Source organism: Haliotis cracherodii, unplaced genomic scaffold, assembly GCF_022045235.1.
Source record: "Haliotis cracherodii isolate W230 unplaced genomic scaffold, xgHalCrac1.p SCAF_39, whole genome shotgun sequence".
Lineage (NCBI taxonomy): Eukaryota > Metazoa > Mollusca > Gastropoda > Lepetellida > Haliotidae > Haliotis > Haliotis cracherodii.
In genome coordinates this window covers 110,490-182,578 of record NW_027266296.1, presented here as the reverse complement: position 1 = coordinate 182,578, position 72,089 = coordinate 110,490, and the positions used below count along the sequence as shown (strand labels likewise).

Below are 72,089 nucleotides of genomic sequence, written 5' to 3'. Positions count from 1 at the left end.
GCATGCACACGAGATATATATCTAAACAATAGTAATATTGACAAAAGGTTTCGATGACATTTTACGAGGGTGTCAACTAGAAATTACACATTGGACACATCTAACACAAACTAAGCAGGAATCATCAGTGACAGCTGTCCACATCCTCCGTGAGCAACACGTTTGAAATAGGTGACACCTAAAAAAAAGAAATACGAAACATGCGCAATTCAATGGAACACCCATTTATCATGTAGTAAATAAAAAAAAACCGCCAGAGCAGAGATTCATCAGTCGCGAATACACGTGTACATGTATCTGCCGAAACAGATTCCTTGGAGAGCGTAAAAGGAAAACATGTCTTGAAGATTACATGTATATATCGCTGAAAATCAGAGATTGTACGAGATATATCTTTTCATTTGTTACTTTTAAACTTTTCATTTAATCAATTTCAGCATGTTTTGAAATCCGTTTGATTATTCCACTTGGCATCCTTTCATGGTTTTGCTGTTTATAAAGCGATTATCAAATATGTTCAGGCTCCAAACTTATTTGTGTTTATTATTCTATTTGTTCTCATATTCACATAGAGTTGTAGAGAACATACTGTTACCGTCTTACAGTGTACATACAGAATATCATCGTTCTTGTCAATGAGTTCTTTTAATATGATGTGATGACTCCCTGACAATGAAACCTTAAGACATCTATAATAATGATTACGCTTCACAGTACAACATAGGTACGAGGTTTGGCTGAAAGGTTTTGAGCCTAAAAACAAGCGTGTACAGTTTGCATGTTGTTGTTTTGTTGTTTAACGCCGCACTTAGCGATATTCCAGCTATATGACGGCGGTCTGTAAATAATCGAGTCTGGACCAGACAATCCAGTGATTAATATCATGAGCATCTATCCACACATGTGGGATCGATGACATGCATCAACCAAGTCAGCCTGACCACCTGATCCCGTTAGTCGCCTCTTACGACAAGCCTAGTCGCCTTTTACGGCAAACATTGGTTATATAGCTGGAATATTGCTGAGTTTAAGAAAACAAAAAAATAACACATGTACGAAGTGTGGCTGAAAAGTTTTGAACCTAAATACAATCGTGTACCGTTTAGTTTGCATGTAATCAGTACAATACTACCCATGCTTACAGGCTGCTTTTGAACCAAACATACAACCAGACAGCATATTTCTGCAGCCATCAAAGTGACTGGGTATTCTCTGTTGATGTGACAGGACACAATTTTTAGCCTAAATACAAGGATGTACGTATACCGTATACCCTAAACACTTTGCATGTATTACTACAGTACTGTCTCTGCTTAGGGACCAGCCATTTTTGAACTTCTGAAGCTGAACAAATATCTGAACACGATACAAAATCCTTGATATAAAACGTCAACGCCAGAGAATAAACCGATTTTTCGGCGAAACATTCCAGTGGGTGTAAAAGGATAGGTAGCTGTGAAAATTAACACCAACAAATTGTAAATGTATATTTGTATACGTACATGTACATGTAATATACTAGAGCAAACGAAATACACCCAACGCTGTGTGGGTAGTGTCTACAAATGACAGTGTTATTGATTTATTTGTCATTTCCATCTTGTCTTCTCTCAGGAACAATCAACCAAGTCACCGAGTCTGACAACCCGATATCTTTACTCGCATCGCACGACCAGCTGTTACTGAAAACATAATAAACTTAGAGTGAGGCACTTAATCGCCAGCACACCTAAACCCACTCAGTCACCAGTGCATTAATACATTAGAAGTCCAACATCTGCCTGATTAGATCACGAACATTGTGTACCCATCAGATGAGTGTAATTGGCACGGCTACCATGGTCGAAGTTCTGACAAGACAGGTGCCTTACTCTCAGTGTGAGGGTTCCACCCATAAACATACTAGAGTTTGTACTTTACCAAGAACGTGTAATCCCAAATACGGCATATGCTATATTTAAAGGCATTGTGCATTCAAGAAATATGTAGTGTAAGTTTTGTTACATTCATAGAACCATTCAGTATTACAATTATCATTGTGTATTTTGTATCAAAGATTTAGAGTGTTTCGCTGAATATTCCCGTCTGATTTTGTCAAATGCGTAGCAACAGATTTAATAGATACAGTTGCAGATACTCTCAATCCAGTGACAACACAATGCTACTTCATAGATACAAACAAAACCAAGAAATGTCATATCACATGTTTCACACGTCATACCATATGTTGCACTTCACATTGGATTTGATGCGCAGAAAACAGATCATTAATATGTAACAATGAAATAACCATCAACTGTATTTTAATAGTTACACAATCACATAAATATAAGATGACAATAAACAATTATATTTATGTGTGTTTGTTTCTTGTTTAACGCCGCACTCAGCTATATAACGACTGTCTGTAAATAATCGAGTCTGGACCAGACAATCCAGTGATTGATATCATATTTATGAAAACAATGAGTTGCACCAATAACGACGTATAAACTGCAACAGTATACCCACAGATGGATTAACTAGTATACATTTAATCAATATTTGTGTTTTGAATAAAAAACAGAATAATACCGTAACGGTTCAGTATTTATCTCATTTAAAAGTACAATGTTCATGATGTCAATCACTGTATTGTCTGGTCCAGACTCGATTGTTGACAGACCAACGTCATATACCTGGAATATTGCCGAGTTTGGCTTTACACAACAAACAAACACAGTAAAAGGTGGCATTGCGACATAATTAATAATCATGTTGTTGTATTATATTTAAACGTCTTTATTATCATTATTCAAGGGGCGACAAGTGATATATAGTTTGTTTGTTTGTTGTTTAACGCCGCACTCAGCAATATTCCAGCTATATGACGGCGGTCTGTAAATAATCGAGTCTGGGCCAGACAATCCAGTGATTGACAACATGAGCATCAATCCACGTAATTGGGATCGATGACATGCATCAACCAAGTCAGCGAGCCTGACGACCCGATCTCGCTAGTCGCCTCTTACGACAAGCATAGTCGCCTTTTACGGCAAGCACGGGTTGCTGAAGAACTATTCTACCCCGGATCTTCACGGGCCAATTGATATATAGCTGGAATATTGCGGAGTGCGGCGTTAAACAACAAACATACCAAACCTAATGTTTTACTGTAAATATAAACGACAAAACCTTTTGAAAGCGGAGTCCATTGTATGATTACGATTAAATCATTAGCATGTGTGACCCGTGAAGATCCGGGTTAGAATTATAGGTATTCAGAAACCCAGGCTTGCCTTAACAGGTGACTATGCCTGTCGTAAGAGACGACTATCACTTGGTTGATGCATGTCATTGTATCCCAATTGTGTGGATCGATGTTCATGATGTCAATCACTGGCTTGTCTGGTCCAGACTGTATTATGTTGGTTGGTTGGTTTGTTGTTAAACGCCGCACTCATCAATATTCCAGCTAAACACATTTTTACATGTGATATGTTTTCTGATTAGCTTATCATTCTTCACTTTGATTTGTTTGTTTGTTTGTTGTTTAACGCCGCACTCAGCAATATTCCAGTTATATGACGGCGGTCAGTAAATAATCGAGTCTGGACCAGACAATCCAGTGATTGACATCATGAGCATCGATCCACGCAATTGAGATCGATGACATGCATCAACGAAGTCAGCGAGCCTGACCACCCGATCCCGTTAGTCGCCTTTTACGACAAGCATAGTCACCTGTTACGGCAGGCATTGGTTGCTGAAGATCTCTTCTACTCCGGATCTTCACGGGTCTTTTATTATGCACAGATCGCTGGAATATTGCTGATTGCGGCGTTAAACAAAAAAACAAACAAACATTGGTGACTGTATATGTCTGTATATGAATCACTACCGAATAGTGATCCAGGCGTTCGCGAGAAGGTAAGCGTATCCTGACCCACAAACACAAACACATGCAAGGACAAGTCAATTGTTCACCTGAAACAAACAAATACACAAACATTAGGGAAGTGCATCAGGCATGCGTTCTGTTCCTGTTGTCAAATTTTGAAATGAACCTTCACACGTTTTGAATGCTTTACTGGGGCATTGAATATTGTATCCCTGATTAAACAACTTTTGGGAAGAGTTGTCCAACTCTCCTTAGAAAGTTGGTTGGTTGGTTTGTTGTTTAACGTCGCATTCAGCAATATTCCAGCTATATGACGGCGGTCTGTAAATAATCGAGTCTGGAACAGACAATCCAGTGATTGATATCATGAGCATCGATCCGCGCAATTGGGATCGATGACATGCATCAACCAAGTCAGCGAGCCTGACCACCCGATCCCGTTACTCGCCTCTTACGACAAGCATAGTCGCCTTTTACGGCAAACATGGGTTGCTGAAGACCTATTCTACCCTGGATCTTCACGGGTCAGGTCGACTCAGCAGGAAATACTGCAACTTCCAAACAAACAGGGGGCGGTCGGGTAGCCTAGTGGTTAAAGCCTTCGCTCGTCACGCCGAAGAACCGGGTTCGATTCCAGACATGGGTACAATGTGTGAAGCCCATTTGTGGTGTCCCCCGCCATGATATTGCTGGAATATTGCTAAAAGCGTCGTGAAGCCATACTCGCTCGCTAGCTCGCTCGCTTGAAACAAAGCGTCCGTAAAATATTGAAATGTCGACGCTAAGGTCTGACCGACTTAAAGCTGATACATATCATCAACTGATAGTGTGAAAACCTTTCACATGAAACTGGTATGTCGTGATACATAATAACTGAAATATACTGTTCAGAGCCGCGCCAACCAAACTCATTCACTTCATCCTTTCTTAACCAAAACGAGTGCAATTTAAAAATGTTTTCTGGTCTTCGAGGATCTTAAACGTTCTCCCCACTCAGCAGACCCAGGTTCGACTCCCAAAATCGTGCAATGGATGAAGCCCGAACATCTTGATGTTCCATGCTGCCATATTGCTGGAATATGTTCAGAATGACGTAAGCCCATTCCCATTCGTGACCAACTCGTGTAATTCCGGGACAAGCCGAATAGCGACTCGTGCCCCTCTCATGGCCATTTTTGCGACCGGGTTCCGTCTTAGCGCAAACGGGCATACCTAAAACAATTGTCAACTCGTAGCGTAATGGTTCACATGTATTTCCCCATATATTATATGTATTTCAGATGCAATTTAAAGCACATCTGGTCATGTGGATTTATACAGTATGATTAAACACATTTAACTGTGTCTTGGGTATATTTTAGATGCAAGACATATGTAAAACCAAAAATTATTTCTGAGGGATTCTTTGACGAACAACTTGAAATCATACGCGCATTCTGATTGGTTTGTCGTATTTTTGCGCATAACATTCATCGACACGGGGACGAGTCTTCTTGCAGTTTACGGAAAGGGGCGAGTGGTGACGAATGGCCCAATCCATGCGTTCATTATGGAAGCTTCACATCAACGTTTGATGTGTTGGACGTTTAACAATTTCCTTTGCTGCTTTTGCTTAACAAATAATGCGTCTGTTTAAATGTTCACGACATGACATTGAGGATAAGCATAATTATTATATATGCATATATTGCATGTGTTTGTGACGGGTGCCACCGGTGGGGCAGTGACGCTTTCAAAACTTTATGGCAGACATGTGGAGTACATTTCCAAATTTGACGCCTCAGTGCCAAAAATGATGTCCGATGCAATTCCCTATTTTGACTTGTACCATATGTTTCCGTGTTTTTTCAGGTGAACAGTTGACTTGCCTTTGCATGTGTTTGTGACGGAAGCCACCGGTGGGGCAGGATACGGTCACCTTTAGGAAGGTACACGGATCTTGACTTCATGCTCGGAGTGCATGGTTACATCGTACGATTGATGAGTTTAGGCATTAACAAGCAAACTGAAGCATTGACAGTTGCTTTGTTGGAGATGGACAGAGGTAAAGTGTATCCCGCTGACCCTGTGCATAAGTCAGATTGGGTATTGTGTACCCGTTAATCAACAACTTTACACCCTCAAGGCTCACTAAGCACTCATTTAAGTGAAATCGTTTACATTTTTGTTAACAATGCTTTTAAGTTGAGCGATTAATCCATTTCTGTCCAGGCTTGCCGTAAAATGAGATTATGCTTGTCATAAGAGGCGATTAACGGGATCGGGTGGTCAGGCTCGCTGACTTGGTTGATGCATGTCATCGATCCCAATTGCGTGGATCGATGCTCATGATATCAATCGCTGTATTGACTGGTCTAGACTCGATTATTTTCAGACCGCCGTCATATAGCTGGAATATTGCTGAGTGCGGCGTTAAACAACCAACCAACCAACCAACCAACCAGCTTCCCTAAGTCCAACAACTTTGATAATGGGACATCCGGAAGAAAGTACCCCCAAATACAACCTGTAGATGCTGACAAACTAATAACCAGATCGTTATAGTTTGTTAAGTGTGTGTTGTGGCACCGACGATGTTGCTCGCTGCCCATGCTGTCAGTCACTGGTTTGCCTATTTACAGGCCGACTGGATACACCTTAAATATAACGGCATCAAACAACATCCACTCACTTACTCTGATCGGACGTATTTTTACACATCTTTACATGTGATATGTTTCCAGATTAGCTGATAATTTTTCACTTTGAAATACAGTGAACAATATCTAATAATATACTATATTTGTATGGATTTCGGTAAAATTGGTTATCACAAGAGATAGGTAGCAAGAAAATGTTTTTCTTTTCTTTAAACAGAGATTAAGCGCCATGGCACAACAAAAATGGTTTCTCGGATGTCTACTAAAATAATTTATTGACATTTCAAAAGTCGAAGTTGAAAGTTACCTGACTTGTGATATCCGAGGTGAACTAAAAAGGTATTTTGTACAAATTAAACGTAGCAATTTTAGATTAATGATAGAAATTGGTACATTTAATGCAATTCCATTTCACCGGAGATATTGTTTTTATTGTCCCAGGAAAATTTATGTTTTATAGAAGATGAGCTCCATATATTTGCAGTCTGTACATTGTATACTGACTTTAGATTAAAGTATCTTTAGGAAGGGAAATACCAAGATTTGAATATGTTTAAATTAACTGTGTTATTTAGAAATGGTAATATAAACCGTGTTAAAAGAATTGCTACATATTCATATAATATTACACCTGTTTAAGGTACATGCAAGATTTATGCCAACTCAACCCATAACACAATACCATACATTTTGTGATTATTGCTCAAGCTAATTTATATCTCTGACTGATGGACACTTTATGTCTTAATCATGTAACCTCTCACTGTGCTAAGGCGAATTTTTATGCCTACGGTACCAGGAGCCACTGGCCTCTAAGTACCGGAATAAGGACATGTCGTACTCTCATGTCTCATGCCAATTCTCTGAAGCAGCAGAAATCGTTTTGTAAGTTTTCTATTTTCCACATTTTTAAACAAAACAAACTATTGGATGTTGATGTTTGCAACATTTCAGCACATGTTGTCTACTATTTTTATAGAAAACATGAACGTAAATTGAAATCATGATGTCTGAAGTTAGAAAATTATTTTTGTGGCACCTTCAGTCACAAACGTTTAGTTTACATGGCTTTGTCCTACTGAGAAAATATTGTAAACAGTTTTACTTTGTTCTAAGTTTTCTTTTTAGTTTAAATTTTAGTTTTGAAACATTTTGGTCAGCATAGGTCGAATCTTTCCATGCTGTTATTTATGCAGTACCAGAGGACAGATAATTTTTAATAATTTTCATTTCTAAACTATATTAATAATCAGAATACTTTTTGTTTTCATTGACAGGAACACCAACGCCAAGTTTCGGCTTCATCGTCCATGGTGGTTGCAGACGACGGACTAGCAATCAAGAAATTACACAAGATCAATGCGGCTATGTCAGCATTTGCTACAAGTAACAATTATGTTTGTTTTTTGTTTTGTTTGTTTAACGCCGCACGACTGAATCTGTTTATCTATTTACTAAGCACATGGCAGATAATACAAACATGCAATCGTGTTTTTTGCTACTTTGTGACGACAGGCTCAAACAATGAATGTACTTATTTCAGTGTACAAACATGTTTGGCTTTCTATAGGACTAATAGGACGTGTCTTGCTGGGCGAAATATTTTCGAAAAACCGAGTTTTCTAGCTTAGACAACGACAAATACAGATAAATACCGATCAAGTATTTCAGAGTAAATTTATAGATTTATTGGATTTATGGATCCAAAACAAATATTGACTGGTTTGCTAGTCTATATAGAAATGTATCTCGTGACAGCAATGAGCGTGCAGCTGTTCTTTTCACTGATCAGTAGAATGATCAATAACTGTACTTAATTTTGTTTTATTATTTTCACAAATAACGCTTGTAGAGACATTTTTGTGCAACATGCAGAAATCCATGGTCCACTGACAGGCCGTCACGCATACGAGTGACCCCCTCTCAGGTGGTCAATTGTGCGCGAGACGGGCGAGCCGTCTCGCGTACACGTTACGTCCTCTACTGCTGATATAAAAGACTATTGGTAGTTTCATGAAATCATTCTGATTCCACAGCACATTTCAGTTATAAATATGCAAATATATTTCATTACATAATCCAAGTAATATTTTCAAATGTTATTAGAGAGTTACAGAGTAGTATGCCATCTTTATGATGACTTGTATATATCTCTAGTCCTATGCATGCCATTTTTATTTCACAAAGACTTGAAGATGATTTGATGCTACTTTTTTTCGCGGGTGATGTGGCATTTTCATATACTGTGATTGACCTACAGCGCCATCTTGATTGTTACAACCTTTTGTAAGAAGTGGGGATTAGAAGTTAATTTGGAAAAAGACAATCATTTTTTTGGAATGGTGGTATAATGGCTCGAAAAAAGCATGGATCATCTTAGTAAACCGGTGAAAACTACAACCTTCTGTAAATATCTTGTAGTTAACTTTTCATGGACATTGAAGTGGACAAAGACATGTCAAAATCTTTCCATTCAAGCTGGAAAGGCCATTTTTCCAATTTATAATAAATAAAAAATAGCAACTGTTATCCTTTTCTTGTGCGTACAGTATACACATGTTTGACAATTATTATATGTATCTGATTTATGGGGAATGAAATGTTAGGAAAATATTGGAAAAGGTCCACGAAGTTTACTTTAAGAGATTTCTGGGAGTTGGAAAGTTTGCTGCTAAAAAGCTATCCTCGGTGAGACAGATGTCAGTGATTGCATATATATATTCAGATCAGAGTTGTAAGATATTGAATTAGATTATTAAGAATAAATGAGTACATATGTCCCCATAAATGTTATATTATGCTAAGGAAACTGGACATCAGAAGCTCGCTATTTTCTGTTCTCTTTCGGATTTTCACACGCACGGATTGCACAAGACGTCGATGATGAATAAATAGTGAGTGAGTGAGTATGGTTTTACGCTGCTTTTAGCAATATTCCAGCAATATTACGGCGGGGGACACCAGAAATGGGCTTCACACATTGTACCCATGTCGGGAATCGAACCCGGGTCTTCGGCGTGACGAGCGAACGCTTTAACCACTAGGCTACCCGAATAAAGAACATGTTACAATTCAAAGACATTTACCAAGTGCAATAGTTAATCTAGTATAATAGAAATGGAACGCGAGGATGCTCAGATGATAACAGTAAAGTGAATGAAATATTCATAAAATATCTCTACTAAAATCAGAGTCGATTGTACTCCATCAATAGCTTGTGTTTATACAACACTACCAGATACTGCTAATACCAGGTGTTCGCGAAAAGGTGAGCGTATCCTGCCCCACCAGTGGCAACCGCCTCGATCAACACTGTATTGTTTGACATATATAACTGAGTTGGTTATGGCCTAGCCATATTGGTTTAGCAATATTGCAGCAATATCACGAAAAGGCTGACACATCCTATACATGCATACCCCTCAGTTTGAAAGGCCATTATTCCAATTTATAATAAATTTAAAAAATAGCAACTGTTATCCTTTTCTTGTGCGTACAGTATACACATGTTTGACAATTATTATATGTATCTGATATATGGGGAATGAAATGTTAGGAACATATTGGAAAAGGTATGAACGGCTGACATATCCTATACATGCATACCCCTCAGTTTGAATGTCACTGGACTGGAATATTTCGCCATGCTCAAACCTAATTCTTCTAAATAATTCCTGCACAAATATTTTAAAAACACATGTATCAATTATGTAGTCGTAATTCCTATTTTGCGTCCGTATATCTGAATTGCAATATACTTAACATTGCCCAGTTTACCAGTTTACCGTGTGTGTTTACTCTACGTTATATATCACGCACAGTGACTATACGTGGGCTACAGCGTCATCATGACTGTATATGTACAGCAAATATTGCTATCATAATGAATATCAATATGAAAGCGTACCTTAATTTACAATTACTTTTGCAAGAACCTGCGGGCAACACCATTTGTAAAAACCTGTGAAACAATGAACAAACGTGTTTATTCCAGACACAGCAATCGCGTCGAATACACGATCCCCTGGTGGTAACATTTGGTACGACATTAAGCGTGAAGTTTATTTCACGAATACACTTTTACTCGCCATATTACACCTCTAATGGTTTTTTCACATATTGCCAATAATGTGGTAGGGGGCACGGGTGGACTAGTCGTCTAAGACGCAGCGATTCGCTGTGCAGAGTTGCGTCCTTTGGCCACGCCAGAAACCTATGATTGTGGGTTCGAATCCCGGTTCGCCACGATTGTGTTTCTAGGTTTGTCAGCACCATACTCGTGCTCGTGGATTTCACCGAAGTGGTAAACGTCTGATACATGCATCACTTCGGGCTTTCCTCCCACATTAAGCTGACACGTCGCGATATAACTGGAATATTGTTAAAAGCGGCTTTAAACCCAACTCACTCACTCACTCATTAATGTCCTAATGTTGTTTCTACAGTGATAAAAAAGCAGATTAAGTGCTCTGTATCCAAATCACAAAATATCGAAACATAAAACTCTGATCAGAGTTCTCTACTGTAAAAATGACATTTAATTACGTTTACAAATGGAAAATGAAGCATGGGTGTTTGGTAGGACACCGTATACAGCATTATTTCTACAAATAGAAAGCGACAAAAACATTTCCATATTAATCATACTTAAAGACGAGTCCATTGAATAATTTCGACTATGTCACAAGCACGTGTTTAAATAGTAATGATAGCAGGTGTGTTGCAAGCCTTAACAATAACTGTAAATAAAGGATTAGCTGACATTCTACGAGGGTGTCAACTAGAAATACGCAGCTACGCATTAATTTTTTCGTGATAAGGACACGTTAAGCATATACATGTGTCATCGAACGCTACAGCTGGTGTGTTATGATGAACCACGTCCGGGTTGACTGCGCCTATAAATGCCTACAGATCATGGCAGCAAGTTATTCATCATTCAGAACCATGAAACTGTTGACCATCCTTGGCGTGCTGCTGATGATTGCGATGGTGCAATCCAAGAAAAAGCAGAACCGTGTCATTATAATTATTAATGGTACGTACACTTTCGAAAACGTCTCTTTTATCCTTTTACATTATCCTTGTCGTCAGTTGTATATAATACCACTGGGACAGAGGGATTTTCTATAGAATATCCCTGGGACAGATCTAGAGGGACTTTCTACAGAATATCTCTTGGACAGAGAGACTTTCTATAGAATATCTCTGAGACATAGGGCCTTTCTATAGAATATCATTAGGACAATGGGACTTTCTATAGAATATTCCTCTATACAGAAGGTTGGTTGGTTGGTTAGTTGTTTAACGCCGAACTCAGCAATATCCCAGCTATATGACGGCGGTCTGTAAATAATCGAGTCTGGACCAGACAACCCAGTGATTAATATCATTAGTATCGATCCACGCAATTGGGATCGATGACATGTATCAACCAAGTCAGCGAGCCTGACCACCCGATCCCGTTAGTCGCCTTTTTCGACAAGCATTGTCCCATTATACGGCATGTATGGGTTGCTGAAGACCTATTCTACCCCGGCGTCTTCACGGGCCTAAAACAGAAGGATTTTCTATAGAATATCACTAGGACAGTGGGACTTTCTGTAAAACATCCCTTTGACAGAGGGACTTTCTATAGAATATCCCTGTCCCAGGTCTTTCTGAAGAATATCCCTTGGACAGGGAGTCTTTTCATAAAATATCCCTTGGACAGTGGGAACTTTCTATAGATTATAAACCTACTGGCTGTTTGTGTAACTCGATATGGATTTTTTTAAATTGTGTAAATCATTGTAAACCCTTGATAGAACAAAAACTACGAACAGCCTACGAGACGCACGTGCAGATTTCGTGCCATTGCGAGACGCACGTGCAGATTTCGCAACGTCGGGAAACCCACGTGCTGAGGTCACCGGTTTCAATGAACCGTGTTCACGAATGCAGGTGATATTTCATCTCCGATACAGGTTGTACATTTGAGAGTTTTTATTAGTTATCTAATTAAAAACGTTGTCTATGCGATGAGTCTGTTTATAAGTTGGACAAACCATGTCTCAGAGAGAATACTAGAGATTGTAAACCCTCACGTTCGGGAACGTCCCTCATATGAGGGTTTACAATCTCTAGTAATCCCTCGGAGACATGGTTTCTCCTACACATATCATTAGGACAATGGTACTTTCTGTAAAATATCCCTGGGGCAGGGGGACTTTCTATAGAATTTACCTGGGACAGAGGGAATTTTCTATTGTATATCCCTGGTACATGTACATGGGGACTTTCTATAGAATATCACTGGTACAGAGGGACTTTCTGTGGAACATTCCTGGGATAGGGGGACTTTCTATGGAATATTCTCGGGATAGGGGGACTTTCTGTGGAATATCACTACGACAGTGGAACTTTCTATGGAATAACCCGGGTACAGAGGGACTTTCTGTGGAATATTCCTGGGATAGGGGGATGTCCCCGTGTAGTAAAACCAATCTCCGGCGATCGCCAAAGGTCAACACAGTCTGGCACAGTTCGGCGCCTCTTAAGTTCATTAGAGTATTGTTAGAGAATTTGTTGCGCACAACTTGTATTCTCTAGCGGTTTAATCTCATACTTTCCTCATGTATTGATTTGATATACAATGTATGTTATCTCATATATGTATGCAAGCTTATGCATGTATTGATGGATTATCTAGTACTATGTGGCTATTTCTCATGTATTTATGGTCATATGTGCCACCTTGGTGACTGTACATATCTGGTTGTAAATGTTTAATTGTACCTTTGGGTAGCTTATATTCAGGCCTTTATTTTGGTACCTACGTCTCCCATTTGGCTTTAGGACGGTTCATTATCATACACTAATCGAACCAAAATGGACATGTCAAGTGTAGTGATAATTGACTCTCACGCGTTTTGCATGTAGCTTAAATGCAAGGAAGAAAGTAAACGTTTTGTTATTCTAAAGAAATGGGGGGGAGGTCGGGTAGCCTAGTGGTTAAAGCGTTCGCTCGTCACGCCGATGACCCGGGTTCGATTCCCGACATGGGTACAATGTGTGAAGCCCATTTCTGGTGTCCCCCGCCCTGATATTGCTGGAATTTGCAAAAAGCGGCGTAAAACCATACTCACTCACCTACTCTAAAGAAATAGACTGTATTACCCTTGACCTTGAGCTATATAGAAACCATACCTGTCAACGATTTTTCACTTGGCAGACAAGCAAGCTGCGAAAAGAGGCATGGAGGCGGAACCTCGCCTGGACAATGACTTAATACTGGGGACCAGGGACGTCGATCTGCAAAATGAAGGTGGGGTTAAACTTTAAAAAGGTTATATCAAGGTTATACGTTCAATGTAGAATTTGTTTAATTTAATATATGTATAGGGCAATTTTAATTCGTTCTGACACTTACAAAGTAAAATTCGTCCAATACATTTTAAGGGTATACCTCTTTCTGTCAATATCTAGTTCCTCAGAACGAATTGAGTTTCCTTAATTACTTCAACATGTCTTCCAGGTTTGAATAAGGAATGGTTTTATTTAGATAATATGTGTTATTGTGCAAATCATTCTCATTCTCATTTTCTGTCAGACGAAAATGACGAATTTGAGTGTCTGTTTAACCAAATTGTACTGGTAACCTGACCTTTCACTTACACAGAATTGATAGATATCGTTACAGTTTATGGTAAAGGATTTTAGGTTATGTATTTGAAAACTAAATTACATACTTTTGGGCCAAAGTGTACTCATTCAACCTTCATATATGTCATGCAGATTGCCGCCATATTGTATGAAAACCGTTCAAAATGGAGATCGTTATTCAAATCTTTCGTTCAGCGATTCCATACCGTGGTGTTTGTTACCCTTGGGGCAGATAATGTTCACCTTATCGCAAACACCTGGTATCAAATTAATACCGTAAATACTATAAATATAAAACGTCAACGTCAAACACATGCTAATGATATAGTCAGAAACATACAATGGACAATGGTTTTGTCACTTTCATTCAAACAGTTATTTCAACTTACCTAACATTAAGATACAACTCGGTGGGTCAAATGATAACATTGGTAACACCAGGTAGGGATGACTGGCCTGGCTAAGTGCAACTTTAACCTCACAGGGTCAATGCAGTATTTAGAGAGAATAGCAGGATCCTTAAATGAAGTTGACATACACAGTTCAACAGGTGACTCGGCAGCCTTGATTATCCAGACCTATTAAATCTCATTCTGTTATGATAAATGCCCTGGATATAATTCGCTACCACAGCTTCGTTGTCAGCCGGAATCGATTGTCACGTCGCTAGCCGTCCAATCAAATGTCTGTGCCTGGCGTGTCAACTTAATGTGGGAGGAAAGCCCGAAGTGATACAGGTCTTAGACGTTTACCACTTCGGTGAAACCCACGAGCACGGGTATGGTGCTGACAAACCTAGAAACATAATCGTGGCGAACCGGGATTCGAACCCACAACCATTAGTTTCTGGCGTGCCCAAGGGACGCAGGTAATTGCGACGCAGTAGACGACTGGGCCACCCGTGCACCCAGTGGTTAAATGAAGACTGGAGAAAGAAATGAATTTGAAATGTTACAAATCTGTGCCTAAAAATGAAATGTATTGATTTTCAAAGATTTAAACGTTTTTAGTCAAAATCTATTTTTAAAAGTAAAACCATGTGTAAGTTTTCTCTGAGTTCTGACGAAGCGCATTTACGGAATAGAGCACAATAGAGCTTACTTATGATACTTTCAATTGAAAATCAAACATATGATAAAATCTACTGACATGTTTAATTTCTCTTCCTCCTCAGTCTATTTGTTTAATCTTAAAAAGTGCTCATTATAATGAAGGGTATTTATCCATTAAGTTTATCACGTTTACCATGTGTTTTGATTAACAGAGCTCAAGAGAGATCTTGATGAAACAGTGGAAGATCATGTCAAGAAAGAGGCAGACACTTTCGGTAACTGTCTCACTTTTCATAACAGGATATTTAATGAAATATGTCCATCAGGATATCCATTTTCTGCAAGACTCAATTTAATTTTCAAAGTTAAAGAAACGTGAAAACCTTTATGAAGGGCTAGTGGTCAAAACCAACAGGGGAACAATATGCCAAGCCCATTCCTGGTGACATATGGCGTGTTATGGCCGGAATGTTATTCCGTTACTGTAAACAAAAGTCTTAAATGTGACGTCATCAAGTTTAGATATGACTTTCGCTTTTCGCTTTCTTATGTAGGCAACGAATTAATAGTTATGTATTTTATTACAATGTTAGACCCGTAACGTGTTTTGTTTATTGTCAACATTGATATAATTTCTTTCAGGTGTCTAACACACCATGCCAGCACATATGGACCACAACAGGAACCTAACTCATCCTATCCTGAAGATTGGTACAGTTACCTAGCATGAATTAAAAATCTGCAGATTACATAACTTGTTTCTTAGTTTATTTTTATGAATGATCTCGAGATCTTTTCATATATGTTTTCAAAACCGGAGTAACCTCATCAAAAGTACTGTACATGAGGGTGAATAGGTATTATTTAGTTATATCACCATGGTCAGTCAATAATCAAGAATCGATCAGATCAACAGCGCCATACGACTCTTGCACAAAAGTTGTTTGATCGTGGTTACGACAATTTAAGGCTTCAGTTAAAACTTCAAAGACGCTTTATTATCAGACTTGTGGAAATTTCTAAATTCGACGGATCAATGACAAATATAATGCCTCATACAATTCCCTATTTCGACTAGTGCCATAAGTTCTCATGTTTTTTTTTTTCAAGTAAACAATTAGCTAGCCTTTGCATGTATTTGTGATGTTACCAGGTCTTCGCATAATAACGAGCGTGCCCTGCCCCACCTGTGGCACACGTCATGCAAAGGCAAGTCAATTGCGTGCCCTGGGTGCCAGGCGAGGTTCCCTAGTCTACCACGAATCCCAAACGCGGATACAATTGTTTCTCCCCGGTGAATATTTATCCCATCAAATACATTGCACTGAAATAACTATAATAATGGAACCTAACCCAACCATTAGCACTAATCGGTGTTCAATTTGATAGAAGGGAACATGTAATGATAGCACATGAGGGACTCCTTGTCACACTTGAAATGGCAAATTAACAATATATTGCCATGATATAAGGGACATTCATTTTCGGAAATGTTCATATGAGTATTGGTATAAGTTGTGAACTTTCCATTGTCAAATACAGTACGATAGCTCAAATAACTGATAGTCACGGAGTATTTCAACTTCTCGAGAAAAATCATCGATGACTACGTCCGTGACCAAACATATATATATATATATATATATATATATATATATATATATATATATATATATAAAAACTATGAACAATATTTGACACACACCAAAATAATGTTTTCAGAAATGATATGTAAGGAGATGACATTGTGGAATTCAGTCTTCATTGTAATGTCAACATCTGGCCTATGCCTCGTAAACATCGATGCAGGTAAGACATCTTCAGGGGATACTTGTTATCAAACGCCTGATTATCTCCCGTGGTATCTTGCTCCATTCTTCTTGTAAGGCCTACCCAAGCTGTTACAGATTCTGGGAACGCCGAGGTCGGTCGCGAACCCTCTGGCCCAGAACTTCCACAAAGTGTTCAATCGGTGACATGTCTGGAGATTTGACTAGCCAGGACAATGCTATGGCACCATGCGGCCTCAGACAGTCGACAGCCACACGAGCTCTGAGGACGTGCATTGTTATCCTTGTTCTGACCTACACGCAGGACAACTCCCAAAAATCAGCTTATTTGGCATATTTGGTGCTGAAGACCGAAGGTTACTATGTACATCCATGTTCACATGAATGAACCAATGGTGAACGAATGATACGTACCATCACCTGCTTGCACAATCGCATGTTTCTGAGCCTCATGAAGGAGCTTGCTGACACAATCACGAACATGAACACATAGTATATGTATAAGTGTTTAAAATAACAGAGTGTATCTTTCCTACAGGTACATCTGATAACTCTTCATGACTATATAAATGCTATTTTAAGCTTCAAATTTGTCATTTAGTGTGCCAAACTATATATACAAGTGCCCCAATCGTCTTGAGCGCGGCAAATCGATGTTCTTAGCTGCGTCCCTTAAAATGGTATGATTGAGGGTTCGAATCCCAGATTATTATTCTTGGTTTGTCAGCACCATACCCGTACTCGCGGATTTCACGAAGTGGTAAACATCATCAAGTAAGACATATATCCCGTCGAGTCTTCCTCCAACCTTCAACCCAACTCACTCACTCACTCACTCACTCACTCACTCACTCCTCCTACACCGACCTGACACTCTCAGTTAATTCTCAATTAACTGTAAATGTTAAACGTCAACGCTAGAGAATAACCAATCTCGATTATCTGAGGGCAAAATACCGGTGAATACTACACTCTCTCAAAAAAGAAACGAAACCCATATATTTTCAAGATGTTTATCTCAATATTCAAGTTATTATAACACATTTATTATTGAAGACAACAACATGAAATTTGGCATGGTGGCAGTACAGTTATGCAAGTTTAAGTCCAGACTTCGACAGTTCTCTCACTAAGATTGACTTGACGCAAGGGGGCGTCTTTCTCAGTACCTCGTATGAGCGCCACGAGCTGCGATCACAGCATTGCACCTCCTTGGAACAGAACGGATTAGACGCCGGATTCTTTCCTGAGGGATTGCTCTCCACTCCTCCTGCAGTGCAACGGCTAGTGCATCCAACGTCTCGGGCGGCGGTGTACGTGCACGTATTCGTCGATCCAGATAATCCCAAAGATGTTCGATTGGGTTGATGTCTGGTGATCGGGAGGGCCATGGTAACACGTTGACGTTAGAATTCTGGAAAAAATGCACTGTTGCATGAACAGTGTGCGGCTGGGCGTTGTCGTGTTGATAGAGCTCCCTCTGTTGGTCGATAATCGGCAGAAGATGAGGCTGTAAAACGTCATTGATATAGCGCTGGGCTGTCAAACTGCCACAAATGATCACCAAGTCTGATCTTTGGTTGTAAGACAAGGCTCCCCACACCATGACGCTCCCTCCACCAAATCTGTCGACCTGCCGAACACATTTTGGGGCAAAACGTTAGTTTCCTCTTCTATAGACACGCTGTCTTCCGTCACGGCGTTGTAAGCGAAAACGTGATTCGTCACTAAACCAGACGCGCCTCCAGTTGCTGAGGGTCCATATCCGAACGTTGGTGCACCACCTGAGTCGTTGGCGTCGATGTTCATGGCGTAACACAGGTCCAATAAGTGGTCTTCTTGCACATAGACCGGCCTCTCGTAGACGGTTCCTAATTATTTATGCGGACACTCTTCTCAAACCTGGCACCTGTGTTGCACTGACGGTAGGTGTGGCTAGCCGATTACGTAGGTGGGTGACCCGGATGAATCGATCCTGAGGTGGTGTGGTAACACTTGGCCTACCACTTCTGGGGCGATCTTCAGTTGCATGACACTGGGTGTATTGGCTCCAAAGTAGGGAATCGTTGTTTTATGAATATTGAGGTCCCAGGCAACGTTTCCAAAGCTTTGTCCGGCCTCAATACGACAAATTGCGATATTTCGATCTGCAGCACTCAACCGTGGCATATTCGACCTTGTCTTTCGGTGAAAATGATAGAGTGAATTGCTAATCAACACGTGCTTTTATAAACCCATACTTCTACTGCTCTTTCCATGAATTGCACGTGCATGAGGCTTTTGGCATGGGCCACGTGAAAATTTTGCTCACTATGATAAAAGTAACAATAAAATGCCCTTGTGCACGAAAATTAATGTGTTTGGGCGCTTACGTTAATAATCAGTGTACATGGTATCCGTGCATATCAGAAAAACATTTTTCTTTTTGGGGCTTTCTAACATTTTCAGACTGGGGTTGCGTTTCTTTTTTGAGAGAGTGTATATGGATTGATGCCGGTAAAGCGGGACAATGCAGTGATAACACTTGGTGTCATCACTGATATTCAGTGGTCCATCATATAATTTTCTCTGCAGTTTTGCCCTTTATGCCGAATGGAGATAATCAAGACTGACTTGACATTGTGCATTTTGAAACGTAAACGAAAATTTTATGTAGGTTTAATAAAAGCGACGGAAACTGCTATTTGTTTTAAACGTGCCAAACTTACGGGTGTAAAATGTTTCAGGCGGTAAAACATATGTCAAAGGTAAAAATACTTGGAAACAGTTGAAAATAACACACTCCAAATAGCATAGTTTCAATGTCGTACTTTCACATGTACAGTCACTAATACAGTGCCATAACGTACATGCACACTGGAGTCACCTCTAGCTATCAGTTTCAATCAACAGTGCCATCTTTTTCAGACTTGGGTCTATGTGAAACTTTTCAACACAGTTACTAGTTCAACCATCTGTTATATGGAGGGAATCACTTTCTTTCCTTGTCATTGAAGTGTATGGTTACGACGTTTTAATAATGTAACATTATTGATTGATGCGGACATATAAGGCCATCAGGATGGAGCACGGGATCTACGTAAAGCTTGGGCACTATTTCTGTTTGAAAACAAAGATATAACAATACTGTTTAGGAGAAAAATATGTTTACGAAATATCGCAGTCATACCAACAATACCAATAACACTATAAGCTTCTGTCGTATATGGTAATGGCAGTAGTGTAATGGTTTAATCTTTGACAGAAGATTCTATTGACCACATTGTTGCAGCGTGTGAAGCACCTTTATATTGCACCCTGTCATCATAGGACTGGACCGCCTCCGTGATCTAGTGTCTGCCCGGAGAGCTAAAGGTCTCGGGGTTCGATTCTCAGCAACGTCATATCAAGAGACGTTAAAATAAAAATATAGTTGTTACCGTGCCTCGCGCTTTGGGGGTGAAACAAGGTCCACACGGAGTCAGTATACCGTGTCCGAGTTGAGTATCCATGATAAACCGTGGGATGTACATGTATCTCTGTGGGCTAGCTCTTTACAAGCAGACACACACATGCACGCACACACAAACACACAATCACACAAACGCATCCCCAACCACTTATGTGAGTGGAGGCGGCCACCGGTACAGCAGGACATGGTTACCTTTACCACGAACACCTGGTGTATTCATTCCATGATCCAGTCAGTTAATGTTCATCACCATATTGCCTGATACGCCCTATGAAATCTCTATTCGAGACGTTTCTATTCGAGATGTTTATGTCAAGCCCGAAGAGGAGATGATGATGATGAAGATGATGATGATGAGGAGGAGGAGGAGGATGCGTTTCCCTGCATGCCCGGGCGTTCGAAATGAGTTTGTTTACATTGTATCTTTTCCAATCAAATGAATGCCATGTGGTCAAGCATCTGCAAAATTGTGCATTGTTTGATTAAAAACTTAGTTATTATATTGAACATATCCAACTGTTTATCGTAATAAACATCTCACAGCTGTTTTTCATAATAATCACGACACGACATGGCTTTTTCATAACTACCAGTGTATAAAATCAAAGGTGAACCTGTACTTTACAACCAGAGGCCTATTCACGACAATGAAGGCGATTTTGCTGTTGTTCGTCACAAGTCTAGCAACTGCTAAACACTATGGATATGCCGGGTATGGTTACTCTGTTTGTTTGTTTACCTGGTTGTTTGTTGTTTAACGTCGCACTATTCCAGCTATATGAAGGCTGCATGTAAATAATCCATTCTGGACCAGACAATCCAGTGATTGATATCATGAGCAAAGATGCACACCGACGGGGAACGATGACACGCAATCAACCAAGTCACTTAACCTGACCACCCTGTTCAAGATGTCCGCGCAGTCAGCATTTATATAATTTATATAATTCTCGCGCTTTAAGTTTTGTGCGTACCATGTTAAGTGGACGTTCATCAAGGATCAACTGCATGGAGACGTGTGTCAAAAAGGCCAAGTTGAACTCTAATTGTTTATATAAAAGATAGAAACGGCATTAAAGTCTAATGCCAATACAATGTTTTGGTCACTTATATCAATGAGGACATTTTCATTTCCCAGTAATTATTCTACAGGTGAGGTGAGGTGAAATGGGGTTTAACGTCGCGTCCCAGATTATTGCACTTATATAGCGACGTGCATGTACGTGTGTGTGTTTGTGTGGCTGCTTGTACTAGTCAGGACTGATGCCGATTTATAGTGCTAGCCCACTCAGATACCATGCCGCAGTTTAACATGAATACCCAACTCAGACACAGCATACTGACTCCGAGCCGACCAGTCCTTGTTTTAGCCCCTTAATGCCGAGCGCCAGACATGTTAACAACAAGTACCATCTAACCATCTAACCATCTAACGTCTCTTGGTATGACGCGGCCGGGGATCGAACCCCGGACCTTCCGCTCTCCGGGGTGACGCTCTACCTCTAGACCACGGAAATTATTCTACAGAAGATTTTATTAATCATTTCCAAACTTTGTTCATGGGAAACCAATATAGTGCAGAATTACTTGACTTTTGAAGAAATGTTGATTAATTTTTACAATTCTTAAATGAGGAACTGATAGACTCTACAGTAAAAGGCGACTAACGGGATTGGTTGGTCAGGCTCCCTGACTTGGTTGATGCATGTCATCGTTCCCCAATTGCGTTGATCGATGCTCATGCTGTCAATTACTTGATTGCCTGGTCCAAACTTGATTATTTACAGACAGCGATTGATACCATGAGCATCGATCCACGCAATTGGGATTGATGACATGCATCAACCAAGTCAGCGAGCCTGACCACCCGATCCCGTTAGTCGCCTCTAACGACAAGCATGGTCGCCTTTTACGGCAAGAATGGGTTGCTGAAGATCTATTCTACCCCGGATCTTCACGGGTCGTGGCTGAAAGGAGAGAGAGAGGCATGTAACTATTTCAAGGATACAAAGTATACCTGGGAATATATTAATACCTGTGTGCTCTACGCTGTATTTACTATACTCCTTTATATTATTGTTAAATTATAGTGGTTGTCATCATGCTGTATATTAGACTGCAACTTCATCTATGCGCTCTGTAAGAAAAAGGTTTTGCATCCTTTGGAACTGTACCATGGTGGTCCCTTTACTCTAATAAATAACATCAATCTAAGAAATGAAAGCGACAAAATCCTTTCTATATTCAAAAGAAATGTCTGCCAAATGCAGCGTTGATTGTACGACTCCGACTACATCATGAGCATGTATTTGCGAAAAAACCCCATCAAAGAATGATGATACGAGGTGTTATCGAAATGGTGTGCTTATCCTGCCCCACCGGTGGCACCCGTCACAAACACATGCAAAGGCAAGCCAATTGTTCAATAGGGTTATATATATTATATATGTATTTGTCAGAAGATGTTAAGTACATGATTCTGTTGGTGTATAATCATCTATCGAAAGTTTTAAAATGTCATCATCAGAAGTTGGCTGTCAATTTGATTTGTAATGGAATAAAAGCTCTTTGTCCATTAATAGAATGCGAGTGATTTTGATATCAGGAAGAATGGTAATTGCTCGAGCAAAAGGCTTGAGTAAATTAAAAGTATCGGTTGAAGAACACCTTTCATCACTAATGTGTGTAATTGCTTTGATTACGTTATCGTTTAAATAGCCATACCCTTTGTAAATATGAATATAAGAAACCAAAACCTAGTTTGTTTACTTCAGATCGATGTATGGCGGTCCAGTTCCGGGCCTAATTCGTCCCTCGACTTCATGTTGCCACCTGACATGGACGCCATGATGGACAGCCTCGCTTTGACCTACACCGTCCAGATCCCGGATGTTGAGAATGCCGTCCAGATATCACTCATCTCGAACGAACAGGCACGTCTTCAAAGTTCTGCAACGACCTTCAACTACGCAGTGTATCATCCCATGTCTGAGGTAGGACCATGCAATAACATAACAGCTTTCTGCATTACCCAGATCGTCAGAAGGGCTGTATTCCTGGCAGTAAACCCGGGTACTCTCCCAATGTCAGACAACAGATTGGGATGTATCAAACCTATGGCTTCGAGAACAATAGGGAGTCGGACAAATTAGTACTTGGGAAAGCTTGACATTTCGAAAGCGAGGTCCCCATATTTGCCATGTTTTTCGTGATTCCTGACAATCACGTTGGTGAAAATTTCAATGATATAAATGATTTCATTGGACTTATCAAAAAGGACAAGATCAGGCTTGTTGGTCTGAATAGGTCTGAGGCTTTTTCCGGACTATTGCAAAGAATTTTGTATTTATCATTTTCTATGACGCCCTCTACATATCGTGGGTCATACCACAGATGGACCTTAGTATCAAAACCACTAGCATGGCGAAAACGGTAATAAAATGATCGAGCTACACCATCATGTCGCTTAAGATACTGTGTTAGTGCCAAAGCTTGGCATCCACTGGCAATGTGTTTGTTCCAAAGTTGGGCATCCACTGACAATATGTTGGACAGCCTCAATATATTCATTGCATAATCTACATTTCATATTTACATTTTGATGCAAAATAACACATTGGTAGTTTCGTGTGGGAAGTGATGGTCCTGAGAAGCAATCAGAAAGACTTCTGTTTCTTTTTTCATGCCAGCAGATTTAATCCAAGCGAAGGACTCTGCAGGGTTGCTAATCTTCTCAACACACTGCATATGAACGCGATGCAGTGGTCGTTCAGATAGCCTCTCCTTGAAAAACTTGAGTCTGGGCCGATTTCATATGGCACTACGTGTGCTTGACACTCATTATTCTGTAATGTCCAGCCGTGCAGAACCATATACATTGTCACTGAGATTATGTCCCACATCCTTGGCTTGTTTAAAGAAACTGTACAATGTGGAATGGCTTGACATGCTTCACTAGGGGATCATCAGACAATTTTTTTTGCATTTAAAAGTGCACAAAACAATTATATTATGAAAGCCTCCACGTGAATTAAACCACGCTCTCCCGGGTATTTTCTGTTTCCAATACCTTTCACTGGAAACCATGGTGGGTCTTTTCTCATTACTGCCGTTACGTTTAATTGCCTTTAAAACTGTTTGTCATTAGATTTGAACAGAGGTTTTTTGTTTCATGAAATTATCCCACTTTCTTTTTTTTCTGTCCAAACCATGGCTTTGTCATAATGCTGCTTCAATAATTTGCCATTTACTCGTGGTAGTTCTGGCCACCCTGTTGCTTTCGCACACTCAAGAAGTGTGAACTTCAGTTGGTGCGTCCAAGAATTCTTCAACGGGTTCTGTGCTTCCCAAATCTCCAGATTGGTTTGTATACCGGAGAGAGGCTGACTGGGCTGAGGAGTTGTAAGATGAATTTCTTCTTGTCGTTCTGTATCCAAGTTTTGAACCAGTTTCAGGGGTTCAGCAATAACTGGATGATGTATGGTTGGTTCTGGGGAATACATCCTCCCTATCTCGGCCCACCACAGAAAGGCGTACATCATCAGGCCTTTCTTCTTCTTCCTCTTCTTATTTGAAGTGGTAAACGTCTGAGACTTGCATCACTTCGAGCCTTCCCCTCACATCAATCTGACACGCTGTGATATGACTTGGATACTGTTCACAGCGACGATAAACCAAACTGACAGGCATTGTCGTGTTAATTTTTGACTTGATTACGTTTCCTGAAAAGACAGTTGAATTGTGTTGTATTTGGCTGTAAATATGGGCGTCCTTTCTCCAGATCTACCAGTGGATGTCCGACACCCAGGCTGTCTATTCCAGCTACGTCACGATTATGGATATTGGATCAACAAACGATGGGAATGACATTAAAGCTCTCAAGGTACGATATCATGAATCCCCGTATGTTTATACATAACAATCACAGCTACATCCCAAAGATGAAAAGCAGTTTAAAAGTGGCCAAGACCCGCTTGCCATCACAACCATTTACTCATTCACCTGTTCACTCTATCTGCAGGTATCCGTGTCATCTGACGCAAACAGACCGGCTGTTTTTTATCGAATGTGGCCTACATGCCAGGGAGTGGGTGTCCCCAGCCAGCGTCCTCTGGATGACCAACGAGGTAGATTGATATCAGCAGTATTTACAGTTCTGCTTACATCAGTAGTATATACAGTACTGCTCACAAATATGTACCTTTCACCGATTGATATCAGCAGTAAATACAGTACTGCTCACAAATATGTACCTTTTACGGATTGATATCGGCAGTATATACACTACTGCTCACAACTATGTACCATTTACCGACTGATATCAGCAGTATATATAATACTGCTTACAACAATGTACCTTTTACCAGTTGATATCGGCAGTATAATCTTCTCACAACTACGCGCCTTTCACCGATTGATAGGCCCGTTAAATTCCAAGGTAGAATTGGTCTTCAGCAACCGATGCTTGTCGTTAAAGGCTCGCTGACTTGGTTGATTTACATACTGTCGTCAAATAGCTGGAATGGTGCCGAGTTCGGTGTTAAACAACAAACAAACAAACAAACAATTAAAGAAGTGTATTTTCAGTGACCAATTATCCACATTCCCAAAACCATTGTAAATTATAAAGATATCTTGTTGTGAACAAATACTATCTTTTGGGGATATTTGCCTCAATTTGCCAATATTTATTCAGTGTAGTTTTTATTCAAACTATTTTCCATACACAAGTCATATACTTAAACAAAACCTAATCGTCCTAAATTATCAACATCTCATAACCGCACTTTACCTGTAACTGTAACTCTCACCACTATGGCTACCTTTTCGAAGTTTTACGGCTTGCCTCTTCTGATAGTGAACTTATCACAAATTCGATACTACCCATCCCAAACCAGTATTCTCCTCAACATTCTAAAGAAAATATTCTACTAAGCCACGTCGTTTCTGTCGTAAGTGGATAATTAAGCCTAATTGACCTCATGACCTAAATATGATCGTTTCTTCATTGGTCAAGTTGTCAGTTGACAGTGGCAACAGTGACTGATTAAGTGACATGTTTAGTTATCTATCACAGCACGAAATTGGGTGATTTCCGTCTGGTGGATTCCTAACCGACGGAAACCACTCCCTTTGGTGCTGTGTGAAGATAACACAACGTTTGTTCTCCTTGCCTCAGCTTCTGCAGCAGTACGGTACGGATTCTGATGTGACCGCTATCCTGGACGAGTTCGACATCTACGTCATCCCCGTTGTTAACGTCGACGGATACATCTACAGCTGGCTGTCTTCTAACGTGAGTCAAATTGCGCAAGAGCCACTCGTAACTGATGCAAATTCAGAGTGACATTGTGCCTTATGTCCATCCCTCCGGTGGCTCCGAATGAATGGATGAATATTGTTCCACTCTGCAGTGATTGTTCGAGCTATGTCTCGGCAGCTTGTAATTAATCGTGTCTGGACCAGGCAAACAAAAAAATATTGAAAACATGATCACCAGTCCACGGACGGGAACTCGAAGGTCTTTTGGTGAAAAAATATTCATCTTGAGGATTCCTGTTTAAATCAATCAAAATTGAAATTGTTAAGAGATGATCAATTTTGGTTTTGATAATAATATTGATTTTGATAATGATTGATAATTGCACAGGACTGCTTAAACAAATCAGATTTTATTCAGATTTGACACATCAGTGACAAAAAATATGTCGGATGCAATTCCCTATTTTTGACGTGTGTTTATCAGATGAACAATTGCCTTGCCTTTGCATGTGTTTGAGGGGTGCCACTGGTGGGGTAGGATAAGCTCACCTTTTCGGATTCACCTGCTATCATCATATTGGTTTTCATGAACACATTCTCAGGACATGGTCGGAATCGTAAATCGACTCCGCTTTTGGCAGAGATTTCTTATCGATATGGAAAGGATTCTGTGGCTTTTATTTCCAGACACGGCTTTGGAGAAAGAATAGGGACGATCCAAGATCCGCTAAAGAAATTCGTTCTGGATGCATTGGAACTGACCTCAATCGGAACTTCAGAATACGCTGGGCAGGTAATAGTAGCAACCGTTACGTCATTCAATTTATTGCAGTGCTTCAGCGACTATTTTCGTCAAGTAACTTTTTGATGTTTGTAATTCTAGTAAAATCCAATTTCAAGTGTATACTTTCTTAGGACCGGCAGTTTATTCAATGAATGTTATGTACAGTGAAGCCCATGTTTGATGGTGGCTAAAAATGAAATTAACAAGAAATGGTTATTCGATGGGGATGTATATGATACGGGTATGACAGTTATGTTTTGAACATTAAGTTTGCAGTGGTTCGGCCATGTTTAGCCAAGTACTTATATAACTGTTTGATCACGTTTGTAATTCTAGGTCAAATTCAGTTTTCAAGTGTATAATTTCTTTTGAACGGCAGTGTAGTTTATGAATGTTTACATGCGCATTAAAACCCATTGATGCAGACAGTAGCGTTCCACTGACAGCCCATGTTGTCCTTGTGGCCACAACTATGAAGACCCGCTACACTGCTTCTTCGTTTGTTCCAATTATGATCGAATTAGCCGCAGTTTATTATATTACATAAAAAGATATGATATTATTACAGAACTTTACGGATGTGAAAGCCTATCATCTGAAACAAATAAAAAAATTCTTCTATCTGTCCATACTTTTATTACAAATTCAAGTAGATTTATGGCTAAATTAATACACTACACCCTAACATTTATTATATATGTTTCTTGTGTACATTGTGTAGTACTTAGTCCAGTCACTCTGACTATCAAAACCGGACACGGCTGATCACGATTTATACCTGACCACTAGGGTTTTTTGTGTGTAAATATAATGTGTACACCTTGACTATCTTCTGTATCTGTAACTTGGTTTCTATGTAGGAAGAGGGATTAGAATAAGCGCTGTCTTGTTTACAATATTCTGTTGAAATAAAAATGAAGAGCTTAGAGCTAAAAGGGGCCAAAATTCACTTTAGACCTTTTTGCATATGATTGCATAAATAACATCTACGAGTTCTTGTCTACCTGTAGAAAAAATATTGTATGTTTTCATTTATGCGTTTTTGAAATATAGCTACTTAAAATTCTATAAAAGGGCCAAAGTCACTTTGTTAGATTTTTTGCCCTTTTAGCTCTCATTTACGTGTGTGGATGAGACTGGTTGTCTGAGAGAGATTTTGAAAGTTTGGAACCTTATTATCATATTTCAACTATTTCAACAAAGTTGGCATTAGTTTAAATCATTTAAAGTACTTCAATAGCATGTGTTTGTACTTTTAGTAGTAGTTTATCAATCTCACATGGTAAATATCATGCAAATGCCTGATGGACTGACACTGGCCCTTTCCACCCTCACACAAATTAAAAACAGAAGTGTATTTCCTTTTTTGAATGTTTTTTATAACAACATTTATATCTGAAAAAAAGTTCATTAACATGCATAATATTATGCGTTTTCATCACTTTTCTCAAAACAGACGGCTCTAAGCTCTTCAAATATGCTTCTGGTGTTTCCGCTGGACTCCTGGCCCTAAATCTTTGTGTTCCGTATCTCTCGAGTTGCACTATGGCTAGTCTGAATTTTATGCCACAGACGTAAATTTGTGGCGCTTCACTTTACAGCTGTAGATAAATCATTCATTATGTAACACTATTTGATTAAAAGCACTAAAACCCTTCCCATATTCATAAGCAATCCCTGCTGAAAACATTGTCGTTTTTATGATTCCAACTATATCATGAGCATGTGTTTATAAATCGCTATCAAACAGTGATGATACCAGGTGTTCGCGAAAAGGTGAGCGTATCCTGCCCCACTAGTGGCACCGTCACAAACACACGCAAAGGCAAGTTAACTGACCGTTGTTTTTAAAAAATGCAAGTATTATATAACAAAACGACCTTCCTACTTTATGATTATGGAAATGGTTTTGTACCTTTTATTAAATACGAAAAACACCTATTGGTTTTGGCCGAATGAAGTATGTAATTCTGTTATGTTTCCATAGCAAGGGAAGGCGCAAGCCCTGACCCATGTTCCGACTCATATAAAGGGAGTCGTGGTTTCTCTGAGCTTGAGACTAGGGCCGTGAGGAACTTTGTGACGAATATTGGCAACAGGGTGGCCTTCATCGACATCCACAGCTACGGCCAACTGTTGTTGCACCCGCTCGGGTATAAAGGCGGCCGCACAACTGACGACTTGGATTTCGTAAGTAGTTTTGTGTATTTGTATTTCTGTCGTTAGATGATGTGTCGCGATGAAGCGTTATTGGCTTTGTTAGATTAAGGAACACTTTCTGAATAGACCTGACACAGGATTATGCTGGGTCTGATGGCATCATTCCTTTTTGGTGTTTCTTGGAAGTTACGGGGGCACGGGTGGCCGGGTCGTCTAAGGCGCTCTAATTTGCTGTGCACTGTTGCGTCCCTTGGGCACACTAGAAACCTATCATTTTGCGTTCGAATCCCGGTTGGTTCCTATCATGTTTCTGGATCTGTCAGCACCATACCCGTGCTCGTGGGTTTCACCGAGGTGGTAAACGTCTGAGACCTGCATTATTTCGGGCTTTCCTCCCACATTAAGCTGACATACTGTGATATAATTGCAATATTGTTGAAAGCCGAGTTAAACCCAACTCACTCACTCACTCTTGAAAGTTACAAACATAAATATCATCATCTGGAGGCTTATTTGAAACAAGCTGCGCGAAGGATTTGGGCGATCAATAAAATGTGTTATTGGTGGTAAAAAGTGATTTTATTCAATGATGAAAGAGAATTTATGGATGCCAACTTCTTCATTGTGCGGAACACAACGTTTCGGAGAAGAGGGTTACTTCTTCATCAACTGAATGAATGCTAGGTGAATGGGAGCATATATACTCGACGCCAAAAGAAACACAGCCATGGAAACATATAGAGAAGTATTTACGTTAAGAAGAGATGTTTCCAATGTGTACCATTAAAAGACAAAACTAACGATCAGTCAAGTGTTACCACAGTGTCTTTATTTTTATCACGATATGCTGAACGTTATTTCCTAAATGTACACGCTAACGATGCACGAGACAAATAGTGCATCGCGAGTCATGGATCCATGACGTCACATGTGATGCGTTCACGAGCGTCGGTTCACACAACATAACAGTATGTTCGTTTGTGCATCGAACCAATCACATATCTTTTGAATATGAGTAATTCTTCATGTATTAACCAACATGTTTGATAGGCATTACTTAGAAGTTGACAGATGACAAGATAGACACAATTTTTATGGATAACAACTTCTTTAATACTGTAAAAAGGCGACGTTTCGGTATAGATCCTTATACCGTTGTCAAGCAAGACTGAATGAGGGACATAGTGCAGAATATATATAGCAAGTGGATGATTAACAATAGAGGATTAACAGTAACAACAAGGGCAAACAAGAGTGGGATAACATAGGTAGGTGTGACAACAAAGGGATTATGCTGTCACAACACGATGGACAGAAAACACATAGCTAGAAGCCAATGGGGGCATGAAGCCAATAAACAGGTGATTATTGGTTGATGAGTTCATAGTAGGCGGATGGGATGAAATAGCCTTGATCTCTGTTGATTGATGGCTTGTGGCGGCGAATATGGACTGCTTCTGATAGTTTTCTTTTGGTGAAGTCATGGAGGTTGTTGGCGAGGATTTGGACGTTGTCCCAGTTGATGATGTGATTGGGACAGTTGATGATATGGTCCGAGATGGCTGATTTGCTGTCGGATTTGATGGTGGAGGTTTTATGCTCTTTGATTCTGGTGTTGATTGGGCGGGATGTTTCACCTACGTAAGATTGCCCACAGTTGCAGTCAATTTTGTAGACTACACCTTTAGCCTCTTGGGGTTTAGATGTGTTCCTGCCGTTGGCTCTTAGCAGGGTGTTGAGGGAGTTGGAGCTGGTGAAGTGGGTGTCGATGTTGGCTTGCTGTTTGAGGAGGCGGCTGATGTTGTGGGAGGCTTTTCCTATGAACGGGAGGGCGATGCGGAAGGGCGCTGATTCGGGTTTAAGGGTTACAGGTCTGGGTGTTGGATGGAGTACAGAGGCGATGACTTGGTCGACTAGTTTGGCTGGATAATTGTTGAGGTGGGTGAAGACTTGGCGGAGGTGAGCGATCTCAGGCTTGGGGTCAGCAGAGGAAAGGTTGATGGCACGTTTGGTAAGGGTGGAGATGACCAACGTCCTGTCCAAAGGCCTGAAGTACATCCCCACTAGACCACTACGGAACCACGACGACTTCATCTCCAACATCGAGAAAGAGACAATTGGAAGCCACGAGTTAAATTAGCTTTTTTGTTTGTTTGTTGTTTACCGTCGCACTCAGCAATATTCCAGCTATCTGACGCTGGTCTGTAAATAATCGAATCTGGACCAGACAATCCAGTGATTGACATCATGAGCATCGATCCACGCAATTGGGATACGATGGCATGCATCAACCAAGTTAGCGAGCCTGACCATCCGATCCCGTTAGTTGCCTCTTACAAGCATAGTCGCCGCAAGCATAGGTAGACCTATTCTAACCCGGATCTTCACGGGGCGTTAAATTAGTACTGATTGGTAATAAGCAATGGGCTAAGACGGAGGCACTGAATTAACACTCATAGATAATAGCAATGGACAAATGGAAACCTAATGGATAATTAGCACAGACCATTGAATCAAAGCAATAAGTCCCAAGCACGAGGCAGATTGGTTCCCTAGTCTCAGGTGTCTACTGATGGATCTTGCGCCAATTCCCAAAAAGTATCATATATGTTATCCCAAGTTTACACAAATTTAACATGTTAATGTCGAATTTCGAAATTCGAATACTATAAAAAATATGGGAATGATTATTTCAATGCTTATATCTTGTGAAAAGAAATGTACAAAATTGCTGCATGTAATGCACTGATCGCCTATACTGTATACGTGAATACATGATGATGATTAAGTCTTGTGTTGAAGGGGCTGAGGGTTCCTCCAATGCTTTGGTGACCACAGTTGCAGGGGATCTGGTATCTGCATCTGATGGAGTTGGGACTAGCGCTGTTGGTGCCTCTCCCATTGGCCCGTGGATGGGTCTTGAGGGTTCAGCTGACTTCCATTTGTCCCTTGCTATTTTCCTTATGTGTACCACTTCTAAATGCCATTCAAAGAATTTATTCAATGATGTCAAGATTCTCCCAATTTTAACGGGATAATCAAGAATTTGTAGAGAAACACTTTTAAAGAATGTATTTGCTTAATGTTTACAGAGAGCCTCTGCCCAAGCAGCAACTGCAGCCATTACTGCAGTACATGGAACGAACTTCATATATGGATCAGTCTACTCGATTATACGTGAGCAATTCCTGTTACATATCATTAATTGGACGAGGAACAATCAGAAATGTAGAGTACACATGAAGTGGCTACCTACAAAAAATCTACAATCATAAGTAATCTCTACCAGGAGTACCCCCAGTACTATTCCGACTATGTCATGAGCATGTGTTTATGAATCACTATCAAATAGTGATGATACCAGGTGTTCGCGAAAAGGTGCGCGTATCCGGTCACACATACAAAGGCAAGTCGATTGTTCGCCTGAAAAAAAACACGGGAACATATGCTACAAGTCAAAATAGGGAATTGCATCGGACATCATTGTTGTCACTGATTTGTCAAATTTGGAAATGTCCTCCACAAGTCCACTATAAAACTTTAAAAGCCTTACTTTGTCGTGAGTGAGTGAGTGAGTTGGGTTTAACCACAGTATTCCAGTTTTATCACGGCGTGTCAGCTTAATGTGGGAGGAGAGCCCGAAGTGATGCAGGTCTCAGACGTTTACCACTTCGGTGAAACCCACGCGGGTATGGTGCTGACAAACCTAGAAACATAATCGTAAACATGGTCCTGATGGACATTCTTAGTTATTCAACAAAATTATTTATGATCGACACTGACATGAATCAAAAGAGGTGTAGGCATCCATTTCCATATTTCACTTATCTCGCTACTAGTATCTGCTCAGATGTGGATTATATGTTCCAGTTATCATTCTCAGCTCCCTGGGGAACATGCACCTACATCCACCTCACATGTTATCTGGTACCCATTCCCTGCTTGGTGAATAGAGGCTCATTTGAATTGAGTCTCTTGCCCAGGGTTACGCCACAAGTTTTGACACTTGTGTGTATGAACGTATTCGTGTCTTCAACATCTGGTCATCTACCCACGGATACGTGGGTTCTTTTGAGTGCACAGGGTGAATGTACTATACCCCAGGGGTAGTGACTACACCTTAAAGACATGAACACATTGTGTGTCTGTTTAGTTTAAACATATTCTATTCTCACTCAAACCTTTTTGTTTTCTTTATATATGTATGTACATTTCTAAAAATGCTTTCGTTCACATGATCAGCTAAAATTTCATTTCCAACTAGCATCAGGTCAATATTTACACTACAATTATCTTTCACAATTAACAATAGTGAGTGCATCAATTCGTTTCTATCTGATTTAAATAAAGGACATTCAATAATATCAATGATATGAATTTTTACATGGGCTGCCACATCGGCATTTTGGATCCTCATTTACACCTTTTCTAAATACAGTAAACTACGGTTATAACGAACTCAAAGGGACCACTAACTTTAGTTTGTTATAACCGTTGTTCGTTATAGGCATATATACAGTATAACAATAGCAAATAGTCGGGCAAAAAGTCAGTTCGTTATATCCGTCAGTTCGTTATAAGCGTGTTCGTTTTTAACGTACTTTACTGTAAGTCATATTTTAATCATTTCATTGTATATCTGTAGGCTGAATAACACCCTGGTCACTAGCGGGATACTGGATAGCGCTATACGCGGTTTCCTCACTTCTCTGTGAAATTAAGATAATCATCAGCTGCTCTATAATACCGCGTTCGACGTAATAAGCGCCCCGCAATATTAAGCGCCCACGGCGATATTTGCTAATATATTGGCAAGAGAACGATCCCAGTTAGCATCCCTTCCGATTGATCAATGTACAAAAGACATATTTATTCGTGTATAATACGCACTCGTGTGTTATATGCACCTTAATTATGGGCAATCAAATTCTTGAAAAATATATCTGTCGTATATAAACAGTTTAGACCGTCAGCATAAACCACGAATTTATCTTTCAATTCTGTTTTTTTCCATCAAAATAATATTCTAATAAGAGCCCCCTATTTCTAATTTTGAGAGCGCCCTGGGCGCTTATTACGTCGAATACGGTACTTAAACTTTCAATTGCATTCAAATATGATCTTGAATGCTTGGCCAGCTTGGCGTAACAAAGAAAGTACAGAACGGTTTGTATTACTGCTTTCAGAGAAGGTGACAGGAGACTCGATTGCCTATATGTACAAGAAAGCCGGCATCAAATACAGTGTGGCTTTGGAACTCCGGGACAGGGGGGCGTACGGTTCCTCCTCCCGGCGGACCAGATCATCCCCACTGGAGAGGAGACTCTGGCGGGGATATTGGCCTTCCTGGACTACGTCAGCAACAACCCGTGAACTGGGCACTACGTCAGCAACAACCCGTGAACCGGCACTACGTCAGCAACAACCCGTGAACCGGTTCGTGCCAAGTAATGGCCATGTTGTACAATGTTTTATCAATGTTGCCGCTAATAAAAATTGCAATGTTTGTATCTTTCGTTACTTCGATGAGATTTTAGACTTAATGAAATTGCATCAATCTAAAGTATCTCAGGACAAAAACAAAAGTCACATAACCATTTCAATTGGCATGAGACACCTCTAAAATCAGAGCCCATTGTACGATCCGACCATATCATAATCATGAATCACGATCAAAAGTGATGATAGAAGGGATTTTGCGAAAAGGTGAGCGTATGCTGCACCACAAGAGGAACCCGTCACAAACACGTGCAAAGGCAAGTCAATTGTTAATCTGAACAAACATTGGAACATATGGTACAAGCAAAATAATGGGAAGCTTTTCGTATGCGGTATCTTGTCTGTATCTTTCGTTATTTCGATGAGATTTTTTACTTAATGAAATTGCATAAATCTAAGTATCTCACAGGACAAAAACAAAAGTCACAGCCCATCAGAGCCCATTGTACGATTCCGACCATATAATCATGTGTTTATGAATCATGATCACATAGTGATGATAAAAGGTGTTCGCGGAAAGGTGAGCGTACTGCTACCGCCAGTGGCACCCGACACAAACACGTGCAAAGGCAAGTCAATTGTTAATCTGAACAAACATTGGAACACATGGTACAAGCAAAATATAGGGAAGCTTTTCTTATGAGGTCTGGAAGAGAGGTGGAAGTTTTAATCCGAAAACTGGATATCTGTTCCCAAACAGCATGTAACGGTGACGTGGGGGTGAAATGGGGGTTAACGTCGCGTCCAAGATGATTGCACTTATAAAGCGACGTGCATGCACGTGTGTGTGGCTACTTATACTAGTCCGGACTGATGCCGATTTATAGTGCTAGCTCACTGAGATACCATGCCGCAGTTTAACATGAATATCCCACTCAGACACAGTATACTGACTCCGAGCCGACCAGTCCTTGTTTTAGCCCCTTAATGCCGAGCACCAGACAGGGTAACAACAAGTACCATCTTTTAACGTCTTTTGGTATGACGCAGTCGGGGATCGAACCCCGGACCTTCCGCTCTCCGGGCGGACGCTCTACCACTAGACCTCCGCCGTCATATAGCTGGAATATTGCTGAGTGCGGCGTTAAACAAAAAAACAACCAACCAACCACTAGACCACGGAGGCGGTCAGCATGTAACGACACAAGCTATTTATATATGGTAATGTATATTTATTCATATTTTACCCGATGTAGATTATTCCTAGCTTGTGACTGCCACGAACAACAATAAAAAGGGGCTAGGGGTAGCCTTCTTCCGAAGCCTGGTCACGCCAAAGGCCCGGGTTCGATTCCCCACATGGGTAATGTGTGAAGCACGTTTCTGATGTTCCCTGGCGTGATATTGCTGGAATATTGCTACAAGTGGCTCAGTCACTAATTCACTAAATGGATCGAGTGATTAGGCTCTGTGGCGTTTTTGATTGTATGTCATCGTACCCCGACAACATAGGACGTTGCTCATTATATCAATCACTGGTAGCTCCAAATGCCACTAATACAGACAGCTGTCATTGAGCTGGAATATTTGCTGATGCGAAGTTCAAAAACAAACAAACAGAGAGCAGCACTCGGAACTGTACTTCAGGTCACTGTGCTTTCAGATGCTGTAATTGCCAGTCTTCATGGCTAGGAACCTGGCTTTGTCTCAATGCTGGGTTTCTGATGAGTGTGTAGGCCTTCAACCATCTTGTCCTCACACGGTAGGATGACTCGATGGACAGGAGTTCCACGTCACCGACTGAAATACACATCAATCAACGTCACAATAGTAACCCTGAACTTGACGCTGACCCTGACCTAAAAAAAGACAAAAAGAGTTCCTCAAGGCTTTAACCACGGGTTTTAAAAAAACCTCAGATAAACTGTTAGTTTGTTAGTTAGTTAGTTAGTTAGTTAGTTAGTTAGTTTGATGTTTAACGCCGCACTCCAGCAATAATCCAGCTATATGACGACGTCCTGTAACACTGGCGTCTGGATTATTCCAGGGATTATGAGCATCGCTCCACGCTATGGGTATATGATGACGTGCATCAACCAAGTCAGCGAGCCCGACCACCCGATCACGATAGCTGCCTCTTACGACAAGCATGGATTGCTGACCAGTTCTAACCGGTTCTTCCCGGGGTTGATACACACTATTATACACGATAAGGGAATACGTAAGCCATCAAAAAATAATCAAGTTCGTGTTCTTTTCTATATTCTATATTTCTGCCGCATGAACGTCTGTCTTCATTTGTAGCATATAGTTATGATTTCTAGGATGTCTTGACGTATGTACGAACATGTTTTGTATGGAGATCCGGTGAGGCCATCCTGGCTGAGGGAGAACCGCGCCATCCTCCTGTCTCTGACACCGTTCATCAGCAGCTGGCAGAAAACTACTAGTACAGGGTGTGTGTGAGCCAGCTCCACCTGCAGGAAACTCACGAACGACAGGTACCCTGCAACACCATGTCAGGTTGTGTTTCATGAAGAGTGAGGATGTTGTGTTTAAAAATGGTACTGTATCACGTCTTGCCGGCTATAAACGGCTATAAATGTTACTACTTCTAATCAGGGCGAATCTAGGAGTCAAACCCAAGATAAGCGGATTCTAACGTCCCTAAGGAATGCAACTCTGTGCCTTAGACGTGCCACCCATGTCCCCTCTGATTAGACCTCTGCACAATGCGTTGATGAGGACGACCATCTGCAGCATGCCTTTTCAGGGCATCCTGAAAGTTTTACATTTCAGAGGATTCGAGAATAAAATGATTCAAATAGCAGATAGCAAGAGAAAAAAGTTGTCTTAATGCTGATGGTATGACAAGATGGTATATATAATGAACTGACCCCGATTGGTAAGCCCTCCATGACGAAAACCACTTTTTTAATGATACCTTCATTAGTGTGGTATAATATTGACATCTGACTGATGATTTTCATCCTAAACTTAAATATTTCACATGTTTAACTGCACTCTGTTTAATTTGTACCTGTGTCCCAGTGTTCGAAGCCCTTGACCAATCCACTTCGGTCAATTCTGCCCAGGAAGACAACTCCAAGTAGAATGCCTTTACCAATCCTCACCAAGCAGGTGTACAGCCCCAGCAGAATGTGGTAGAAAAACAAGAAATAGGACACGTTGTGGAATATACGTCTGAAACATATGGCAGAATTGAGCTTTCAAGGATTCAAGGATTCAAGGATTTATTGTCCTAAAGGCCGTAAGACCCAAAGAACATACATATTTAAGGCCATGTGGCTCACACTTTCTTATACGAACTAAATTATGATAATATTCTGCAACGTTCAAGTTCTTCTCATTATTATGCATAGTAAAGATACAATGTCGCGGTTTAAGAATATGTTAGAACGTTCATACTTCTAAATATTTACTTCTTATTTGAGAGTACAGAGGACATCTGAAGGTTACGTGCGCTTCGTTTTCAAGAATATTGCATAATGGACATAGAAAATCATCATTATCCTAAGAATTATTTCTTATGTATTTCTGGGCATCAAGTATATTATAACAGGTTATGAGTTTGAGCAATGAAGTTCTATTATTAGAAATATTGACATCAACAATGTAGTTCTCACATCAAGAACTTGATAAAAATTGTGTATGGAATCCTAAAGAGGGGTTTGGGCCTATTGAGGAGCGACAGTCTTGAACATTACAATCTCCAACTCGTTGTTTAAATGACTGATAAACAAATCTGAGTTACCAGCACTTTGTGCCATCCAAGCCAAAACCATATTTGAAGAAGAGATTCTACACATGAGTTTTTGTTAGTTCCAAAAATAAGTTCTTATGATCAAAGCCTTACTCTTTGTGGATCAATATGAACAAAGCCTTACTCAATGTGAATTCAATAAGAACAAAGCCTTACTCCATGTCGATTCAATATGAACAAAGCCTTACTCAATGTGAATTCAAGAAGAACGAAGCCTGACTCTTGGTGGATCAATATGAAAAAAGCCTTACTCAATGTGAATTCAATAAGAACAAAGCCTTACTCCATGTCGAATCAGTATAAACAAAGCCATACTCAATGTGGATTCAGAATGAACAATGTGGATTCAGTATGAACAAAGAATTTTAACAGACTGATTATTAGCTCATACCACCTGATCCAGAAGAGGATATACACCCAACCTAACTCTGTTTCAGCAGAATATCGAGACTGGTTATTTCTGGCGTTGCCGTAATAAATTTCTTATTGTTCTGGGAAATATAAGTCTTGGCTCGACCAGTGCTTTGTGTCCAGATCGCACCTGTTGTCCAGAGCAAGCACCCTCCTGACCTTGTTAGTTGTGCTGTTACAGAAATGTTCATTCTGCAGCAGCGCCTTCTTGGACACCAGGACCTGGAGGTAGTACACCGTGTAGGACACCAGCACCGTCGGTCTGGGCGGTGGGAGAAACAAGTATTTCAATCAAATAAACAATACCAATGTATACCAAAGATACGCTTCTTAACATAATCCACTTCAAACTATGTCCTTGTATATGTTCACATAGTTATTCATAGTCCTAATTCGTAGATATTTGGTGTTAGTTAAAAAAAAGTATCATTATTTAACAGTTAGGTGTTGGTGAAAATACTTTGAATAATATTTTTAAAAATATTTTAAAAAGACGGACAGATCGATATTAAGATAATGTATAATTGTAAACGGATGTATATTTGTAGATAGATACACAGAAAAGATAGATATGCAGACAGATAATATTTGTGAATAAACAAGATGGTGTAAGATTGATTCCAAGTCACTATTGACCCTTGAAGGTCCAGGTTGAAATAGCTCTTCAGCAACCTATGCTTGTCGTAAAAGGCGACTAACGGGATCGGGTGGTCTGGCTCGCTGACTTAGTTGATGCATGACATCGATCCCAATTGCATGGAACGATGCTCATGATATCAATAACTGGATTGTCTGGTCCAGAGTCGATTATTTACAGACCGCCGTCTTATAGCTTGAATATTGCTGGGTGCGGTGTAAATCAACAAACGAATCAACCAAATCAAGTCACTATTAATATAATATGAAAGGAAAGCTGAAAGAGGCTCACGATGAAGACAAACGAGCTCTGTTAGTTGATGACAGACCAGTTAAGGATGAAAATCGGAGATTCGAATCCACGACCCAGGCGCCACTCTGCATTGAGAGCTGCAGAATCTTAGACGACTGGTTCAATAAAAGGATGATTTGCAGTGCTGGCGAATACATGTACGTACATTATGGTCCAGAAGGGTTCGAGTAGGAGACTTGACACAAATCCCAGCAGGGGCAGTATGAACAGGTAGGCGAGGAGCATACTAGTGGTGAATATTGACAATATCATCACATAATACCCTGAAAATAGTAATAGTAAATATATACATGTTAGTGAAGTTTGAATATGACGGTGAAATGCTGGACTTTCTCATCGATGTAAAACATAGGGTTAAGACATTTAGGCAAGAAGTAGGCATCCCCATGGGCACCAGTTGAGCTCTACTTCTTGTTGATCTGTTTTCTTTATGCATATTTCAAAAAAGAAAGTATTTTTGGAATGTTTAGCTCTGAAGTATATCACAAATTTAAGAATCGAGTCTGGACTACACAATCAAGAGACTCGAAGTCTGAGAAATGATCCACGACATCGGAAACCTAACCACCCGAATCATTTTAGTAAACTCTTGAGACAAACTATGGTTGTAGGGTACCAAATCTACCTCGGAATTCCCAGGGGATCATATATATACACGTACTATCGCAATAGTTAAGTGCTCATAATATTAGTCCCAAATGTAAAAAAAAAAGGAAAAGACGTTTCGTACGCGCAAGTCATTCTAGGGTGGAAAAAACACAAAAGCGCAGTCATACAAAAAGGAGTATGACTTTATTGAAAAAACGGGTTTGCCCCGGTATAAGGCGCACAACAGACTTTCGTCCCTTTGGCGTGCAAGGATCCGAATGTTATGCCTGTTCTAATACACGATCCACGATGATTATACCACTATTCCAGGGTTTCACCAGATTTTATTTGGGCATTCCTCCCACATTAAACTAACACGACGCGTGGTATAACAGAAACAGTGTCAAATACTGCGTAAATGTTTCACTCCTCTTTGACATCTTCTTCCCGAGGCAAGGGAGTTAACTGACCAAATCCAATTTCCACCCTTGCCGAACTGGGCTGGTATTATGAAGTTATATTTCAAAATCGCGTATCGAAATCTGCACGATTGCAGGATTTGTAAAGCATGAGTACCGCCAACTTGGCGTCAACTTGGCGTTATCAGACATTTTCCAAATATGTTTTTAATCAAGGTGCCCACGTGATCTGATGCACTTCACGAAGTAAGACCCGTTTTATCAAAATATAGATCTTGATTATCGATCAGATCGTCTTGACTGGGCGCCACCATTTTGTTTGAAGCAAATGCAAGTAATATGAGGGGTGGAATCGAATTGGTCAATAGGATGAACATAGAAGGGACATAACTCGTAATAGCCACTGGTGGCGCTTCGATCGAGCCTAGTTCGCAATGGTGGAAACTGGACTTTTACAGTCAGTTCACTCCCTTGCCCCAGGAAGATGCTTTGACACAAACTGGGGTAAGATTGTTCACATTAACTTACCCCATAGAATATAGGCAATTTGAGATCCAGAATACATCAGACTGTGAGCCTGAAAAGACGAGATATATTTAAAATTTACCATGACTTTCACAAAACACAGGAGAACGTGTTATTTAATATTTCTGAAATCAAGGACTGATCGGAGTTAGCATACTGTGTCTGAGTCGGGTATCTATGTTAAACTAGGGCATGGTATCTCAGTAGTCTATTAAGCCGTCACTAGTACCAGCCCACAGACACACATACACGCACGCACACACACGCACACGCACGCACGCACACGCACGCGCGCACACACACACACTAACACACACACACAAACCCACACACACAAACACAACAACAAAAACACAACAGGAAAAGTCGTTATATAAGCAATAATCCTGAACGCATCGATAAAGCCCATTTCACCTTACCTCACCTCACCTCACCTCTTATAACAATGATTTGCTGTATTCGTTATTGAAAATAATATTTAATATAATGTACACGAGCGTATAGAGTGAACGAGATTCCCTCACCACTATTTTACTCCTGGGCAAAACCGAGCAGTGCTTGGGTATAAAAGAGTGGTCTCCCCTCATCAGGCGTTTGAGCTGCACTTTGTAACTGACGAAGATCCTGATGATGTAGTTCACAATGACCACTGACGACACGCCGAAGGCAGCATACCATGACACTGCAGGACACAAACAAACAAGCTAAATATCAAATATAAACTAAGCCTCAATTATCGGACCGCCTCCGTGGTCTAGTGGTAGAGCGTACGCCCGGAGAGAGGAAGGTCCGGGGTTCGAACCCCGACTGCGTCATACCAAAAGACGTTAAAAGATGGTACTTGTTGTTACCCTGTCTGGCGCACGGCATTAAGGGGCTAAAACAAGGACTGGTCGGCTCGGAGTCAGTATACTGTGTCTGAGAGGGGTATTCATGTTAAACTGCGGCATGGTATCTCAGTGAGCAAGCACTATAAATCGGCATCAGTCCGGACTAGGACAAGCAGAAACACATACACTTACACGTACATGCACGTCGCTATATAAGTGCAATAATCTTGGACGCGACGTTAAACCCAATTACACCTCACCTCACCTCAATTATCGCATGAAACAGATTACATTGGTCGTAAAAGGCAAAATAGCCATGAAAATATTATGAATGGTTCATTGAAAATCAGATGTTCGCGACAGGGGTAAGTGTTTTAAAGCCAGCAAACAATGTCTCGATTTTGTACTGAAAGTGGCGAAACAGACTCCATTGGGCCGAAAAGGCAATATAGTAATTTAGACTATAAGGTGGATCCCCTTATAAAAGTACGACACATTGTGATATAAAGAACTTGAAAATTTTGGCGTAGAATTTAACCGAAAAAGCAAATTCAGAAATATTCTGCTTGTGAGAATCAAATAATATATTCATTGGGATCTTATTATCAATAGGAATTTGCTTTGCAGGATAATTTGTTCAATACCTCATGCATTTTCTGTTCAAAAATAAGAGAATAAGTAACAAGCAGTATGTTACTGAGTATGATATACAATAATTAAATTAGCCAATGCGAAGTAAGATATTACTCGATGTTAGTGGCTGAATATTTGAAAGGGGTTAAAGTAGTGTAAACTTATATTAAATATTTGTTAACTTTTAATTTCCGGCTTAACTTGCGGCAAGCCCCAGTAACTTAGGGCAAGTGTTAATTTTGCGGGGGGAATATGAATGTAGCCGAGGTACCGTTAGTCCCCATGATCCCTAGTGTGGTGACCTTGCCTTTCTTCCTGTTGGCGATCTATAGCCCCATTTTTATGGTGTATCGTTGTCTAATAGTCAGATATTTTAATTCTAATTCACTCGTTTTAAGTCCATTTCTGATGTAGTGCTAGTTATTATACTGTCCTTCGGTGACAGTTTTTTAAAATAAATTTATAATATAACAGTATAATTTGTTCAAATCACAATATGGCTGAAACATTGCCTAACTCAATGATACACAATGATGGCAGTATGACGTTGCCGGATGCGACGAACATGTGTTGGAATATGATACGCATAAATGCAAGTGTGGTGCTACCCCACTCCTCGGACCCCGCCCCACCCCTGGAGATGAAATATCGATGCCTTACTCTGTCCGACATGCAGAAGGAGCTTCATCTGGTTGTACATCCCTGGGCCAAACACGGTAGCCATGCTGGAAGACACAGTGGTGTTCTGCAAGGATGCCTTGGCGCTGCCTAGGGCCTTCTCTATTGTTAAGAACGACAGCAGGCCAAACTGAAAGTAAACAGAGAAGTGTAGAGCATTACTACTTTCACTTCAGTGGTAGTAAGAAAACTGTGTTAAGGACACGTTCACCTTTTTGGTGTTTTTTATACAATATATATTTGTCGCTGCAAAGCACTCAGTTTGTTAGGCAGCTCTTAATTCCTATGTGATTGCATTGAACAGTGAATCTCTCTTGCATAAATCATACGCTGATGATTGCAAACCATATTTTACCATGGGGTGCATTTAAATTCAGTTTGATCATATAGGACTTGTTAAAACACATTTCCAATTCAATTTATTTGTCAGACTTATCGGAATTTTGGACTGGCGAAATTGATTTGAAATATATGAGGGTTGATTGATAAGTTCTAAGCCTCACAAAGAAGAAATGGCGTAATAAAAAAATAAGGACATTGTATGATGTCGTAGGAAAGCTTCAACTGAGCAAATTCTCTCGCTGTGACGTCAGTAAAATATCCACAACAAAACATTTCACTTTCGCTATTCCTTCTCTGTGAGGCTTAGAACTTGTCAGTCAACCCTCGTAGATGAATTTAAAGATTGTATTGTTTCGCCTCTTCTAAGGTATGGTCAGAAAGTAGATATCGTGAATGAAAGAATGAACACCCTACCTCATAAAGACAGAGCATGGCGACAGTGACGGTGACTGTGATGCGCGGAGAGTACCTGAATGTTGGATCCTGGCGGACATTCAGAACATTCCACAACCCTGAACCGCAGTCAGCCGAGCTGGGGACAGAGACACTAACTTAGTGATTGGCCATTTTATATTCTTTGGTGATACTTGGGATCTTTGTTAGAAGCAGAATATATTTTTTCTGACAATGCTTCAACACAATACAATTTATTTCCCTGAGGAGCCGATTTATTTCACGACACATTTGTTTCACAATATATTTGATTCACAACTCATTTGTTTCACAATACATTTGTTTCACGACACATTTGATTCACAATACATTTGTTTCACGACACATTTTGTTTCACGACACATTTGTTTCACAATACATTTGGTTCACAATACATTTGTTTCACAAATGAATACATTTGTTTCAAAGTACATTTGATTCACAATACATTTGTTTCACGACACATTTGTTTCACGACACATTTGTTTCACGACATTCGTTTCTCGACACGTTTGTTACTCAAAATTCTTTTCATAACACATTTGTTTTACGACACATTTTTTTCACGACACATTTGTTCAATAAAATTCGTTTCACAACAAATGTGTTTCAGGGAAAAAGTAAAGGATAAAACCGACTGCGAGGTCTTCACTGAAACTATGAACCCGAGGGATAAGGATATTGGGGAGGGCCAAAGGAAAAAGTCTGAAACAACATTTATCAACAATTTAAATGGGGGCATAAATGGGCTTCACACATTGTACCCATGTGGGGAATCGAACCCAGGTCTTCGGCATGACGAGCGCACGCTTTTACATCTAGGCTACTCTACCGGCCGGAAAAATAATGAAGACCCGTAAAAACAATAGAGTGACGTCACTAGAGGTTTATAACCATGAATGAATATCGGCACCTTGATTAAATCTCAAACTGATACAAGGAGGTTTTTTTAGCATACTCCTTCACCCAGAAAACCCGGAAAGATGGAAGTTCGGGTCAAGTAATAGTTCGACCATCGAGGTCTTAGAGAGTTTGTGTGGTTTACTTACGTCAGTATTGGAGGCAGACTGGAGTGCTTTCCCTTGAGTAGTTCTGTCACATGTTTGGCTTGGTGGTACTTCATCAGCTGATGTGGTGCCTGAAGCTACATACAGGCATGTCTTTGTGTCAGCAGTTTACAAAAATGTTGTATTCATGGACACCGTAGATGTCGCTGCGTTTATGAATGAACTTTATTGAACTTTATTTACTCCAACTTACGAATACCGTTATACAGATTGACGTCATGATACGTTGTAGTGAGCGAGTTTGGTTTTATGCCGCTTTTGAACAGTATGTCAGTCTTATCAAGGCGGGTCAGTTTGACATGGGAGCAAAGCCCAAATCAAGGTATCGCCCGTCTGAAATGTTTATAATTTTGGTGAAACCGACGAGCCAAGATAAGGCGTTGACAAACCTAGAAACCTGACCAGAGCCAATCTGGAATTTACACCGATGAACAGGGCGCAACAACACACAGCGAATTGGGCGCCTTAAGCCTAGTTTACATGCACTGTTTTCCCCAGGGGGTATGTTACCCACAGGGGTAAGAAATTTGCTGCAGCTATCGAGTTGGGGTATCTAACTCCCTGGGGTAAATCACGTATATTTGACGAAAATTTACCTCAGGGTACATTTTGCACCTTTTGGTAAATGTGTGCATGCCAACCAGGCTTCAGACGATTGCCCGTTATTATAAAATAAATAAGCAATAAAATAAATCATAAGCATATAACGGTACCTTGTCTTTGATCAGGAAGGTTGCATCGGTATTATGTGTCTGACACGAACAGGAAAAGAGAAAAAATATCAGAATGCGCGGCATTTGAGTATCTTAATACTAAAAACAAAATTTATTACCTGTGAAGATCCGGGTTAGAATTGATCTTCAGCAACCCATGCTTAAACGTTAAACAACAAACAAACAAACACAAAAACATCATATTTCATGTTGACATTTATATCATGATTCGTGTCATGTATCGAGACTCACTCGAGTGAAATAATATTTTGTTTGTTTGTGTGCAATCAGCAATATTCCAGCTTTATGACGGCGGTTTGTAAATACTCGAGTCTGGACCAAACACTCCAGTGATTGACATCATCAGCATCGATCCACGCAATTGGGATACGATGACATGCACCAACCAAATCAACGAGCCTGACCACCAGGTCCCGTTTGTTGACTCTTACGACAAGCATAGTCGCCTTTTACAGCAACCATGACATGAAATATGAAAACATATCCTACGGCTACTATAACGAGACTATAATAAACGTTAATCGTATTTTTTAGGGGCGGTCGGGTAGCCTAGTGGTTAAAGCGTTCGCTCGTCACGCCGAAGACCCGGGTTCGATTCCCGACATGGGTACAATGTGTGAAGCCCATTGCTGGTGTCCCCCGCCGCCATATTCCTGCAATATTGCTAAAAGCGGCGTAAAACTATACTCACTGACACTGACACTGAAGGTATTTTTCTCTTCGCAGTTGTGATATCTAATGTGGATAATGTGTTATGTCTACACTGACTGAGAAAGTAGAGCGAATGTTGTTTCAAGTAGCAATATTCCATCGTAACACGACAGCTTGTAACTAATCGGGCCAAACGAACCAGTGGTTGATAGCATGAGACACTTCGCACATCATCGAGTCACGATGACACACATGTAACACATTGTAGGTGAGGTGACGTATAACGTCGGGTTCTAAATGATTTATAAAGCGACGTGCATTCACGTGCGTGTTAGTATGTGTGGCTGTTAGTACTAATCCTGACTTATGTCGGGTTTATAGAGGTAGTCCACTGAGATACCATGCCGCAGTGTAACATGGATACCCCACGCAGACACAGCATACTGACTCCGAGCCGATCAGTCCTTGTTTTAGCCCCTTAATTTTGAACACCAGGCAGGTTAACAAAAAGTACCATATTTTATAGTCGTTTGGTATGACGCGGTCGGGGATCGAACCCCGACATTTCGCTCTCCCAGCAGACGCTTTGTCCACTAGACCACGATCTCATTAATCGGCTCTAATAACAAACGGATACTGGGAACATATTCTGTCTGTATCCTACAAGATGAGGAGCTTATTGGGACTCATTCTGTCCAGGATTCCCTTCGTTGAAAACAAAAGATAGCTCATGTATCTATCACTGGTTTGTCTGGTCCAAATTCGATTATTTCAACTTATGGCGCTGACAAATTAAGAGCCTAAATCAGGGTGAATCTGGTATTTGATCCATGGGTCACGAGATTCTGGTTCGACCGTGTTCTCCGAGAGTCAAATACAGTAAACTACGGTTATAACGAACACGCTTATAACGAACTGACGGATATAACGAATTTACTTTTTTGGGTCCCGACATTTTGCTGTAGTTATGCTGAATATATGCTTATAAAGAACTACGGTTATAACGAACTAAAATTCGCAGCCCCTTTAAGTTCGTATATAACCGTAGTTTCCTGTAGTCGCCAAACACCTACGTAGGACTCTGTCATTGTTCTGAGGGTTGACAAGATGGCGACGATGACCCGGATGAGAAAGGTGATGACCAGGTACAGAAGACAGGCGAGCACTGGGAGCTGGATGACCACTGGCTGACCCGTGAACACCTGTGTAGAACACAAGACCTGATCTAAAGGTGACGTGAGGTGAAATGGGGTTTAACGTCGCGTCCAAGACTATTGTACTTACATGGTGACGTGCATGCACGTGTGTGCGTGGCTGCTTGTACTAGTCCGGACTGATGCCGATTTATAGTGCCAGCCCATTGAGATACCAGTGTTGCTATGGGCAACGTTAACACGTTAATGCAGTTTACTCAGAGCAAGACTATATATTTGTTACAGTACTGTAGATAGTTCTAGTTTTATACGAACCCAGTCGGATGCATCCACGCATTCAAACACGTGAGCGAGGTTGACTAAAAACCTGAAATCATTGAATGAAAATAGGTCAAAATATACTAAGTGTGATCATGTTTACTGAAAAGTTCTCTGAAAAAATTATGTGTGTGTGACTTTAGAAATGAATGTTTATGTGGACATTATGGGACACTATCCGTGAACATATATTTAAACTGAAGAATTGAAAGGCCTGATTTATAAATCGATATTTTGAAAACACGTCAAGCAATTGTTGCTGAAACGTGTATTCTATAACTGTTTTTTTCAAAAATTGCAAAACTCTAAAGCTCTGTTGGGGTGTCCATACATACCTCTCAAAAGAAGTTGATGAACACCCGATTTTGTTTATTTGAATATTTGTTCCCCATGAAAAAATGGGGCGTTCTTTAACTTCTTTTGAGTAGTATATATGAAGCAATCTCAGCGCTACGACTGATATATGTGTCTGTATTTGTTGTTTAAACCCGCCTCAGCAATATTCCAGCTATATAATGGCTTCCTGTATTTATTCGAGACAATCCAGTGATTGATATTGCGAGCAACGATCCACGCCGTCGGCGTACGATGACAAGCAATCAACGAAGTCACCGAACCTGACAACCCGATCCATTAACTCGCCTCTTACGACCAGCAAAGGTTGCTAGGGACCAATTATCACCCGTGCCCCCCACAGGGGAACAGATGAAGTCTACTCTGGGGTATAGACTAAAGGGCCTTTTGCGGAGTGAGTGAGTATTGTTTTACGCCGCTTTCAGCAATATTCCAGCAATAATGACACCAGAAATGGGCTTCACACATTGTACCCACGTGGGGCATCGATCCCAGGTCTTCGGTGTGACGAGCGAACACTTTAACCACTGGGCTACCCCACCGCCCCACATGTTATGGAACGGGGCACTTGCATACACCTTTTATAGATACCAACGGGTAAACAGCTGACAAGTTGTGATATGGGTCAAAGAAAGTTTTAGATTTTAAAATTTGAGCACAAAACGCCATAACGTTTTTCCGACTTGTTAACAAAAAACGTCAACGCCAGAGAATAACAAGTCTCGATTATCCCATGAAACAGATTCCACTGAGCGTAAAAGGTGAAATAGCGGTGAAAATTATATGAATGGATCACTGACAAGCAATGATGACACCGGGTGCTCGCGAAAATGGTAAGGATGTCCTGCCCTAACGGTACCGCCCGCCTCTCACACAATTTGCATGAAAAGTGTGTGTTTGAAGACTGTTATACAAGTAAGAAAGTCAGTAAACGTATTGCAAAATATTCGTTAATCGGATTATTGATAATCTTTTAACGATCTCGTTTTGAGATGATTTTAAAAATATCGTTAGATTTTAGAACAAGAAGTATGAACATGCCCACCATAGGATGGAGTAGGCCAGGCCTATCAGAGACCAGACAAAGCTATTCTTCTTTGCCAGACAGGCGAAAAACGGGTAGTAGTCTATCCCCATCTCCGTCACTGCCATCATGGCCAGGAACACTGGAACAAAAAACATAGAAATCTTGTCATAGATTCGCAGTACAGAAGAGCAGAAAACTTTGAAACTTAAGTCTTGATAATACTGACACTCAGATTACACATCCCCGAACATTGGACATAGAGGTTATCACGCCAGTGTGTTTAGGGGATAGACATTCTGGAATAAACATTGATATCCTATTAAAGTTGTTTTACAGAAAACAATAGCCTACATATAACGTTTTAGGGTAATATGTTTCATATAACAATGATCGCAATTCGGGGTTATCCATCGGTCCGCTCGCTAGAATAATTGGCCAAAATCAAAGGGAAGCTACTTTGTTTATGAGACGTTGAGTTTTCTAAAAGTCTGTCTATATGGTTATTACATTGTCATAATGCTACAAAATGCAGTCAGATGTCCCAGTGACAAAATGAAACAAGGTAAAATTTCGGACATATTCTTGCCAAATCCATTAGTGAGAGAGTGAGTGAGTGAGTGAGTGAATTGGGTTTAACGCCGCTTTTAACAGTATTCCAGTTATATCGCAGCGTGTCAGCTTAACGTGGGCGGAAAGCCCGAAGTGATACAGGTCTCAGACGTTTACCACTTCGGTGAAACTCACGAGCACGGGTATGGTGCTGACAAACCCCAAATCAATTAAATATCCGGGTAAAGATCCCAGGTCTGGAAACTTACACCCCAAGCCGCACAGGCATGGAAACTAATGCCTCTAGCGTCCTCGTTGAAATGTATCGCAATTTCTATTTCCTTTGTAGCCAGCACCCCTTCGCCCCTGTTGGACACTGATTTTCGGTATCTTAGACTGTTAAATCCCAGTAGTTAATTTGTGTTTGTTTGTTTATATCTGTCTGTCTGTCTGTTTAACTCCACACTCAGCAATATTCCATCTATATGACGACGGTCTGTAAGTAATCGAGTCTGGGCCAGACAGTCCAGTGATTGATATCATGAGCAACGACCCACGCAATTGGGATACGATGAGAGGGCTGAGAGGGCTGAGAGGGATTTTGGGAGTCAACTGGGATATGTTTTTTTCAGACGGACTGTCTTTGCACACAATTGTTTCCTCAGAATCTGTTTTACCTAGAACACATTATCTCTCGGACAGTGAACGGTTATTGCTAATGTGAAATAATAAAATTATTTTTTTCCAGCGGCCTCAGCTCAAAGTCATAACGGTCACAGAAAGGACAAGAAAGGACAAAGGACATACTTATCCATTTTACTTCTTTTGGTCACAGTAAATCACACCTTTAACACTCAAAAGATATATTTATAAAATTAGTAAGAAACACTTAGGTTCTATGGTACTGAACTAATATTCCCAGCCTCAACTATGCGTTACAAGTTAAACTTCTGGTTTGAGGTGAGGTGAAATGGGGTTTAACGTCGCGTCCAAGATTATTGCACTTATATAGCGACGTACATGTACGTGTGTGTGTTTGTGTGGCTGCTTGTACTAGTCCGGACTGATGCCGATTTTATAGCGCTTGCCCACTGAGATACCATACTCCAATACATGAATACCCCACTCAGATAAAGTATACTGACTCTGAGCCGGCCAGTCCTTGTTTTAGCCCCTTACTGCCGAGCGCCAGGCAGGGTAACAAAAAGTATCATCTTTAACGTCTTTTGGTATGACGCGGTCGGGGATCAAACCCCGGGGATCGGACCCCGAACCTTCCGCTCTCCGGACGGACACTCTACCAGTTGACCACGGAGGCGGTCACTTCTGGTTTGAAAGTACTGTGTGTTTGTGGGTACTTAGCTCACCTTGCGACCACATGGGTGAGTTGTCAGGGATGTAGTCTCCCCCGAACAAGATGAGGCAGCTGGTTGCGGTGGAGCCGAACGCAGCAGCATAGGCGAACCTGTCCTCATCTCCGTCCAGGAGGTTCACGGGGCTGAGGAAAGAAGAGGATTAGTGAGTGAGGGAGTATGGGCTTCACACATTGTACCCATGTGGGGAATCGAACCCGGGTCTTCGGCGTGACGAACGAACGCTTTAACCAGTGGGCTACCCCACCTCCCCAGAAGAGGATGATCACAGTAAGGATACGACTTTATATATATAATTATACTACTCAAAAGAAGTTGAGGACGATCCGATTCTTACATATTACTTTGGCATGACAGATTAACTATAATATGAAAGAATCGGTTCTTAACTTCTATTGAGTAGTATATAGCAGTCAAATCTAATTGCAAGCCCGTGCTTTTTGCGAAAATGACTATTGTATGAGGTATGAGATATGACTTGGATAGATTCTGTAGCGCTAACAGTAAGTAAGTGGGTTCACCCGACTTTATAAACCTATTACTCTATTACCCTATATTGCATTACGTTCCTGGCAACCTCGGGTAAACCAAGTACAAGTACAGTAAACTACGGTTATAACGAACTTAAAGGGACTGCTAATTTTAGTTCGTTATAACCGTAGTTCGTTATAAGCATATATACAGCATAACTACAGAAAATAGTCCGGACCAAAAAAGTAAGTTCGATATATCCGTCAGTTCGTTATAAGCGTGTTCGTTATGACCGTAGTCTACTGTAATCAGTTCATCTTCCAAACCTAGGTTTTGAAATGGGTCACTACTAAACATGCTTTAAGGTTTTACATTTCAATTGTAATACCTAGGTTTTTACAATTGAGATTTTATAAACAGGCCTTTTGATAGGAACACAACATTGACATTTGCTTGGTTAAAAGTCACAATTTTACATCAAAGTCTCATGACGTGAATCGAACCTGCAACCTCACTTATAGTGTTAAGTTTTGTAACCCGTTATTGTTTTCCATTGAGCCACCGGGGCATTTGATGAGAAGTTGTTCAATTATACATGTCATGACTCCAGCTGTGCCATGCTGCACGTGGTTTTCTCTCGCACGCTTTGATCGAATTCCTTTTATACCGCGACACGCTGCATTGTTTCAGTATAAGGTATCTCGATGTTCTCCTATTTATTCTGGTATTTCTTGCATTTAGACGGTTCATAAGTTCATAAAACACTCCTACCCGGATTGGTTTGACAATGTAAGATCTCGAGGTCGGGCTTTTCCCTAGCTCGCGGTTTTACATTTTTAACCAAAATATAAGAAACGTTCCAGCAGTATCACGGTGGGGGACACAATAGATCTCCTGGGATGTTCACCTTCTACCCATCCGTGGAATTAAACCCGGTCTTCAGCGTAACGAGCGAACGCTTTAACCACTAGGCTATCCTGAAAGTCCTGAACATGGAGATGGGAAATCAAGCCGAAAGCAGTGGTTGCACTGCCTGCTAACTACGGGACGGGAATTATTTACAGGATCAACACGCTGAGGTGGGAAGGGAGACAACTCGTGCAACCGTGTGTTCATAAGCTCATGCTTGGAAAGTTGTATTTGAAGATAGGAAAACAGTAATATATATTGTACAAATATTTCAATTGAACTTACATAGTGTCTCCTTTACTACACCAGAACCTCAGTAATCCGGACTGGGGTAACGGTATTTACATTTACTAGTGAGTATAGCGATGTGCAAGTATAAGTGAGTGAGTATGGTTTTATGCCGTTTTTAGCACTATTCCAGAACTACCAGCGGGAACCAGAACTGGAAATCGCACATTGTACACGTGGAAGGAATCAAATCACCTTCGGTCTGACGAGCGAACGCTTTAACCTCTAGTCTACCCCGCCGTATAACGGATATAACAAAACGGTTAACCAAAGCATCCAAGGCACCGCTGCACAGAGTTACGTCCCTTTGTCGTAGCGACATCCTTTGAATTTTTAAAAGCGGTATACCCGTCCACGGAGTGTGGCCAGAGCGTTAACCTTTGGGAGGACCTGGTTAGCTTAGGTCCTCAGCACCCTGTGCTGGCCGTAAGGATCGCGTGGATTGGTTGATTGTGTGCCATCGTGTAATAAATGTTATATTGGGATAAATGTTTCTTAGTACAGTACAGATTCTAGTATTTGTTTTTTTTAAATATTTATTTATTTATTTTTTTATTATTTTTTTTTTGGGGGGGTGTGTGTTGTGTGATTCATACCCACTCTCCCAGAGTGTGGCACCTAATCGCCAGCGATCTAACCCACTCAGGCACCGACCGATGCTTCCACAAATTGAAAGTTCGCCATCTGGTAGTCTTGGTCACGTAATTTGTTTCCCCCACTGACAATTGGCGTAAATTGACACGGCTCCCATGGCCGAAAGCTATGAATACACGTTAATTTCAACTCGATCACTTAATTAACAGTCTATAAAATATCAGTAGAATTAACAACAATTAACCGTGATTGACACTGCCAGGTGTGATGAACGCATAGGTCATTGTACATCGCTATCAGTCTGACACGGTCTGACACGGTCTGACATGGTCCACCATTGTCTCGCATACCGTGTATGTGTTGACAGGTAAGATAGGACTGACAGTGGGCCTACAATCATTATGGCATTAAGCGCTACACCTATGACCTATGTACACACGCATACATCGAGGCTATCTACCTCTCTTGTCAGACGCCACGTGTCACCGAGATGAGCTCAACACGATGGTGAGTGAGTGAGTATGGTTTTACCCCGCTTTTAGCAATATTCCAGCAATATCACGGCGGGGGACACCAGAAATGGGCTTCAAACATTGTACCCATGTCGGGAATCGAACCCGGGTCTTCGGCGTGACGAGGGAACGCTTTAATCACTAGGCTACCCGACCGCCCCCTACACGATAGGGTGGCTTGACAGTTGGTATATTGACAATGGCACAGAAGATACGGATTTTTCCGGGTAGGTTATCTATCGGCATATTGTCTCTGATAATATGAATTTACTTCCCATGGAAAATACAGTATTTAAAGGAGATCTTTTGAATAATAAACAAACATGTTAAATAGTCACACAAAGTACATATTAACACCAAAATAAAAGTCCAATGTCATGTCATTGTTATCTAAAAAAAGACCCTCCCCTGATCCCATACAAGCGTGTATACGTATCAAAATCCCGCTACAGGCCCATTCGTCACCACTCGCCCCTTTCCGTAACCAGCAAGAAGTCTCCATTCGTCACCACTCGCCCCTTTCCGTAACCAGCAAGAAGACTATTCGGCTTTTCCCGGAATAACACGAGTTGGTCACGAATGGAGTTGGTCATGAATGCTACAGGCCTAGCTGCAGCTGTGACGTCACAGTGGCGAGTCCACGCCATTTCATTTTGTCTACTTAAAAAAAAAACGACGAGTGGGATACAATAAAACACGCGTTTCTCCATTGTCCATTACCTATTATCAATCAGTGATAATTTAAGTCCTGGCTTCCAGTTGGCCATTGCTAATCACCTATCAGCGCCAATAAACGTTTGGCTTCCCTTGTTAAGGCTTCACGTGTTAAGTTTCCAACTTTGTTATCATATTACTTTAATTGTTCTTAGATGTACATATATATGTTGTCTGCTTCATAGCATTTATTCACCTGACGAAGGAGTAAGTATATTCTCGGAAATGTTTTGTTTCTCATAATAAAGAAGTTGACATCCATAAATTCTCTTCCTTATGTATATTACTTCTAAATGCCATTCAAGGACACAACTATCACTAGACAATTATACAATTAATACATAACATTCATTTGTGTTGAAAACACATTTAGCCTAAGTCCTATGCTAATTGTTCAGCATAAACAACGCAATCAACAATGTTGGCACATTTTATACAAGAATAACTGTCTTACATGTTTTTTTTCTAATTAGATAAACATCCATTTTATTTCGAAAAGTCAGGATAACGTTTATTACAAGATTTTGTTCCCTCGTCTTTGCGTGTTGACATCTAATTGATTGTCTTTACTCGATAGATCTACTCGCTTTCCTCGCTGCTGTCAAGACAACCGCTAGCTCATATTGATATGGACGAATATGTGTCAGGTTATTGAGTGAAAACTTGACGTTTTCATCGGTGTCATTGTCTGGTGATGCCATGACGGAGGCTAGTAATTTACCAAACACTATACAGAAACAGTGATCGTCTGCAAGCCAACTCTCCACTGTGACGTCAGGTCACGTGATGGCAACCCCATTAACTCTCGATAGTTTCCGGAATACGAATAGGTTTTTGACATTTCTGCTAAAAATACTGACTTTAGAAAAAAAACTCATTTTCAAGATATTTGTGTTATTAAGCTTTCTCAATGATTTAATTGCATATTTTTACTGTACATCCCCTGTAAATAAACTAGATTTGCATGTTTGTTTTATTTCAACTGATTTTTTAAAATTATTTCAATTGTTTACATAACACGTCCCGTTTTAACAAATTCTACATCAAGAAACCCATTAGTCCAGAAACTGTCTTGGCTGTGATCATTTTACCGATAGTCTGGGATCGATTCACTTTTGGGTTTCCAGCCGTGATGTGTTTGTTTGTTTTGTTTGTTTGTTGTTTAACGCCGCACTCAGCAATATTCCAGCTTTATGACGGCGGTCTGTAAATAGTCGAGTCTGGACATCATCAGCATCGACCCACGCGATTGGAACCGATGACATGCATCAACCAAGTCAGCGAGCCTGACCACCCGATCCCGTGAGTCGCCTGGCCTTTTACGACAAGCATAGTCGCCTTTTACGACAAGCATAGTCGCCCTTTACGACAAGCATAGTCGCCTTTTACGACAAGCATAGTCGCCTTTTACGGCAAGCATAGTCGCCTTTTACGACAAGCATAGTCGCCTTTTACGACAAGCATAGACGCCTTTTACGACAAGCATAGTCGCCTTTTACGACAAGCATAGTAGCCTTTTACGACAAGCATAGACGCCTTTTACGACAAGCATAGTCGCCTTTTACGACAAGCATAGTCGCCTTTTACGGCAAGCATAGTCGCCTTTTACGACAAGCATAGTCGCCTTTTACGGCAAGCATGGGTTGCTGAAGACCTATTCTAACCCGAATATGGCTGGAATAAGGATAACAAATGGCACAAAGCCCTACTGACTCAGTCGCACCATAAAAACGAACAGATGTAGCGTGTAATAGAAAGTACAACTACGAATGTAGATTCGAACCCGACCTTTGGCTTGAGGAACTAAGGCTTAAGCCTCCAGGCTGCAGAGAGCACGGGTGGCCCAGTCGTCTAAGGCGCCGCAATTCTCTGTGCTGAATTGTGTCCCCTGGATACACCAGAAACCTATGATTGTGGGTTCGAATCCCGGTTCGCCCCAATTATGTTTCTAGGTTTGTCAGCACGATATCCGTGCTCGTGGGTTGCACCAAAGTGGTAAACGTCTGAGACCTGCATCACTTCGGGCTTTCCTCCCACATTGAGCTGACACGCCGTGATATTGCGGGAATATTGATAAAAGCGGCGTAAAACCACACTCACTCACTCACTCTAAGTTGCGCCCTGTGTTCCTGAAGGGTGTATGAAGGGAGGTGAGGTGAAATGGGGGTTTAACGCCGCGTCCAAGATTATTGCACTTATATAGCGACGTGTATGCAGTGTGTGTGTGGCTGCTTGTACTAGTCCGGACTGATGCCGATTTATAGTGCTAGCTCACTGAGATACCATGCCGCAGTTTAACATGAATACCCCACTCAGACACAGTATAGTGACTCCGAGCCGACCAGTCCTTGTTTTAGCCCCTTAATGCCGAGCGCCAGACAGGGTATCAACAAGTACCATCTTTTAACGTCTTTTGGTATGACGCGGTCGGGGATCGAACCCCGGACCTTCCGCTCTCCGGGCGGACGCTCTGCCACTAGACCACAGAGGCGGTCTTGTATGAAGGGAAACTATCAGAGTGCCTTGTATCAGGCTATAGGTTAGCTGAGTACATGTTCGCGCCCTGGAATCAACTCTCGTTCTCAGCGTTGTCGATACAGTAAACTACGGTTATAACGAACACGCTTATAACGAACTGACCGAAATAACGAACTTATTTTTAGTCCCGACCATTTGTTGTGTAAATGCTGTTTATATGCTTATAACGAACAACGGTTGTTACGAACTAAAATTAGTGGTCCCTTCGAGATCGTTATAACCGTAGTTTACTGTAACCTTAATCGCTGGAAATAATTACCGTGCATCCCTTCTTTATCATTGGGTGCTCATTTCGCAACATATAAAAACTAATTTAAAGATAATAACCCAATGTTCGTATACATTAAGTGCTGATTATAGGGCCATGGAGTGTATATCTAGCACCAATTCATGTTGTTATCAACAATGAAGCAGTTCTTGTTCGACTAACCGTGACACATGTATGGAATCTCAGAAGGGACATTGTTGCGTTGTCGCCATTACAAAAACAAGCAAAAATTTCCAAATTTACCAAAGAGCGACAACGCGACTATGTCCTTTCTAGGATTCGATACACATGCAAACTGTGAAGAGTTAAATTCCTTACTCGCATCGGAGTCGTGGGTTCGAATCCTAGATTTGTGATTTGCACCATTTCCGTACTCGTTGGTTTTACTAGAGCGGTAAACGTCTGATAGCTGAATCAGTTTTTTCCTCCCATGTTTACGCCTTGATTTCACTGAAATACTGTTATAAGCGGCGTTAATCAAACTCACTCACTTTAAGATATAAATTGTCTTACACCAGTAGGCCGGGCCTGTCTCCGAAACATCGACATCGTTTTGCGTTCCGCCTCTTCTCCAGGAGACTCAGGATGAAGATGATGAACAGCTGAAGCGAAAATAAACAGAATATGATGCATTGGATTCTGCCCTTGAAGATCAGGGTTATAGAACAGGTCCTCAGCAACGCGTGCCTGTAAGAGGCGGCTAACGGGATCTTGTGGTCAGGCTCGTTAACTCGGTTGGTGCATGTCATCGTATCCCAATTGCGTAGATCGATGCTCGTGATGTCAATCACTGGATTGTCTGGTCCAGACTCGATTATTTTTTAGACCGCCGTCATATAGCTGGAATATTGCTGAGTGCAGCGTTGAACAACAAACAAACACAATAGCGTTAACCTATAACGCGGACACTATCACAGAACAGAGAATTTCCCGCAGAATACGCAATGTGTGTGCGTGATGCATTTTGAGTTTAAATCAATTATAAAGTGAGGGTTGAGGAGCAGAGACATATCCAGATGGGTAATGTCTAAGTTGCCTATCCTCAGCCATTAGGCTGACAAGTAGTGACAAAAGTGAATTACTATTTAAAAGCGTTGGTACGGCGTTAAACAACAAAGAAACAAACGACGAAATCATTGGAGTCAAAGTATGCTTTTCCAAAGACACTTATTTTCTAGTTCAAGATTTCATACTTCATATGTTTTTTTATAACATGTATTTGTGCAATATCAGAAGGCCCATTAGCTGACACGGCGTGATGTAACTGAATTATTGGTCAAAGCGGCGCCAAACCCAACTCACTCACTCACTCACAAATTGAACCCGGGTTGAATCGAACCCGGGTCTCCGGCATTACAAGTGAACATGGCTAACAGTGACAGGTCACACGGAGTGGGGTAGGCGAACACAGACAAGTCTATGAAATCATTTATTACACAATACGTTTCTCTCCTCTGAATCTTTTTTTCGTGATGCTGATTTCATGTTCAGCTGGCAAGACTTGCTTTTGTATAATCTAGATTGGTTTTACTTTCACAAAACAAATATATGCCACAGTCATGGTGCTGGGCAAGGAATGGGGTTTTTTTTAAAGAAGATGGTCCAGAAAGTTATATATGTGATGTAAGGAAGCGTATTAGTGCCACATTCTGAAACCAATATCCACGTAGACCATACTTACATCTAAGTAGACCATACTTACATCTACGTAGACCATACTTACATCTACGTAGACCATACTTACATCTACGTAGATCATACATACATCTACGGAGACCATACTTACATCTACGTAGACCATATTTACATCTAAGTAGACCATACTTACATATACGTAGACCATACTTACATCTAAGTAGACCATACTTACATCTACGTAGATCATACTTACATCTACGTAGACCATACTTACATCTACGTAGACCATACTTACATCTACGTAGATCATACATACATCTACGTAGATCATACTTACATCTACGTAGATCATACTTACATCTACGTAGATCTTACTTACCTCTACGTAGACCATACTTACATCTGCGTAGACCATACATACATCTGCGTAAATCATACTTACATCTGCGTAGACCATACTTACATCTACGTAGATCATACTTACATCTACAGAGACCATACTTACATCCACGTAGATCATACATACATCTACGGAGATCATACTTACATCTACGTAGACCATACTTACATCTACGTAGACCATACTTACATCCACGTAGACCATACTTACATCTACGTAGATCATACTTACATCTGCGTAGACCATGCTTACATCTACGTAGACCATACTTACATCTGCGTAGATAATACTTACATCTGCGTAGACCATACTTACATCTGCGTAGACCATACTTACATCTACGTAGATCATACTTACATCTACGTAGATCATACTTACATCTACGTAGACCATACTTACATCTACGTAGACCATACTTACATCTGCGTAGATCATACTTACATCTGCGTAGACCATACTTACATCTACGTAGATCATACTTACATCTACGCAGATCATACTTACATCTGCGTAGACCATACTTACATCTACGTAGACCATACTTACATCTGCGTAGACCATACTTACATCTGCGTAGACCATACTTACATCTGCGTAGACCATACTTATATCTACGTAGACCATACTTACATCCACGTAGACCATACTTACATCTACGTAGATCATACTTACATCTACGTAGATCATACTTACATCTTCGTAGACCATACTTATATCTATATGATACTCCCATCTACAATGTACGTATCACCTTCCATCAAACAATATCACTGTCTGAGCAACTATACTCACGCTTATATTATCAAACATATTTAAGATAAAAGTGTCTCCTACGAAGTGAGTAGCATCGTCTACGTAGCTGAAAGTATCATCTACGCAGATGTAAGCATGGTCTACGCAGGTGATATTGTATTAAGAATAAGGCACTAATACGTTTCCATAGTGATATATTGTGAGTTTTTTTCTTGGGTGAGGGGCGGGGGGAGAAGCAACAATTGTTGCTTCTCCCCCCGCCCCTCACCCAAGAAAAAAAGTGTATGCATTGAAACTGTTACAGAAAAAATCACACCCCTTCATCTCCCATCCTCGCACCCCTGTCCCCACCCCTCCGTACATAGTGTAAGATAAGAAGGGGGGGGGGGGGGGGGGGGGGGGGGGGGTACATTATCCAGCCACTCCTAACACAAACTAGAAACACTAGACACTCAGAGACCTCGGAAACCGTACGCTGATGTGACCTATCTCTAATCATGCATCAATGGTTGTTGATACCCTCTTGACTTACCGCGGGACCTACAGCGAAGTGCGTGAAGTCTTGTAAAGTGATGGTATGCTGACAGGACACGTCAGTCCCCGACGCCGCCATTGTACACGGACGCGTTCAACCCTGCAATGTCAAGGTCAAAAACCTTGCTAATGGATACACAACATGTAACATTAAGATTATCATTGCAACTGTTTTATGAGGTTTATCGTGTTGGCCCCGATGTTAGTAACGACTTGGGGAACGTTAGACGTGATATTCAGTAAGTGTATGGGTACATTTGACGTTCTTGAGTGACGTCAATTGCAGGAGATAAAATTAATTGTTTTGATAAGGAATATAGAATTTAAATGGGCGCATATTTATGCAAACGGAAAGATTTAATATATTGATAGTTACAGCCAACTCAGATATTTTGAAGATGTTTAACCTGACAAAGCAAATATTGTCACGAATGGCCTGGATGATATATGTGTTGTCGGGACATGGGTGAGATAAATATGTTTTTGTAGCAGTTTCAACAAATATGTTCGTTTAAACAGCAGTTCTGTTAAAAACAAGGAAAACGTTGAACATTTCTGCACATTCTCCCAAACGGAGAGATTCTCGACAGTGACACCTTGGGCGTTAGCTGGGTAGTTAAAGAATAAAGATTAGATTGTTGTTGTTGTTGTTGTTTGTTTGTTGTCTAAAGCCGCACTCAGCAATATTCCAGCTATATGACGGCGGTCTGTAAATAATCGAGTCTGGACCAGACAATCCAATGATTAATATCATGAGCATCGATCCACGCAATTGGGATCGATGACATGCATCGACCAAGTCAGCGAGCCTGACCACCCGATCCCGTTAGTCCCGTTTTACGACAAGCATAATCGCCTTTTACGGCAAGCATGGGTCGTAACTATACTGTTAGTTATTCCTGACAAACAATGCTCAATGAGTATATACAAAGATGGACATATTATACATATATAAATTTTTGGGCATCTCCTTAGCTCAAAACTTTAGTAAATATATCTAGCTATATTTTGTTTAACAGACTGATTTACTATCAAGTAAATTATTCATTTGTCTATCTTTTCCTAATTTAAGAAAGTTTCGTATTTCGGACGTAACGAGGTCGATGGTTTCTGTTCTATTCACGTTATAACGTTGGTATTCTAATATAACGATATTCATCTTCTTTCTTGCCCATTGGGCATAATTCACATGCACAAAGTCTATCTGATGTCTGCACAATGGCGTATTTCACCAACTGAAGAAAGAAGGGAGGACACAGTTTTCATCGTCTGTTGATATTTTGGGACCACAATTATTTGAGGCCGGGTGTAAATTTGGTCGTGAGGTGGCGGGGATGAAATATGATATTTAAATTTATTACGAATGTGGATCTGAATATAGAAAGAATATTTCTTTATGATTGAAAACAGATCAAACGTCAATCTTTAAGACGAATATTTTAAAGGGGCGCCGAGCATGTATTCTAGATCCCTTGTCCTCTTGACAAAACCGTGACTGTTCACATAAAGACTTTGCATCGGGGTGCATCTCCATTGGGATGATGCAGCAATCTTATAGAGTGAGTGAGGGAGTGAGTTTACGCCGCTTTGAACAGTATTCCAGTTATATCACGGCGTGTCAGCTTGATGTGGGAGGAAAGCCCGAAGTGATGCAGGTCGTTTACTACGAGCACGGGTATGGTGCTGACAAACATAGAAACTAATTCATAGTGAACCTGGGAGTGTTGGAGCGGGGGTGTTGTAAGGATGAACTTATCGTGTTTTCACTGAAATCTTTTTACGTGAAGCAGTGACCGGAACAAGATCCTCTATCTAACCAAAAAAACACCCGGTCAACAAAACACACGACCACCACCCATCACCGTCGTCTACACGCCCGCAACTAAAGAGTTCCATTCCATTGTTAAAATCTCGCTCCAAACTGCCTCGTCTACAACATATCCTGTCCTGATTACAACACTATATATATCCTTTCATCACAAGTGTCAGATGTGTTTTGTTTGGCCATCTAGATAACAGACAAAGCCACGTAACAACACACAAGGAAACGGTCTCAAAATACAGCAGCAAAACGCTCCTACCTTTTATAAACACTTGCATCCAATGCAGAAGGTTCTCAGGAAAATACATCCAACTTTCTTATATCGACATGAGTCGCCATTTGTCTACTAGAACAACGGTGCTTTGTGATTCACTGAGGGTCAGATGATAAGCACGTGCAGGTGCGGGGTTCCCACGCTGGATAATTTTAATAATTCAACCATTTGGAATCTTATCTAACAGAAACAAGTAAATGGTTCTTCATTATAATTCTATTAATTTGGGTTGTTCCTTTAATTTCTGAGTTGTTTACATACTTCTCCCGTTATTATAAAGGTGTTTTATGAAGTTGACCTTAAATGTAAACATCGCAACTGTCAACTTGTTACAAAATTACATAATTATCAAGCGTTATTAGATAATAATAATTATATCTACACACGGTGTCTCACACATTTATCCATTTTCGAAAAACAAACATTGATTTCAGTCTTAATAGAAGAGTGAGTAATAATAGCTATCACTGGGCACTGCAAATAATTGAGTGTTGACTAGGCAAACCAGTGGCTGACATCATGAGCATCTATCCTGGCCTTTGGGGTACAGTAACATCTAGACCCAATCAGCTAGGTCGAATCTAATACGCATGTATAAACTAGGGGACCTAGGGAATCTCTGCAAGACCTCACACTATGTTTGTTTGGGAATCTCCAAAGAACTTCACACTATGTCTGTTGGGGACTCTCCGCAGGACTTCACACTATGTTTGTTGGGGAATCTCTGCAGGACTTCACACTATGTTTGTTGGGGAATCTCTGCAGGACTTCACACTATGTCTGTTGGGGAATCTCCGCAAGACCTCACAACACTATGTCTGTTGGGGAATCTCCGCAGGACTTCACACTATGTTTGTTGGGGAATCTCTGCAGGACTTCACACTATGTCTGTTGGGGAATCTCCGCAGGACTTCACACTATGTCTGTTGGGGAATCTCCGCAGGACTTCACACTATGTTTGTTGGGGAATCTCCGCAGGACTTCACACTATGTCTGTTGGGGGATCTCCGCAGGACTTCACACTATGTCTGTTGGGGAATCTCCGCAGGACTTCACACTATGTCTGTTGGGGAATCTCCGCAGGACTTCACACTATGTCTGTTGGGGAATCTCCGCAGGACTTCACACTATGTCTGTTGGGGAATCTCCGCAGGACTTCACACTATGTTTGTTGGGGAATCTCTGCAAGACCTCACACTATGTTTGTTGGGGAATCTCCGCAGGACTTCACACTATGTCTGTAGGGGAATCTCCGCAGGACTTCACCCTATGTCTGTTGGGGAATCTCCGCAGGACTTCACACTATGTTTGTTGGGGAATCTCCGCAGGACTTCACACTATGTCTGTTGGGGAATCTCCGCTAGATCGATGCTCATGATGTCAATCACTGGATTGTCTGGTCAAGACTCAGTTAAGGTATTTACAGACGCCTTCGCATAAGTGGACTATTGCTGAGTGTGGCGTTAAACAACAAAGGAACAACAGCAAATGGCATACCTCATTACAGCGTTACTTAGATGCGTCTCAATAGATTAGTTTAATATACTACACAAAACAAGTTTAGGAACACACACAGTTGGAAGGTCATGTGTTGTAGTACCCACCAGCCTTGACTAGGTGTTGTTTAACTTCTTTTGAGTAGTATATATACATGACACTGAATGTTTTTATCCATTTATTGGACTGCAAAATAACACCAAATGGCATACCTCATTACAGCGTTATTTAGATGCGTCTTAATAGATTAGTTTAATATATAAATGAAACTGAATGTTTTTATCCATTTATTGGATTGCAGTTTTCATGGGCTAGAAATACGAGAATAAACATATCAAAGGTTGGGTCTTATTTATCATTTCTCAATTTAATCATGTTACAAATGTACGGGGGCCTTGGGTTGGCAGGGCGTTGGGCACGCTCTCAAAGCACGCGTTATCGTTCAGGTTAAACGACGGTTGTTTGTTTATTCTCCAGATAATTTTAGCTAACGATAAAACGGTTAAAGCCCGATAACATATCAGTGTCGCGTCATTTATAATCAATGCAGAGCCGAACTTTTCAAAGCAAGTTCCATTTCGTAAATATAGCTCGCGTTTCAGTTCCGAGATTGTGGATAGTTGTTTTTTTTTGCGCTTTGGGATCCGTCGATCGAAAGACGAAAATCTATAAGATTTGTTTTTCCTGAAATGAGTGAGCGTCGTCCGCAGTTTACGAAACTATGTTACAATATTACGTCTGTTCCTTGGTTTGATATAAAATAACCTGACAGGGCATCCGGGTTTATAGAATAGGTCACCAGTAACGGACACTTGTTTGTTTAGTTTTGTTTTAGTTTGCTAGCCGACTGTTATAGCTGGAATTGTGTTTCCTGTAGCGCAAAACAACATTCAGATACTCGTTTACTTCTTTAGCTAATACTGCAAATAATTCATAAACTAGTAAACATGGTAAACGGATAAAGTGATTCTTTTCTTAAACAATTCTGAGTGAATGTTGTTTTATGCACCGGTCAGCTGTATTCCCGACACTACTCCCAGACTGGAAATTAAAATATTAGAGCCCGGGTCGGACAAACTAGTGATTGATATGATGAGCAATGTGCCTAATGATGTTTGCTATGATTTGTTTGTTTGTTGTTTAAGCTTCACTTAGCAATATTCCAGCTATACAACGTCTGTCTGTAAATAAGCCTTGATCAGACAATCAATTGACGTCCTAAGTTTTCTGTATGATGTCTGGCGATCAACCAGCCTGAGCACCCAATTAAACAAGAGGCTGATAGCATGAGCACAGATCCTTTTGTGGGTCAACACAGGAATGACAGATACAGAAGTGTCCTGAAAAGATGAGGTGATGAGGTGAAATGGGGTTTAACATCTCCTGTAAGATTATTGCATTTATAGACATGCAAGTGTGTGTGTGTGTGTGTGTGTGTGTGTGTGTGTGTGTGTGGCTTCTTGTACTAGTCCCGACTGATGCCGTTTCTTATAGGGCTAGCCAATTTGATATTTTGCCACAGTTTAACATGAATACTCCGCTCAGACACACTCCGGGCTGGCCAGTCCCTATTTTAGACCCTTAATGCCGAGCGCCAGACAGGGTAACAACAACTACCATCTTTTAACGTCTTTTGGTATGGCGCGGCCGAAGATCGAACCCTGGACCTTCTGCTCTCCAGACGTAAGCTCTACTACTTAGCCATGGAGGCAGTTCCCTGAAGAGAAAAGGATGGCCATTCTGGACATGTTGCACTGAGATTATTCTGACGTCCTTCAGATTGCATGAGCTGAAATCTGCTACAACTGTTCCAGGTTCTGATTTGCATTCTCTACAAATAACACCACACAAAGCTAGTTTGAACTTTTATTTTACACTATAAGTCTTTACTTGTGCCTCACAAATTCTGTACACTATCACATTATGTTCGACCCAGAATTGTCCAACAACAGATACTCTCATCACACCATCAAAACATACCAGTTTACCTCATCTCAGAACCTGACCCATCTGAAGGGTGACCAGCTGGACGTAACACTGCGATTCCAGAATAAACGTCCCCACCAGTGTCTGGAATCAAATTAGTTTTCAAAGTGGCGGGTGGATGATTGAACTACTAAGCTATCCCACCATGTGTAGCTGAGGAGACTGACAATCAGTGATTCAGGATAGACACATCCTTTTTGAATGGTGTAACTGCTTTAGAAAAAAATGCCATGTGTTTCCTAACAAGCAGATTCTGATGGGAGAGCGTCATTGAAACGTGCAACTGGACTGCAGTGAAACCTAATCTGGACCATACCTTACCAAGGTTTTCCAGATTAGGCCAAAAAATATACTTGTTTTTCAGTTAACATGGCCTCAACAGATCAGTACGGGGAGGTGGGCATATTTTATTATTAATATATTTTTATATATCTTTTAGCACAGATGGCTTGTATAGAATTGAGGTCAGATGTGATGTTTCTCAAATTTGTAGGTCTAAATAGCTGCAGCATTAATTTGTTTCCAAGTGAAACACATGGATTATTTTACGGTTTCCAGCCTTAATAAAACCATTTGGGCTTCAAATAAAACAATAGGTTTGTTAGCTGTGTTACTTGAAACACAACTAGTTTCTGGGCCTTAATGAAATGGTAATGGGTTCATTTATTTATAGGTAGATATTCGAAGCAACACTGGTCCTAAATGTCAGGTTTCCTGATTAATGAGGTTTTACTGTATGTCTATGCAGATGATGACAGATGCATGTATGTAAATATGAACATGTATCTATTAAGACAATTGAAGAGTAAGTACTGTGACATAACATCTATCAGAGCATCAATATACTTGCATATGTTATATCATGTATACATTGTTATATCATGTATGCATGTTATATCATGTATGCATTGTTATATCATGTATGCATTGTGTTATACAATGTATCATGTATGCATTGTTATATCATGAATGCATTGTTATATCATAAATGCATAGTTATATCATGAATGCATTGTTATATTATATGCATTGTTATATCATGTATGCATTATGTTATACAATGTATCATGAATGCATTATTATATCACAAATGCATGATGTTATTTCATGTATGCATGATGTTATCTCGTGTATGCATTTGTGAGTTTCAACAACCAATTATGTACATCCCTGTATTACCAACCAAACCCATCCTTTCAAGACCATACAATTCAAAGTGAAAGTGAAATAACATTTTAAAAAATGTTCACACCAAAAATGTTCGCAGTTTATAATGAAGGCAACACATATGATGTCGAAACTGTCAAGTGATGAGTATGTAGGAGTTGTGACACTTGCAGCGCTACATTCGCTTTGTGGAATGGTGCCCTGGTTTTCTGAAGGAAATCCAAGACAGACAACATGCCCAATACTCCTTTCATGTCTCTGGAGTATTCTTAACGTTTCCTACTTACAACCTTGGTCAAATCTGAAACAGGATGTGGTCATTCAAGGATGTAAAATGAGTGTGGTGCTTGAGAAAAAAAACGACTTAATGAATAGTATGACTTGTAAAAAAAATATATTTGAAAGTAAATAAATATATGTTGATCACATAGCTGACGAGCTTTATCACAATCTTATAGACAAAATATAAACCAAATGCCCACAAAGAAAACTAGAAAGGTGTTTGCAAGACCATGCAAAAAAAAAAAGAAGCAGTCCATTTCTGGAAGGCCCCAGAAACCATATATACATAAAAAGACTCAATTCCACTGTGATAGTATTACTTCACTTTGGTGCAATGCAAGCTCACTGCACAATCAAACAAGGTTAAAGTACCCCCGCTTTGGCTATTATAACCTTCTGCAAATTTGGTCTTATGACATCAGAGGAACCTCCAACATTTCTTGGGCGGTCGGGTAGCCTAGTGGTTAAAGCGTTCGCTCGTCACGCCGAAGACCCGGGTTCGATTCCCGACATGGGTACATTATGTGAAGCCCATTTCTGGTGTCCCCCGCCGTGATATTGCTTGAATATTGCTAAAACAACGTAAAACCATTCTCACTCCCTCACTCCAACATTTCTGCTCTGATGACATCACTTCCAGACTAGTGATATGATTTACGATTTGCCCAATTTTGTACAATCCAAACCAGAACGTCCTATGCCTATAGCTACCTTAACTAGAAAGTTACATGTACTAAGGTTTAATGATATCACTACTGCTTGTGGACATATACAGGTTGATGTTAGGACCGAAACTCCCATACCTCACCTCAATCAAAGTGTTACATGCACATCCAGTTTAACCTTAGGGGCGGTCGGGTAGCCTCGTGGTTAAAGCCTTCGCTCGTCACGCCGTAGACCCGGGTTCAATTCCCGACATGGGTACAATGTGTGAAGCCCATTTCTGGTGTCCCTCGCCTTGATATTGCTGGAATATTGCTAAAAGAGGCGTAAAACCATACTTACTCACTCACTCACTCCAGTTTAACCTTCTGATTTGATTTTTTTTAAAGCACATATCTAATAAAGGACAACTTTAAAAACGAATGTTTCCAGCACGAAGTTGCACTTCCTGTCTAATGACTTCAGTGGCTTGGGAAAACACTTGCCCAATTCAGTATATATTTTTAATGTTGAAAATCCCATGCCTGTAGATACCTTAGAAAGAAGGTTTTAGGCACTTTTAGTTTAATGACCTTGACCTTAAAATATCAGTCGATCACATGCTTGATTATTTCTTGTTGAAACATGGGTATAAATTCTTACATAGCAACACAGGGGTTGCTTCAGCATACAAAGCAGAATTATCTTATGGATGACCATTTCCTCGACCTTGGCCTTAATGGAAGGTCATCGTTAAGATTCTGCTTTAACCCTTAAAATGATATCACATTTCATCCGACTAGAGTAAACACTGAGTTTGGATGAACATAATACATGTTTGTGTGTTATGACATTGAGAGTGTATTTGACTTTTAATATGAGTTGCAAGAATTTCAAGAACATTTCCATGATATATACAGCATATATATAAAAAAAGGAGAATAATCAGGCAATGACCTTGATGACAACCTTGACCCTCAACATGACTTGTCAATATCTCCAAAAATTCAAGGACTATAAGGAGATACACTTGACATGATTGTCCAAAAACAGAGTGTTTCCAATTCTGACAGAAACTACCAATTCTACATGGAGAGGCATGACCACTTACCCAAATAAAACAACATATTAAAGCCAAGATGTTCCACATGGCACTTCTTAAACCAAATTAGCTTCCACAAAAAAGCCATTACCATTGAAAAATTAATCTTTGAATTGAAATTAATCATATTTCAGAACACAGATCATGTGATGGAAATTCTATGCTTTCATCAATCACCTTCATCACACTTAAAACAAATTAGCTTCCACAAAAAAAATCCATTACCATTGAAAAATTAATCTTTTAAAAGAAATTTATCATATTTTAGTACACAGATCATGTGATGGAAATTCTATGCTATCATAAATCTGCTTGATGTCTTGATGAGGTTGCTGCAAAACAAATTCAGTTAACATCAAAGTTTAAAAAAACCATTTTCTTAACTAACAGCTAAATAATTGAAGTTGGTTGTAAACATGTCGATGGTCTCTGACCTAAGGAATAACATGCGGCCATAACCAGTTTCTGTATGTCAGAGAGGATTCCTGAGTTCTGGTAACAGAAACAAACACATGAAAAAACAAATAAATGATGGTCATATTTGTAAATTGAACCACAAAGACTTGGAAAATAAATATATACAAAATGAAAAACATCAACCAGGCCAAGAAAAGAACAACTGTTATTTACAATGACAAGCAGCTGTGGGCCAAGATATTCATCACTTAATTTCAGGACTAGATTGGTGTCCACCCTTCACATCAACATACATGGAAAATGGTAATCGGAATCATTCTTTCTATTCTCATGCAAACAAGATTTCACATTTAGACATTTTAAATATTTTAAACAGTTATTTATCCCATTTTTCATTTAATTTGTACTATGTATGGTATTTACTTATCTTACTTTCAAGGTACGGGGATTTGGGGTAGTGGGGAATGATGACAGTTGGTGAGTGAGTATGTTTTTACACTGCTTTTAACAATATTCCAGCAATATCACGGCAGGGGACACCAGAAATGGGCTTCACACGTTGAACCCATATCGGGAATCGAACCCGGGTCTTCGGCGTGACGAGCGAACGCTTTAACCACGAGGCTACCCGACCGCCCCGAATAATGACAGAAAAATCATAAAATTATACAATATACATTGTAATTAATATCACATACTGCAAATCTGGAAAGTTGCACGAGTCAAACACTGGCGTTAACTGCGCCTGGAAATTATTTTGCGACACCCTGTTAATGAGATTACGAAAGATCAAAGCTCCTTCTGCACTTGTTACGTGTCACAAGTAAGGCGGCAGATGGAAGGGTAACTCAGTGTCAGTGAGTGTTTTTCAAACTTTAGATGCATGTGTTGTAGTTGACGACAGAGGTTGAGGTAGGCTGTTTATCTAACAGAAAAGACAGGCTGGTGTATGTCTGGATTACTCTGGTATATAAGCTAATTGATGCGATGTGTGGTTTGTGAACTTTCCTGATGTGACTATTGACACTGAGAGACAACGTGTTATCAGGGAAACAGGATGTTGGGGATTATTGATTTAATTAGGCAACTGGCTGGTTGACAAAGTGTGGAAGTAAATAGAAGAAATATGCCTCCTTACCTTTTTTGTTGAATTACAATTGTAGTGAGTGAGTTAGTATGGTTTTATGCTGCTTTTAGCAATATTCCAGCAATATCACGGCGGGGGACACCAGAAATGGGCTTCACACATTGTACCCATGTTGGGAATCGGACCCGGGTCTTCGGCGTGACGAGCGAACGCTTTAACCACTAGGCTACCCGACCGCCCGAATTACAAATGTAACTGCGTCGTGCAACTACTGCG

General features: G+C 40.5%; 1 protein-coding gene, 1 long non-coding RNA gene and 1 pseudogene across 2 annotated transcripts; 2 read left to right on the top strand and 1 right to left on the bottom strand.

Annotated features, from left to right (window-relative positions):
* Window positions 1–11,467: 11,467 nt before the first annotated feature.
* Window positions 11,468–15,954, top strand: LOC139478142 (uncharacterized). Its single transcript, XR_011654294.1, has 4 exons — window positions 11,468–11,557; window positions 13,733–13,825; window positions 15,428–15,490; window positions 15,858–15,954. It is a non-coding gene; the product is annotated as an uncharacterized lncRNA (long non-coding RNA).
* Window positions 15,955–23,191: 7,237 nt separating this feature from the next.
* LOC139478140 (carboxypeptidase A2-like) lies at window positions 23,192–35,034 on the top strand (annotated as a pseudogene).
* A 1,152-nt stretch (window positions 35,035–36,186) lies between these two features.
* On the bottom strand, window positions 36,187–63,710 carry LOC139478139 (stimulated by retinoic acid gene 6 protein-like). The gene is made up of 18 exons (XM_071260471.1): window positions 63,619–63,710; window positions 61,536–61,637; window positions 58,726–58,814; window positions 51,913–52,043; window positions 50,015–50,135; window positions 48,613–48,664; window positions 48,217–48,345; window positions 46,472–46,510; window positions 45,741–45,835; window positions 44,674–44,791; window positions 43,900–44,047; window positions 42,301–42,458; window positions 41,780–41,828; window positions 40,390–40,507; window positions 39,426–39,557; window positions 38,141–38,304; window positions 37,448–37,606; window positions 36,187–36,900 (listed from the first exon to the last, which is right to left on the bottom strand). The coding sequence occupies exons 2-18, from the start codon at window positions 61,614–61,616 to the stop codon at window positions 36,749–36,751; spliced, it is 1,935 nt and encodes a 644-aa protein (XP_071116572.1). The 5' UTR covers window positions 61,617–61,637; window positions 63,619–63,710; the 3' UTR covers window positions 36,187–36,748.
* Between the last annotated feature and the right edge of the window lie 8,379 nt (window positions 63,711–72,089).

What these genes read in the sequence shown, in the direction of transcription:
- LOC139478139 (XM_071260471.1), bottom strand. Translation starts at nt 61,616, where the DNA reads ATGGCGGCGTCGGGGACTGACGTGTCCTGTCAGCATACCATCACTTTA. An exon ending in GCGTGGATGCATCCGACTGG is followed by an intron (nt 48,346 to 48,612) that starts GTTCGTATAAAA and finishes TGTTCTACACAG; the next exon opens with GTGTTCACGGGTCAGCCAGT. An exon ending in CGGATCTCCATACAAAACAT is followed by an intron (nt 36,901 to 37,447) that starts GTTCGTACATAC and finishes TGTGTATTTCAG; the next exon opens with TCGGTGACGTGGAACTCCTG.